General features: G+C 39.6%; 2 non-coding genes across 2 annotated transcripts; both read left to right on the top strand.

Moving 5' to 3' along the window:
- Window positions 1–52,568: 52,568 nt before the first annotated feature.
- LOC141636959 (small nucleolar RNA R71) lies at window positions 52,569–52,675 on the top strand. Its single transcript, XR_012541524.1, has one exon. It is a non-coding gene; the product is annotated as a small nucleolar RNA R71 (small nucleolar RNA).
- Window positions 52,676–58,639: 5,964 nt separating this feature from the next.
- LOC141636564 (small nucleolar RNA R71) lies at window positions 58,640–58,746 on the top strand. The gene has a single exon (XR_012541170.1). It is a non-coding gene; the product is annotated as a small nucleolar RNA R71 (small nucleolar RNA).
- The last annotated feature ends 13,343 nt before the right edge of the window (window positions 58,747–72,089 follow it).

Below are 72,089 nucleotides of genomic sequence, written 5' to 3'. Positions count from 1 at the left end.
GGAAATTATCTACAGGGGAAGCAATTCAAGGGTACACAATCCTTCATAGATGCAATTTGTTCAAACTACTAAGCCTAGAAAGATACCAATAAATCACCTCCAAGTTGTGTCAAGCTAGGGTACCTTTGTCCTCAATCGTTAAATGCTTTTGTCAAGAGTAGACTCCCTATGGTGTTAGAAACACTGGAGGATCGCGGAATTCCCCCTCTTGCCTAGACAAGAAGAAGGGTCGTCCCCTCTCTACCATGCACAAAAATGGATACGATGGATAAAGGGATCAATAGATATTTGAGTTTCATTTTGGGAGTTTGCTTTTGTTTTTGTTTTTTTCCCCCCAATTTCTTGTGGCATTTGACATTTGAGAACACTTTCTTGCCATTTCTTTTTGATTTTTGGCTTTTCAATACTTGACAACTTTTTTGCATTTCTTTTTTTGAACATTTTCAAAGTCACCCCAATTAGTAACGAGGGTGCCTTGTATTTGAAGCTTAGGAGTTCTATTTTTGCTCCTCTTTTCATTTGATGCATTTTTGCAAACTTTCTTTCACTTTTCATTTCATTGAACTCAAATTGATTTCTTTTTGTGCCCATTCCCTTTGATGACAAAAATGTGGTAGAACATGGATGAATGATAGATGTATGCATGCTTTCAAGGGTCACCTTGGAATAAACGGTAGCCAAGGAGTTATCACACCACAAGGTACTCTTGACTAGGCCTTAAACCATGGGTCAAAGGATACTAGCATGACACATCCTAGGGTGTTTTACAAGCATTCTAACAAGCAAAGTCTTAAGAATAAAAAGCATCTACTAGGGCCTATGTACACTTGTCAAGCTTCCCAAATAGACGGTTTCACAAAATTTTTCTAACATGCAAACTACATGCCATGATGCAACTAACATATACACATCCTAATGCAAATGATTCTACCAACTAATATGCCATATAAACTAAATGCAATCCTAAATTCACATTGTTTTACCGCATCAATCAAAATAAAGCCACATAGTCATTAACATAAAGAGGAAAAAGGAGATTGGAAAGATCATACCATGCGGTCTTCAATATCCTCATGTCTCGGATGTGGCGTAGTCAATCAAAGTGAACAAGGATAAACAAACACAATATATACAAGACAATATATACAAAGGAAATGAACTTGTTTTTGGTTTTTCAATTTTTTCAATTTTTATGATTTTTGAAATTTTTCAATTTTTATGGGTTTTTTGAATAAAAGTTAAGTGTTAGAATTCCCATCCCCACACTAATATGGGCATTGTCCTCAATGGCCAAAATGATGGAAATTATGCAAAGATGATGCATGATTTCTATACTAAATGCAATTCTACACTAAGCTATACTACATGATGCATGGTTTTTGTTATGACGGAGAGGATAATTTAGATTACCTCCCGTTGTGTATGCATTAACTTCCCCAAACCAAATAAGACACTATTGCTAATGTCAAAGCATTGGGGTAGTTCATGCACACACTATGCTATGCATGAGACTAGATTGTCATTTTGGATTTTACAAATGGGAACAATAAAGAACACCTCAATGGTACCGAGGTGTGAGTCCTTTGATGTTGCTAGGACTAAACCAACAATGATCAAAATGAAATAAAATACAAAGAGATATAGACAAACCATGGGAGTGTAGGAGTCTCCAAGGCTAGTCTTCCATCATGCTATCATCATCATCACTTCCCTCATGAGAAGTGGTCACATTGCCACTTTCCTTGGCACTTTCTTCATCACTTTCTTCATTATCTTGCTCATCATCATCTTCACCATCTCTTTCTCCATCTCCACTTGCTTCTTCCTCAATATTATCATCAATTTCTTCACCATTTCCAACAACCTCATTGTCTTCCACCACGTCCCTAGATGCACCCGGAAACAAGGCTTCTTTATCCGCCCAACTAGGCAAAGGACAAGATGGATCAAGGAGTCCTTGCCTAGCTAAATGTAAGAGGGGAGGATATTGAGCCAAATAAGCATTCTTCCGATCTTCATAAGCATGCTTGTGCATGGCTTGCATAAGAAGAGTGACATAGTCTTTCCCAATTTCAACTCCTTGCGGTTTGAACTCTTCATACACAAAGGGGTAAGGCGGTATAACAATGGAAGAGGAGGGAGTTTCATGATCACCCTTTTGTTGTTGAATGATGTACTTGGCTTCTTCGGATAGGGGAAGTAGATAGTTGGTCCGGTGGACACTTAGACGACAAATCTTTGCGGGTAAAGTAAATGATCGAGCCTCACTAGTAAGCCATCCACACTTGGTGTCAAGGGGGTTTTGAGTAACCCACTTGAACTTGTTAATCATGATAGGCATATCAATAAGATGGCCACCTTCCTTTGCCTTGTACTTGCTATCCTTATTGAAATTAGGATCAAAGTGCTTGGCTAGGACCGTGACTAGGCCGCCATTAACAATAACGGTTGTACCCTTATTCCCACTATCAACATGGAGCCATCTATCAACCAATAGCCTCAAAGAATTGAAAGGCTTTGTATGGATTCTTCCGATATTCAAAGCCGATTCAAGGAGAATAAAATCAAGTCTTGTGAAATGATTGGTGTCTTTCCTAGCAATTATGGTATTTCCCACAACTTTGTGCCATACTCTTATGCCCGGATGATGGACCAAAAGAGCACGACAAGCATGAAAATCATCAAATTTCTTCCCGGAGATTGCCTCCCAAAGAGGCTCGGGGTCATACTTTCCATAATGCTTAAAATATCTCGATTCATCGCTAAGACCCAAAATTTCACCCAATTCCTTAAAGGTAATGCGTCTACTAATGTTAGCTAGACGAAACTCAAGATTTTCCCTATTCTCAACTTTGGTGACTTTTAAAGAACTTAAGAATTCCAAGACAAGGGAAGGGTATGTCAATTCCTTTGTTTCAAACAATTTCTTCAAACCCATGGCATTGAAAAAGGCTTTTGTTTGTTCAAGAACACCCAATTTCTCCAAAGCATCTTTACATATGAATTTGGTGGATTGAATTGATTTCATAGCAAACTTGGCAAATGTCTTTCTATGGGTATCGGAAATAAAAGTTACCTCCGGATAATGCAAGAGTTGATCGACACGGAGTAGAAGGTGATGCTCCCATAGAAGTTTGTTGTTGTTGTTGTTGCACTTCCAAATTTGGTGTTGATACCACCATTGCCAAAGCTTTCTTTGTTTGGAGAGCTTTTTGCCTTTGAGAGAGAGCCTTTGCCTTTGGTGCCTTTGTTGCACCCTTTGTCCTTGCCATTTGATGAACTAACCAAGAAAAGAATAAAAAATCTTCAATTTGTAGAATGCCCAAATCGATTTGAAGGTGAAAGGCTTTGCCTTTATGAAAAAAAAAAATCGACTCAAAGGTTGAAGATTTTGTTCTTGGTTTTGATTTTTATTGAAGATGGAGTGATTGATTTGTTGTTTGAAGGATGGTTTGATTTGATTTTGGTGGATTTTGTTGAGGGTTTTTGTTTTTGTGATGGAGAGGATGAGGGTTTTGATGTTTAAGGTAGTGTTTATGAATGAATGATTGAAGGAATGAAGGTGGGAGGGTATTTAAAAGAGTCAAAATTTTCGAAAACGCAGGGGCAATCCGTGCGGATTAGGCACAATCCGTGCGGATTCTGCAGCTTCAAAATTTTCGTAAGCTCGCCTAAAGACGGGCGGATTCGGGGAATCCGCTCGGATTCTTCCGTGTAGGGACGGGCGGATTTTTGCAGACGAACGGATTTCAGTCCGAGAAATTTCTTTGTTTTCTTCTGCAAAGACGGGCGTCTTGTTCACAAGACGGACGGATTTCATGAGACGGGCGTCTTCCCGTAAATCCGCTCGGATTCTTCAACGATCAAGAAATTTTCAATTTCAGCTCGGCTCAGACGGGCGTCTTTTGGTCGGGGACGCTCGGATTGTTGAAGACGGGCGGATTTTCGTGAATCCGCTCGGATTCGGTCCTTTGTACCCGGATTCACTTCATTCGTGCACAATGCATTTCCCTTTACCATTCTTCCATTCTTCTTCATTTCTTGTGTTCTTCATTGTGGGGGCACTACTAAGGCATGAATAGCCTAGGCAATTCCCATCCCCACACTACATCAATTGAAATCGTTAGTCCCTCCCTCACTTCTCTCTTACATGACAATTATTTTGATCAAAGTAAATAAAAATCCAAAAATGACAAAAAAAAAAATGCAATACAAGAATTGAAATGTAAGTTAGGGAGTTAGAAATATTTACAAGTGGTGGTTTAGGGAGGACTCCACCAAACTCTCATTCTTGATGAGATGTCAAGGGGGCATGTTCAAGGTGTTGTTGATGTTGCTCAACACCTTGAAGAAGTAATCAAAAGCTTGTTCATTGTTATGGTAGAGGTCCTCAATAGACCGTGGCCCTTGTTGTTGATCATGATCGATGGCATGCCCAATGTAGGGATTAAAGATCCCTTCAAATTCGTCGTCCCAAAGACCACAAACTTCATTGAGTTGATCATTGAAAATCTCTTGCTTAGATGGAGACAACTCTCCCAATTTCTTTTCTTGGCCAATGAGGCCATCTTCTTCTTCCTTGGTTGATTTTGATGAGCTTTGCAAGCTCTCCTTGTTACAATTCACTTGCTCTTTGAATGGAGCATCTTTAATTTTCTTCCTCCATTGGAGTTCCGATTTCTTCCTTTCATCTTTTCGGCTATAATGATCAATCATGAAACATGGCTCATGCAAACGAGGAGCTCTCATGGTCTTGTCAAGATTAAAAGTTATGCTTTCATCTCCCACTTCTAGAGTGAGCTCTCCATGTTTCACATCAATCACCGCACCATGTGTGTAGGAAAGGTCTTCCTAAGATGATTGGAATGTTGGAATGTTCCTCCATATCAACAATGACAAAGTCCACCGGGATGAAAAACTTCCCAATTCGCACGGGGACATCTTCCCATATCCCTAATGGTGTCTTCGTCGATCTATCGGCCATTTGAAGTGTGATATTGGTGCATTTAAGCTCTCCCATTCCCAACCTTTTACTCACCGAGTACGGCATGACACTCACACTAGCCCCTAGATCACATAAGGCTTTGTTGATCGTCGTGTCGCCAATGGTACACGGTATTGAGAAGCTTCCCGGATCCTTTAACTTTGGAGGTGAACTCCCTTGAAGTATTGCACTACTCACCTTAGTGAAGGCGATAGTCTCAAGTTTCCGGATCGACTTCTTCTTTGTGAGGATATCTTTCATGTACTTTGCATAGGACGGTACGTGATTGATTAATTCCGTGAAAGGAATTGAGACTTCTAAGTTCTTCACAATCTCCATGAACTTTCCAAGTTGATCATCAAATTTGGGCTTGGCTTGACGACTTGGAAAAGGAAGTCTAATCACAATGGGCTCCTTTTCTTTGGCTTTGTCTTCATTTTTCTTTGAACTTTCTTCTTTTGATGATTCCCCTTCTTTGGGGCTTTGCACAATTTCTTCCTTTTCACTAGCTTACACAACTTCATCCTCAACTTGCTCCTTCGGTGCTTCATATCTTGTACCACTTCTCAAGTGAATGGCACTAACCGTTTCATGTCTAGGGGGATTACTTTGAGGTGGTAATTGCCCCTTTTGTCTTTGTGAGCTTGAAGATGCTAGTTGAGTCAATTGTGTTTCCAACATCTTGGTATGAGCTAGAATGTTGTTGATGGTGGTGTCTTTTGCTTGGCTATCTTTTTGCATTTGAGTGAAAAATTCTTGTTGATTCTTTTGCATTTGGAGGACCGCTTTTTGGACATCAAAACCTTGGTCATTTTGGTGATTGTATGGATTTTGATTTTGGTAACCTTGGTCCTAGTTAATGGTCATTTTGGTGATTGTATGGATTTTGATTTTGATTTGGGACAATCCGAGCGTCTTCAGCGCGGGACGCGCGGATTCCTTTACAGCTTCTTTGTTTGAGCTCGGATTGTAAAACGGACGTCATTTTCTCATCCGGACTCCTATTGGAGTGATTCAAAAGCCTAGATCGCTTGTTTTTTCGACGCCGTTCCATCTAGCATATTTTCAGAGCCAAAGGAGCAACTCTTGGTTTGCGTTCCGATCAATTTTCTTCATGAATGGCTTCCTTGCTTTTCCTCCTTGCTTTAAACCTTATGACCCTTCTATATAATCTTTATTCTTACGTCATTGGTCATCATTCTTGCCTCTTCTTCATACTAGTCCATCTAATATCATCAATAAGCTTCCAAATATGCACGAAAGACGGGAATTTCCTCCTTATTATCTTCTTTTCTACAAAACATATGAAATGCGATAGAAAAGCAAATAGGAAGGTTTTGACGGATAAAATGGCCATAGAATGTTATAATAGTATGCAAAATAGGCTCAATTAGGGGACTAAATGTGCGCATATAATGTTCACATCAAACACAATTACCCAATAATGGTCCCGGCAACGGCGCCATTTTTGATCGAGGCCATTTCGTGTTCACAATTAAGTATATGTGGTCGTTGGTCAATGGTCGATACAAAACACAATTTATACTTCACAAACAACTCTACAATTAGTAAAGAGGCAAGTAAAGGTAGGATCCCAAGGGACGGGTATTGAAATGAGAATTCTATTGTAACTAGTAGTGTCTAGGGGGTGTCACAAATTGGGTTGATGTAGAAGGTCACTAAGCTAAAATAGCAATGAGAATAAACTAGCAAGATAAAATAAGGGGTGTAAACAATTGATTAAAAGCACTAGGGTGTCATGGGTTCATAGGGAAATCATGGGATATGATCATACAAACATGTTCTCAAATTATAAGCAAGCAATTATTGTTGTGATGGATTGAGTTGGGTTATATCTTACAATCCTAGGAAAGTTTGGGTCCCGGAGCCGAATCGATTAGATTGTACAACACCTACAAGTCGACTTAATCTTTCCTACTCAACACATGCATGGTCTAACAAGACTCGAGTTGGGTTATGTCTTACAAGTCTCATTGAAAAGATAGAAGATGATAGTAAATGCAAGGATTCATAGGCTTAGCATTTCATCAAATATAACATGTGCATGTATTAAGATCAAAACAAGCAAGCAAATAAGATAAGAATGGCACCAAGGAGATCCTCCTTTAGAAGTGCAAGAAGACCAAGGATGGTGGGAAGTTCCTCTACCTCACATCTCAACACCATTAGAAGGGAACATGTAGAGATTGTAGACCTCACAAGGCTCGACGATTTCTCGAATGTGGAATTCCTTGATGATGTGCAGCGATTGGTCTTCCATCGACTCTTAAGTAAGAATATTCTTCCCACTAAATTTCTATGTCATGATACCTAAAGAAAGCTTGGAATCTTTCACCAAGTAGAAGCACTCTTTGAGGTTTTTGGTCTTTCGACTCTCTTTCGCATGTATGAACCAACCTATCGGTCCCTTGTGCTAGAATTCTTAAGCTTTTTGAGAATCACAACCTTGAACAAGACTATTTGCATAGAGTTTAGGTTGGAGAATGTCTCTCGAATGATGACCCTTGTCGAGTTTGCCAATGTGTTCGGACTTGATGTTTCACCTACCCGAACATCAAAGCCCAAAAAGTATACTGTTGCACCATTGTGGAGGGCCATGACGGGCCGGGATTTCATTCTTACCAAAGAGTGTTTTGCTTTTCACATCCAAAACCCGATCTTGAGGCTTACATATAGATTTCTTTCGGGTACTCTTTTCGCCCGCCGTGATCCGGCCATTGTCAACCAATTGGACCTTGTATTTATGGAATCGTACCTCAACATTCAAGGGAGAGATGGGTATCAATTCAATGCCCCTCTAGTTATGCTAGAGAAATGGGCAAAGTTTCGAAATGGGAATGATGATGGAATGAAGCACATAGTGAATGGTGGACTCATAACTAGACTTGCAAAGCACTTTAACCCAAGGTTCAATGAAAACAATGAGTACACTCCACTTGCGGGGAACACGAGAATTAATGAAGATCTACTTATCGTCCAACACCATTGGATAACCCTTGAGAAGGTTGATAAGAGGATAAACTGGTTGACAAAAGGGAGCGATCCACTCTATCTCCCAATGCATGATCTACCACGGGTCTCCCCAAGAAGAGGAAGCTTGTCCCCAATGCCCTCCTACCTCATCCCAAGTCAAAAAAGGCAAACTCCACCTCCACAAAATCCACCACCACAACAAGAACAACAAACTCAAAATGAGAAGATAAAAGTGCCTCCTTACCCCTTTCCCTACCAACCATATAACCATCCAAATCCCTTCATCCTCCCCCGTGACGACTTTGTCACGGGAATTTTGCAAGATTTACACTACCGTCAATATGAGACCTCCGTGGACACTTATTATGCTCTTTACCCCCAATACTATGAGATGGCTCAAAAAGGACGGATTAGTGAGGAAGGAGCTTTCCCTCATGGGCTCAAATGGAATTGCTCTTTCCTAACTCGGAGAAGGCTAATGAAGGGGCGAACGGTCGCAAAGGGGAAGAGAGTGGGGATTCTTGTGGAGGTGATACGGTGAAGCTTGAGAGTGAAGATGAATTCATGGATCCAAGTTTAAGTGATGCTTCAAAGGATATTTGGGATACCGATATTGAAGGAGATGATGCCGATATCTAGGAGACTACTTCATAGCTAGGTGGAGCGGGCAAGAGGCACCCACCTTAGTTCAAGTGAAGTTTTCTCATCTCTCCTCTTTATCTTTATTTTTCATGAAAAGAGCTTTGTATCTTGTTTCTTTATACTTTATTTCATCTTGATCATTTGTTGGTTTAGTCCTAGCAACATCAAAGGACTCACACCTCGGTACCATTGAGGTGTTCTTTATTGTTCCCATTTGTAAAATCCAAAATGACAATCTAGTTTCATGCATAGCATAGTGTGTGCATGAACTATACCCATCCTTGACATTAGCAATAGTGTCTTATTTGGTTTGGGGAAGTTAATGCATACACAACGGAAGGTAATCTAAATTATCCTCTCCGTCATAACAAAAACCATGCATCATGTAGTATAGCTTAGTGTAGAATTGCATTTAGTATAGAAATCATGCATCATCTTTGCATAATTTCCATCATTTTGGCCATTGAGGACAATGCCCATATTAGTGTGGGGATGGGAATTCTAACACTTAACTTTTATTCAAAAAAACCCATAAAAATTGAAAAATTTCAAAAATCATAAAAATTGAAAAACCAAAAACAAGTTCATTTCCTTTGTATATATTGTCTTGTATATATTGTGTTTGTTTATCCTTGTTCACTTTGATTGACTACGCCACATCCGAGACATGAGGATATTGAAGACCGCATGGTATGATCTTTCCAATCTCCTTTTTCCTCTTTATGTTAATGACTATGTGGCTTTATTTTGATTGATGCGGTAAAACAATGTGAATTTAGGATTGCATTTAGTTTATATGGCATATTAGTTGGTAGAATCATTTGCATTAGGATGTGTATATGTTAGTTGCATCATGGCATGTAGTTTGCATGTTAGAAAAATTTTGTGAAACCGTCTATTTGGGAAGCTTGACAAGTGTACATAGGCCCTAGTAGATGCTTTTTATTCTTAAGACTTTGCTTGTTAGAATGCTTGTAAAACACCCTAGGATGTGTCATGCTAGTATCCTTTGACCCATGGTTTAAGGCCTAGTCAAGAGTACCTTGTGGTGTGATAACTCCTTGGCTACCGTTTATTCCAAGGTGACCCTTGAAACCATGCATACATCTATCATTCATCCATGTTCTACCACATTTTTGTCATCAAAGGGAATGGGCACAAAAAGAAATCAATTTGAGTTCAATGAAATGAAAAGTGAAAGAAAATTTGCAAAAATGCATCAAATGAAAAGAGGAGCAAAAATAGAACTCCTAAAGCTTCAAATACAAGGCACCCTCGTTACTAATTTGGGTGACTTTGAAAATGTCCAAAAGAAAATGCAAAAAGTTGAAAAATTGTCAAGTGTTGAAATGCCAAAAATCAAAAAGAAATGGCAAGAAAGTGTTCTCAAATGTCAAATGCCACAACAAATTGGGGGGAAAAACAAAAACAAAAGCAAACTCCCAAAATGAAACTCAAATATCTATTGATCCCTTTATCCATCGTATCCATTTTTGTGCATGGTAGAGAGGGGACGACCCTTCTTCTTGTCTAGGCAAGAGGGGGAATTCCGCGATCCTCCAGTGTTTCTAACACCATAGGGAGTCTATTCTTGACAAAAGCATTTAACGATTGAGGATAAAGCTACCCTAGCTTGACACAACTTGGAGGTGATTTATTGGCATCCTTCTAGGCTTAGTAGTTTGAAGAAATTGCATCTATGAAGGGTTGTGTACCCTTGAATTGCTTCCCTTGTAGATAATTTCCGCCACTTAGATGAGGAAAGTGGCTATTCTTTTTGTAGATGCATCCATTACTTGATTTTGTGTCCTTAATGTTTGGATGTGTCGCCATTTTGGCAAGACCCACCTTGCCTTGCAAGAAGCCATCCTACCTCATGGTTGTCTTGTTGTGAGTTGAAGGGGCGGAGTGAGACCCGCTAATTGTCTCATATCGGCTATTATTATTAGGATAGGTTAGTTTTGGTCCTAGTCTTTGTCACCTCTTTACTCGGGACGAGCAAAGGTTCGGTTTGGGGATATTTGATGTGACCATAATTGGCGCATATTTAGCCCCCTAATTACCATTATTTCCATGCTTTTTAGTGCCTATTTGGGTCATTTCTTATCTTTAGTTCTTTGTTTTGAATATTCTTTGAGATTTTGATCCCTTGGTAGGAAAGGAGTAAGAATCTTGCATTTTCATGGCAAAACGAGGCTAAATTGATTGTATTCAATGACCAAGCATCAAGAAGAGACAAGACTAGAAGGCCTTTGTACATATCATAGTAGAAGAGCAATGTTGAGAAAGGATCCTTGCGTCCCCAAGGAAATCCCCAAGGAATTTATGAAGAAAAGGGAAGAAAAAGAAGAAGAATTGACGCTGACCAACAATCCGAACGGATTGCTGACAATCCGTCCGTCCAGCCTCAACAATCCGAGCGTCCCTCCTTGGAATCCGCTCGGATTCCCCCTCAACAATCCGAGCGTCCTCTCCTGAATCCGCTCGGATTGCACAACCCAAATCCGGCCGTCCCGACTCTAATCCGCATGGATTTCAAAGACAAAGACGGATTTCATTCTTCAAGCTACGAAAAGAGAAGCCCTTCTCTCGTAAAATACCGCTCCTCCTTGCTCAACTTAAAAAGTGTAATTACTAGTTTAGCCCTTAGTTAACCCTAATGCATCCTCCCTAATTTTCACTATAAATACCCCATTAGGCTAATTAGAGGAGTATGTTCTTCTTATCAATAATTAGTGTAGTTAATATCAATCAAATCTCTCTTCAATATTGTAATCAAGTATTAATCAAGTTTTAATCCAAGTTTTAGTTCTTTAATCTCTCTCTTGTTCTTCCTTTATTTTGGGTAATTGAAGATTATTTGGGTTATTATTGGGAGATTGACAACCTCTCAATCTAGGATTCAAGTACTTCTATTATTCTTGCTTTATTATTGGAATCATTAGTAGGTATAATCTCTTAATCCCTTTTTAATTATTGTTAATTACTTTCATTTATTCATCATGTTTCATATTGTTGGTATGATTGACAACCTTGCTAGCATGATCAACATGATAATGAGTGAGTAGTCTCTTAGCTAGGGTTTAATGGGTGATTAGGGAAACCAACATGGGGAATGATTCATGCTTAAATCAATATGCTTTCATATCTTATTTGCTTGCTTGTTTTGATCTTAATACATGCACATGTTATATTTGATGAAATGCTAAGCCTATGAATCCTTGCATTTACTATCATCTTCTATCTTTTCAATGAGACTTGTAAGACATAACCCAACTCGAGTCTTGTTAGACCATGCATGTGTTGAGTAGGAAAGATTAAGTCGACTTGTAGGTGTTGTACAATCTAATCGATTGACTCGGGACCCAAACTTTCCTAGGATTGTAAGATATAACCCAACTCAATCCATCACAACAATAATTGCTTGCTTATAATTTGAGAACATGTTTGTATGATCATATCCCATGATTTCCCTATGAACCCATGACACCCTAGTGCTTTTAATCAATTGTTTACACCCCTTATTTTATCTTGCTAGTTTATTTTCATTGCTATTTTAGCTTAGTGACCTTCTACATCAACCCAATTTGTGACACCCCCTAGACACTACTAGTTACAATAGAATTCTCATTCATTTCAATACCCGTCCCTTGGGATCCGACCTTTACTTGCCTCTTTACTAATTGTAGAGTTGTTTGTGAAGTATAAATTGTGTTTTGTATCGACCATTGACCAACGACCACATATACTTAATTGTGAACACGAAATGGCCTCGATCAAAAATGGCGCCGTTGCCGGGGACGGTGTTTAATTGATTTAAGATTTCTTTTATTGTTATTAGTTGTGTCTCTTTCACCTTGGGGAAGTAAAACTCCTCAAGGTTTGCTCTAATTGTTTTCAAGTTGTTTGATATTTTGCGAGAATGGATTTCATAGATTGTTTTGTAGAGGACCACTTGAGTATCCCTTACTTCAAGGATCCCATGCAAGCATTAGAGGCCTTAGAAGCAAGTAAGGCTAAGAGCATGTATTGGGAGTTGGAGGTGGATCTCTTTGAGGCCGCTCTAGCTAACAAGGAACTCACCCATGCACAATCCGAGTTAGTGCATAATATTTTAGTGGAAGCATGTCAACCCATAGAGGATGAGCAATCCATCCTAGAGGATATTCTACAAACTCAAGAGCAAGAGGAACCCGTCATGGAATTCGAATATGATGAGGTTCATGAAAGTGAAGATGAGTATGTCATGAGAATGGAATGTTTAATGGAGATGGAGCAAATTCTCAATGAAACTCCAAAGGAGGAAAGTGAGGTACAAACTCCTACTTTAAAACCCCTTCCCCCAAATTTGAAATATGCTTATCTTGATGAATCAAAGACCAAACCCGTGATTGTTAATGATAGACTTGATGATGACCAATTGGGAAAATTACTTAATGTGTTGAAACAACATGAGAAGGCTATAGGTTATAGTCTAGATGACCTTAAGGGGATAAGTCCCAACTTTTGCATGCATAGGATTCATCTAGAGGACGACCATAGACCTACCATTCAACCCCAAAGAATATTAAACCCCCACATGCAAGAAGTTGTCAAAGGAGAAGTCATGAAATTACTTGATGCGGGAATCATATATCCCATATCGGATTCTTTGTGGGTTAGCCCCGTCCAAGTGGTACCTAAGAAAGGAGGTACTACGGTAGTGACAAATGAAAAGAATGAATTAATACCCACAAGGATGATCACCGGTTGGCGTATGTGCATTGACTACCGTAAATTAAACTCCGCAACAAGGAACGATCACTTCCCCTTACCATTCATTGACCAAATGCTTGAGAGGTTAGCCTCTAACAAATTCTTTTGTTACCTTGACGGGTATTCGGGATTCTTCCAAATCCCTATACACCCGGATGACCAACATAAAACCACCTTCACATGCCCTTATGGCACTTTTGCATATAGGAGGATGCCTTTTGGATTATGTAATGCCCCCGCTACTTTCCAAAGATGCATGATGAGTGTCTTGTCCGATTATCTAGAGACCATAATGGAAGTTTTTATGGATGATTTTAGTGTTTATGGAAAGGACTTTGACTCATGTTTGCATAATCTTTCCCTTGTATTGCAAAAATGTGAAGATGTTAGTCTTGTTTTAAATTGGAAAAAGTGTCATTTCATGGTCAATGAAGGAATTGTTTTGGGTCACTTGATTTCGGAAAAGGGTATCGAGGTCGATAAAGCTAAAGTTGAGGTGATAGAGAAACTCCCACCTCCCGTGAATGTTAGAGGGGTGAGAAGTTTTCTCGGTCACGCGGGTTTTTATCGTCGTTTCATAAAAGATTTTTCGAAAATAGCAAAACCCCTCACTCAACTTTTGCTTAAAGATGCCCAATTCCAATTTCTGACGAGTGTGTTGAAGCTTTTAATAGAATCAAAGAAGCATTAATCTCGGCACTAATCATCCAACCCCAAATTGGGAGTTACCTTTCGAGATTATGTGTGACGCTAGCAACTACGCCGTTGGAGCGGTTCTTGGCCAACGGGTAGGGAGAGCTCTTCATGCCATCTATTACATAAGCAAAACCCTCGACCCTTCTCAAGTAAATTACGATACAACCGAAAAGGAGCTTCGTGCCATTGTTTATGCTTTGGATAAATTCCGTTCCTACTTGCTTGGATCCAAGGTGATTGTATTTTCGGATCACCGTGCTCTCCGACATCTCTTGATAAAGAAGGAGGCAAAACCAAGATTGTTGAGATGGATTTTGCTTCTTCAAGAATTTGACTTGGAGATAAGAGACAAGAAAGGAGCCGAGAATGTAGTAGCGGATCACTTGTCAAGAATCCGGTTTCATGATGAAAATGGAGAAACCCCAATCAATGACTCATTCCCCGACGATATTTTGATGGCTATTCAAACTCAACTTGAAAGGCACATCACCCCATGGTTTGCCGATTATGCCAATTATATTGTTGGAAAGGTGCTCCCTCCAAACTTGAACCACAACCAAAGGATGAGATTCCTATTCGAAGTGAAGAGGTACTTTTGGGATGACCCAAACCTCTACAAGGAGTGTAGCGATGGGCTCTACCGGAGATGCATCCCTCAATGGGAAATCCAAGGAATCTTGGAAGGATGTCATTCATCACCCTACGGTGGGCACCATGGAGCAAGAAGAACCGTTGCAAAAATTCTCCAATCGGGCTTCTATTGGCCCACAATGTTTCAAGATACAAGAGAATTCATCATTCATTGTGATGCTTGTCAAAGAACGGGAAATATATCTTGGAGAAACGAAATGCCACAAAGGGGCATTCTAGAGGTGGAGATTTTCGATGTTTGGGGAATTGACTACCAAGGACCCTTTGTGACATCCAATGGGAACAAGTACATCCTTGTGGCCGTAGATTATGTTTCAAAGTGGGTAGAGGCAATTGCCACCCCAAATGATGATGCGAAAACGGTCACCAAGCTTTTCAAGAAGATAATTTTCCCACGATTTGGAGTTCCTAGAGCTATCATTAGTGATGGAGGAACACATTTCCATGAGAAGAAGCTTGCATCCCTTTTGACCAAATATGGTGTTCAACATCGAACCGGCTTGGGATATCATCCTCAAACAAGCGGTCAAGTGGAAATTTCAAATAGAGAGATCAAACAAATTCTTGAAAAAGTTGTGAACAAGACTCGGAAAGATTGGAGCACAAAGCTTGATGATGCTCTTTGGGCTTATAGGACGGCCTATAAGACTCCCATTGGTGCCTCCCCCTACAAGCTTGTATATGGAAAGGCATGTCATTTGCCAATCGAATTGGAATACAAAGCCTATTGGGCAATCCGAGCACTCAATCTTGATCTCAAATTAAGCGGTCAAAAGAGGATGATCCAAATCCAAGAGTTGGAGGAATTCCGACTACAATCTTATGAGAATGCAAAGATTTACAAAGAAAGAACCAAATTGCTTCATGATAAGAGAATTCGACAAAAGGCCTTGCACAAGGGAGACAAAGTCCTTCTATTTAACTCCCGCTACCGACTCTTTCCGGGAAAATTGAACTCTAGATGGATGGGTCCCTATGTGATAACCGAAGTTGGAAAATATGGAGATTTCGAACTCAAGGCGGAAGATGGAAGCCAGTTCAAGGTAAATGGTCAAAGGTTGAAGCCATACTATGAAGGAGCATTTGTTGGAGAGGTCGAGGCTACCTACCTCGGGCCTCCTCCCCCTTGAAAGGACCATCTAAGGGAGAGTTTGGTGGAGTCCTCCCTAAACCACCATTTGTAAATATACTAACCCTCTAACTTGTATTTATTAATTGCTTTTATTTTAATAAATGTCATAAACTCTTTTCATGAGCGTAAGTGAGGGAGGGTTACTAACAAGTTTTTGAATAAAGGAAGGAGCAAATTCCTAAGTGTGGGGATGCATTAAAAGAAAGAAGAAAAAGTCAAAGCTCGCAATTTAATCCGAGCGGATTCCCGGAATCCGGCCGTCTTGGCCGAATCCGGACGTCTAGGAGAAAAACCGCACGTCCCAATGTGTCGAAAAATTGAAGGTTTTCGGGTCGTTTGAAAATCCGAGCGTCCTATGAAGAAGACGCCCGCCTGGTTGAATCCGGCGGATTTGTGGAAAGACGCTCGTCTCTTCGCCTGTGCATTTCAAGAAAAATCTCTGTAATGAAATCCGCCCGTTTTCTGAAAGAGACGCCCGTCCCACCATGAAAGAATCCGAGCGTCTTATTCTCGGGACGCCCGTCTTGTGGCAACAAAAATTTTGGAATTTCACTGCGTGGCGAATCCGGGCGTATTGCCCGAGAATCCGCCCGTCTCGTGAAGGAGGAATCCGAGCGTCTTCCCTCCGAATCCGCTCGTCTCTCCCCACTATTTCTCGACCCGACTTTTTCCAATTAAAACGCACCCCACCACCCATATAATGCCACATCACTACTTCTTCCACTTACCCTATAAAACTCACCTCCTTATGACTCCCATACATATCCAAATCACTCTCTTCACCCACAAAATTAAAAATCCCCAATTTTCTAGGGTTTCCAATTCTCAATCAACAAGGAACATCCTTAGCAAATCTTCAAATCAAAAGAACCCAACAAAAGAAGCAAGAATGGCACCAAGGAGATCCTCCTTTAGAAGTGCAAGAAGACCAAGGATGGTGGGAAGTTCCTCTACCTCACATCTCAACACCATTAGAAGGGAACATGTAGAGATTATAGACCTCACAAGGCTCGACGATTTCTCGAATGTGGAATTCCTTGATGATGTGCAGCGATTGGTCTTCCATCGACTCTTAAGTAAGAATATTCTTCCCACTAAATTTCTTTGTCATGATACCTTAAGAAAGCTTGGAATCTTTCACCAAGTAGAAGCACTCTTTGAGGTTTTTGGTCTTTCGACTCTCTTTCGCATGTATGAACCAACCTATCGGTCCCTTGTGCTAGAATTCTTAAGCTTTTTGAGAATCACAACCTTGAACAAGACTATTTGCATAGAGTTTAGGTTGGAGAATGTCTCTCGAATGATGACCCTTGTCGAGTTTGCCAATGTGTTCGGACTTGATGTTTCGCCTACCTGAACATCAAAGCCCAAAAAGTATAATGTTGCACCATTGTGGAGGGCCATGACGGGCCGGGATTTCATTCTTACCAAAGAGTGTTTTGCTTTTCACATCCAAAACCCGATCTTGAGGCTTACATATAGATTTCTTTCGGGTACTCTTTTCACCCGCCGTGATCCGGCCATTGTCAACCAATTGGACCTTGTATTTATGGAATCGTACCTCAACATTCAAGGGAGAGATGGGTATCAATTCAATGCACCTCTAGTTATGCTAGAGAAATGGGCAAAGTTTCGAAATGGGAATGATGATGGAATAAAGCACATAGTGAATGGTGTACTCATAACTAGACTTGCAAAGCACTTTAACCCAAGGTTCAATGAAAACAATGAGTACACTCCACTTGCGGGGAACACGAGAATTAATGAAGATCTCCTTATCGTCCAACACCATTGGATAACCCTTGAGGGGGTTGATAAGAGGATAAAGTGGTTGACAAAAGGGAGCGATCCACTCTATCTCCCAATGCATGATCTACCACGGGTCTCCCCAAGAAGAGGAAGCTTGTCCCCAATGCCCTCCTACCTCATCCCAAGTCAAAAAAGGCAAACTCCACCTCCACAAAATCCACCACCACAACAAGAACAACAAACTCAAAATGAGAAGATAAAAGTGCCTTCTTACCCCTTTCCCTACCAACCATATAACCATCCAAATCCCTTCATCCTCCCCCGTGACGACTTTGTCACGGGAATTTTGCAAGATTTACACTACCGTCAATATGAGACCTCCGTGGACACTTATTATGCTCTTTACCCCCAATACTATGAGATGGCTCAAAAAGGACGGATTAGTGAGGAAGGAGCTTTCCCCTCATGGGCTCAAATGGAATTGCTCTTTCCTAACTCGGAGAAGGCTAATGAAGGGGCGAACGGTCGCAAAGGGGAAGAGAGTGGGGATTCTTGTGGAGGTGATACGGTGAAGCTTGAGAGTGAAGATGAATTCATGGATCCAAGTTTAAGTGATGCTTCAAAGGATATTTGGGATACCGATATTGAAGGAGATGATGCCGATATCTAGGAGACTACTTCATAGCTAGGTGGAGCGGGCAAGAGGCACCCACCTTAGTTCAAGTGAAGTTTTCTCATCTCTCCTCTTTATCTTTATTTTTCATGAAAAGAGCTTTGGATCTTGTTTCTTTATACTTTATTTCATCTTGATCATTTGTTGGTTTAGTCCTAGCAACATCAAAGGACTCACACCTCGGTACCATTGAGGTGTTCTTTATTGTTCCCATTTGTAAAATCCAAAATGACAATCTAGTTTCATGCATAGCATAGTGTGTGCATGAACTATACCCATCCTTGACATTAACAATAGTGTCTTATTTGGTTTGGGGAAGTTAATGCATACACAACGGGAGGTAATCTAAATTATCCTCTCCGTCATAACAAAAACCATGCATCATGTAGTATAGCTTAGTGTAGAATTGCATTTAGTATAGAAATCATGCATCATCTTTGCATAATTTCCATCATTTTGGCCATTGAGGACAATGCCCATATTAGTGTGGGGATGGGAATTCTAACACTTAACTTTTATTCAAAAAAACCCATAAAAATTGAAAAATTTCAAAAATCATAAAAATTGAAAAAATTGAAAACCCAAAAACAAGTTCATTTCCTTTGTATATATTGTCTTGTATATATTGTGTTTGTTTATCCTTGTTCACTTTGATTGACTACGCCACATCCGAGACATGAGGATATTGAAGACCGCATGGTATGATCTTTCCAATCTCCTTTTTCCTCTTTATGTTAATGACTATGTGGCTTTATTTTGATTGATGCGGTAAAACAATGTGAACTTAGGATTGCATTTAGTTTATATGTCATATTAGTTGGTAGAATCATTTGCATTAGGATGTGTATATGTTAGTTGCATCATGGCATGTAGTTTGCATGTTAGAAAAATTTTGTGAAACCGTCTATTTGGGAAGCTTGAAAAGTGTACATAGGCCCTAGTAGATGCTTTTTATTCTTAAGACTTTGCTTGTTAGAATGCTTGTAAAACACCCTAGGATGTGTCATGCTAGTATCCTTTGACCCATGGTTTAAGGCCTAGTCAAGAGTACCTTGTGGTGTGATAACTCCTTGGCTACCGTTTATTCCAAGGTGACCCTTGAAACCATGCATACATCTATCATTCATCCATGTTCTACCACATTTTTGTCATCAAAGGGAATGGGCACAAAAAGAAATCAATTTGAGTTCAATGAAATGAAAAGTGAAAGAAAGTTTGCAAAAATGCATCAAATGAAAAGAGGAGCAAAAATAGAACTCCTAAAGCTTCAAATACAAGGCACCCTCGTTACTAATTGGGGTGACTTTGAAAATGTCCAAAAGAAAATGCAAAAAGTTGAAAAATTGTCAAGTGTTGAAATGCCAAAAATCAAAATGAAATGGCAAGAAAGTGTTCTCAAATGTCAAATGCCACAACAAATTGGGGGGAAAAACAAAAACAAAAGCAAACTCCCAAAGTGAAACTCAAATATCTATTGATCCCTTTATCCATCGTATCCATTTTTGTGCATGGTAGAGAGGGGACGACCCTTCTTCTTGTCTAGGCAAGAGGGGGAATTCCGCGATCCTCCAGTGTTTCTAACACCATAGGGAGTCTATTCTTGACAAAAGCATTTAACGATTGAGGACAAAGGTACCCTAGCTTGACACAACTTGGAGGTGATTTATTGGTATCCTTCTAGGCTTAGTAGTTTGAACAAATTGCATCTATGAAGGATTGTGTACCCTTGAATTGCTTCCCTTGTAGATAATTTCCGCCACTTAGATGAGGAAAGTGGCTATTCTTTTTGTAGATGCATCCATTACTTGATTTTGTGTGCTTAATGTTTGGATGTGTCGCCATTTTGGCAAGACCCACCTTGCCTTGCAAGAAGGCATCCTACCTCATGGTTGTCTTGTTGTGAGTTGAAGAGGCGGAGTGAGACCCGCTAATTGTCTCATATCGGCTATTATTATTAGGATAGGTTAGTTTTGGTCCTAGTCTTTGTCACCTCTTTACTCGGGACGAGCAAAGGTTCGGTTTGGGGATATTTGATGTGACCATAATTGGCGCATATTTAGCCCCCGAATTACCATTATTTCCATGCTTTTTAGTGCCTATTTGGGTCATTTCTTATATTTAGTTCTTTGTTTTGCATATTCTTTGAGATTTTGATCCCTTGGTAGGAAAGGAGTAAGAATCTTGCATTTTCATGGCAAAACGAGGCTAAATTGATTGTATTCAATGACCAAGCATCAAGAAGAGACAAGACTAGAAGGCCTTTGTACATATCATAGTAGAAGAGCAATGTTGAGAAAGGATCCTTGCGTCCCCAAGGAAATCCCCAAGGAATTTATGAAGAAAAGGGAAGAAAAAGAAGAAGAATTGACGACGACCAACAATCCGAACGGATTGCGACAATCCGTCCGTCGGCCTCAACAATCCGAGCGTCCCTCCTTGGAATCCGCTCGGATTCCCCCTCAACAATCCGAGCGTCCCTCTCCTGAATCCGCTCGGATTGCCCAGCCCAAATCCGGCCGTCCCGACTCTAATCCGCACGGATTTCAGTACAGCACGGATTTCATTCTTCAAGCTACGAAAAGAAAAGCCCTTCTCAGAAAATACCCGCTCCTTCCTCGCTCAACTTAAAAGTGTAATTACTAGTTTAGCCCTTAGTTAACCCTAATGCATCCTCCTAATTTCCACTATAAATACCCCATTAGGCTAATTAGAGGAGTATGTTCTTCTTATCAATAATTAGTGTAGTTAATATCAATCAAATCTCTCTTCAATATTGTAATCAAGTATTAATCAAGTTTTAATCCAAGTTTTAGTTCTTTAATCTCTCTCTTGTTCTTCCTTTATTTTGGGTAATTGAAGATTATTTGGGTTATTATTGGGAGATTGACAACCTCTCAATCTAGGATTCAAGTACTTCTATTATTCTTGCTTTATTATTGGAATCATTAGTAGGTATAATCTCTTAATCCCTTTTTAATTATTGTTAATTACTTTCATTTATTCATCATGTTTCATATTGTTGGTATGATTGACAACCTTGCTAGCATGATCAACATGATAATGAGTGAGTAGTCTCTTAGCTAGGGTTTAATGGGTGATTAGGGGAAACCAACATGGGGAATGATTCATGCTTAAATCAATATGCTTTCATATCTTATTTGCTTGCTTGTTTTGATCTTAATACATGCACATGTTATATTTGATGAAATGCTAAGCCTATGAATCCTTGCATTTACTATCATCTTCTATCTTTTCAATGAGACTTGTAAGACATAACCCAACTCGAGTCTTGTTAGACCATGCATGTGTTGAGTAGGAAAGATTAAGTCGACTTGTAGGTGTTGTACAATCTAATCGATTCGGCTCCGGGACCCAAACTTTCCTAGGATTGTAAGATATAACCCAACTCAATCCATCACAACAATAATTGCTTGCTTATAATTTGAGAACATGTTTGTATGATCATATCCCATGATTTCCCTATGAACCCATGACACCCTAGTGATTTTAATCAATTGTTTACACCCCTTATTTTATCTTGCTAGTTTATTTTCATTGCTATTTTAGCTTAGAGACCTTCTACATCAACCCAATTTGTGACACCCCCTAGACACTACTAGTTACAATAGAATTCTCATTTCAATACCCGTCCCTTGGGATCCGACCTTTACTTGCCTCTTTACTAATTGTAGAGTTGTTTGTGAAGTATAAATTGTGTTTTGTATCGACCATTGACCAACGACCACATATACTTAATTGTGAACACGAAATGGCCTCGATCAAAAATGGCGCCGTTGATGTGAACATTATTTGCGCACATTTAGTCCCCTAATTGAGCCTATTTTGCATACTATTATAGCATTTTATGGCCATTTTATCCGTCAAAACCTTCCTATTTGCTTTTCTATCGCATTTCATATGTTTTGTAGAAAAGGAGATAATAAGGCGGAAATTCCCGTCTTTCGTGCACATTTGGAAGCTACTTGACGATATTAGATGGACTAGTATGAAGAGGAAGCAAGGACTAAAGACCAATCCCGCAAGAATAAAATGGAAATGAGCAAAAAGGGAAGAAAAGAAGAAGAACCATCTTGAAGAACAATCCGAGCGGATTGTCTCAAATCCGCCCGTCTCCACTAAACAATCCGAGCGTCCTGCTCAGAATCCGCTCGGATTCATCCACCCGAATCCGCCCGGATTCTCTTGAATCCGCTCGGATTCCTTTGCCAGATTCCGCCCGTCCCGACTCCAATACGCACGGACTCTTTCACAGCATGATTTCGTTCTTCAAGCTTTCAAGAAAGACTCCCTTCCTTCAAGAAATACCGGAGTCTCCCTGCTCAAATCTCAAAAGTGTAATTACTAGTTTAGCCCTTAGTTAACCCTAATGCATCCACCTAATTTCCACTATAAATACCCCCATCTTTGTAATTAATCAAGTGTGGGGTTTTTAGGAGGAAACTCTCTTAGATTAGATTAGGAGTAGATTAGAATAGATTACTCTTTAATCTTTCCACAAATTACACATTAATCGCTCTTTAATTATTATTCAAGTTTATTATTCAAGTTTATTATTGGGTAATTGAAGATTATTGGGTTATTATTGGGAGATTGACAACCTTCCATCAATCAATCAAGTTTCTTCTATTATTCTTTGCTTTATTATTTGGATCACCATAAATTGGTATAATTCCTTTACTCTTTAATCTTTATTGTTCATTTCTTCATTCTATTATCATGTTTATACTTGTCGTGATGATTGACACCATTAATGACATGTTTCCCATGATAATGAGTGAGTAGTTTCTTTAGCTAGGATTAATGGGTAATTAGGGAAAACCAACATGGGATTGATTCATGCTTAATCTAATATGTTTTCATGATTAAATTGCTTGCTTGTTGTGATGTCAACTTTATGCACATGTTATGTTTGATGAAATGCCAAGCCTATGAATCCTTGCATTTACAACCATCTCTTATCTACTCAACTTGACTTGTAAGATATAAACCAACTCGAGTCTTGTTAGACCATGTATAGAAGTTGATTAGGAGGAAAGTAAGTCGACTTGTAGGTGTTGTGCAATCTAATCGATTGGCTCGGGACCCAACTCTTCTAAGAACCGTAAGATATAACCCAACTCGGTTCCTCCACAACATTAATTGCTTGCAACCTTGTAAACATGTTTGTATGATCAACACCATGAATCCCCTATGACCCCATGATATCCTAGCACTTTTAATCATTTGTTTACATCTTTCCCTTTATTGCTTGTTTTACCTTATTGTTTGCATTAGTCTAGACACAACTACAAACCCAAACAAATCGTGACACTAGCATAAATTGAGATAGATAGACTTAGAACCCAAAGCACACCGTCCCATGGATCGACCTCGACTTACCGCTAACTAGTAGTTTGTTGAGTATTATAAATGTGTTTGATTGGATGAGTGACGACATCAACCGGATCAAAATGGCGCCGTTGCCGGGGATGGTGCTATGTGATTAAGTTCTTACTTGTTTGTCTATTTTGATTTTGCTTTAACCTTGAGGAACTTGTTCCTCAAGGATTGTTCTTACTTTTTTTCGTGTAGTTTCCGTGTTTGTAGTTATCTCCTTGTCTTAGTTATGATGACTCAAGACATGTGTTATGGAGTATGTGGTGGATCTTTTGAGTATGACTATGGGTATGGGGAGTTTGAGGAGCAAGTCAACACAAACCTACCTTACTATTTGTACAATGAAAATCCTAACCACTACCCCGATTTTTCCCACCAAAATTACCACACCCAATATCAACAACAACCACCCACTCAATACCCGTTTCACAATGAAATTCAAATACCACAATACAACCATTTACACACCCACCCACAACAAAGAAACGAACCTATTCAAAACATGATCCTCCAAATGATGGGAGACCAACAAAACTTCTTCAAGCAAATGCTAGAAGAGAGCCGAAAAGAAGAAGATGTTCTTAAAAACATCGCTATCCAAAGAAAGGAATTGGGGATTCAAATTGCCCAATTAAAAGAATTCCACGCAATCACTCACCACCGTTCTTTGGATATTGAGGCATAAATGCGAGTTTGAAGTAGTGACTTTTGACATAGAAGATGAGAAGTGGGAGGAGCCAAGTTCCTTGAGCTCTTGTGACTATGAGAGTGTTGTGTTTGATGAGGAAGACATGAGGTTGAGCAAACCAAATGTTCTTAACCTTTGTGAGTATGAGGGTGTGTCCTTTAATGTGAACATTGAGGTGTTGGAAAAAGAGCTAAATGAAGCCCCCATTCATGATCTACGTGAAGATAGCAACAATGATGATGAACCTAGAGGAGGGATTCACAAAATCACCTTGCTTGAGGAGCCTATCCTTGAGACATTTGAGATACCCTATCATGAAGAAGAACGTCCTTCCTTTATCCTTCATGAAGACCACTCGGCACCTATCATGGAGCCAATGATCATTGAAGAGGATATGTTAGATCTTCTTCAAAAAGCCAAAGTGTCTTACAAGAGTTATTTGGTGAAAAAGCTCAAAGATAAAATTGCTCGTGAGGCTACTTGTGAAGATTTGGCACCCATAATCTCAACTCCCATGGTATCCGATCATCAAAGTCATGAAAATTCCCCTTCCACCTTGGAAGGATTGAAAAATCAAAATGCTATCGTCATCACCAAAATTGAAGAAGAAGTTGGTAAGTGGAAGTCCCCGGATGGAAATGAACCACACTTCATGCTTAATCTTAACAAGAATCATGGATGTATTTACTTAAAGCATTGGGAAAGCCCTAACACTAAGGAGGAGACAAGAAAAAGAACATTCTACAAGCCTCCTTGGCCAAATTTCATTTTCAATTGGAGCAACCCATACTTATGCTTGTTTGGAGCTTGTTCACAAGCTTTTGACCTTTTGTTGAGAGCCTTGAGCTCTATGGATAGGAATTGTTACAAATTGAACTAGTTTGGTGGAGTCCTACCTCAAACCACCATTTGTAAGATATTTCTTGAAACCTTTTATTTTGTATAATAGTGTACATTTTACTTTTGCATTTAATTTCTTGCATGAGAGAGGAGAGAGAGAGAGTCATCTTACATGTTTCCTAAGCAAATTTCAGAAAAAGATAAGGAAAAAGAGAAAATCAGTGAAAAGGGGTTTATCATTTCACGAAAGAAGAAAGAAGAAGGAGAAAGAAGCAGAGACGCTCGGATCCAAGTAAATCCGCCCGTCCAGGGCCCGCGGAAAAGAAAAGTTGAAACTGAGGAAGAATCCGAGCGGATTCAAAGAAATCCGCCCGTCCCTGCATAATCCGTCCGTCTTCTTCACGGGACGCCCGCCCCGTATAACGCCCGAAGCAAGATTTTAATCGTGCGAGAATCCGTCAGACTATCAACAATCCGCCCGTCCTAATTAAAGACGTCCGTCCCATGCAAAATCCGCCCGTCTTTTCCTCGCTTCTCAACCAAGGAATTTCTCTGTTCTACAATCCGTGCGGATTCTACAAAAGACGCCCGTCTTCCCCATCGAGAATCCGCCTGTCCCGACCGCAATCCGCTCGGATTGCAGACTGTTCATGCGGATAAAACGGGTTAGGTCCAACCCTATCCGTTCGGATTCCCTACTTCTTCTATATAATCACCCCCCTTCTCCCTCATTTCCTCATCTTACCAAACCCTAAAACACTCTCTTCAATCCTCAAAATCACCTTCACATCCTCAAAAACACTCCCATCACCAACATGAGCTCCAAGGGAAAGGCCAAGAAATTGATTGAATCAATCGGGAAGAAGCGCAAAGGATCAACCTCTTCAACACCACGAGATGTGATAATGAGGGGAGGTATTGAACAACTCAACAACTTCCAAGAAGTGATCTTCCTATCCGACGACCACCGCGAAAAATTCGTCGAGCTTCTAGGTAAGAAATACGAGCCTACTCAATTTGTTGACACTAGGGTGTTGGAAATCCTTAAGATAAGGTACCCTACCGAGATGTTCTTTAATGGCCTAGGCATTGGGAACTTTTTCCATGCTCATGAAGAGACTTACCTGTTAGGGCTGGTGTCCTTTACAGTTAGTGCAAGGACTTATAAATCTCTAAAAGGATCAAAGGGCATACTTTTGGTATTATTATCAGTTGATCCACGTTTATCAATAACGGTTGGCTTGCTAGATAAGTTTGACGTTATTGTCAAACAGATGGCGGTGATCAACTGCTCCCTAAAAGTCACACCTATAGGATACGTTTGAGAGATGTGACGGTATGAAAATACAGTCATGTAGATGCCAAATTTGACTAACCAGTTAGTCTGAGTTATTTGACTAATAATTAGTCAAAATGTGATGTTGAGATATTTTATTTAATACGGATTAAATAATAATGGCTAAGGTGAATAAAGCAGTTAATTCGTAAATTGAATATAAGCGTTTTATATTTAATTAAATGTATATTGAATATAATTATACAATATTGTCTTTGTCGGACATGTATTAATAATTCAACTAATCCGTGTTATTAGTTGATGCTTTAATAACCGATAACCGATGACAGTTTATAATGAAACCACGTCATATACATTTAGTAATTTGGATTCGGACCACGAGTTTAAATGAAGAGGAAATGGAAAAGCCCATTTCTCCTCTCCTTCACTCGGTTTGGCCGAATGGGATGAACAAAAAGAGAGGCTCACTCTTTTTGTAACCTAAGCATAATCATTTGTATGACAACTAGGGTTTTGAGAGATTTTTTTCCTCTCTAAACCTAGATCTCTCATCTAAAGAAAAACTCACAAAATAATCCTCTCAATAATGCAAGGCAATTAGAGGATTCATTCTAGCACAAGGGCATTTCTCAGACGATCTTGGGTGCATCATTTAGGAGGAGATCTACTTTGATCTCTCATTGCCATTTTGCACTAGGACCGAAGGTTAATTCTTAATCTCTATCGTCTCTTTGTTGTTTTATGTTTTATGACAATAAATCACGTATAAAATTTGCGTTATAATCCTTCAAATTATGGGTTTTATACGGATATTACCCTACAAGTGGTATCAGAGCGAGGCCACGTAAATTTTCTATGTGATTTTCATCAAACGAATTATGAATCGATGGTTTTTTCTTTAAATTTTGTCTCGGCAGCCATTTATTCATCACGGCATTATTTTTTTTGCTGCGTTTGCTGCGTTTTTTTGTGCCTTGGGATCCGTGTCAAGTTTACACGGTGATGGTTGTCGTTTGTCTTGTTTTCATTTTGATCTTTGCATATTGTTTTGTAATCGATATTCATCGCAATATGTTAAAGATCCATCAAAATGTTTGCATAAAATTTCGTGCGGCACAAAATTTTTGTCTCGGCCAAAAATTTTTTTTGAAAACCGTGTGGCCTTTGTCACGGCCTATTTTCTGTTTTTGCATTGATTTGCGTGCCACACATTTTTGTTAGATCGTTCGATCTCTTGTTTTCAATAGTTCTTTACATGTCGTAATTTTAATCGATAATTATTGCAATATGTTAAAGATGTATCAATTGTAGTTTGAATTCTATACGGATTAGATTAAATTACAATTGGCTTTTACAAATCGATTTTGTTTGTCTTGATGAGGCTCACGTTTTTTTGAGCCGATTGTTTTTTTTTTTTTTTTTTTGAGCTCTCGGTTTTTAGCTCCAAAATAAAAATAAAAAAAAAAAATTTCGTGGGTACTGTTCACGCCCAGCAGTAAGAAAAAAAAAAAAAAAAAAAAAAAACTTCTGTTTTTTTTTTCGGCCATTTATTGCATAATACGGATTTATGCACTCGCTTGATAGTGAATCGGTTCACCCACGTAAAATTAAATTACTTTAAAACGATTTAAAGTAACGGATTATCACGAATTAAAATTAAGTTGATGAAGCGGTTTTGTCACATAATTTTAATTGTTAAAAGGTGGTTTGGATAATTTTAACATAATTACGGAATTATGTCACGAATAAATTTAATTTAGTTGATGCATTTTATTTATCGTTCTTGTTTAATTTGAATGCTTTTAATTACGTATTTATTTATTTTTGCAAACGGTTGTAACTTAGTGTGGCCTTAGTAGAACGTGTTACCGTAATGATGGAACACGGTCTTGGTTGTATTTTGAGATCTCGTATCTCCTTTTTTATTTCTTTTAATTACAGTTTTTATTTAGAATGTAAATAGGTTTATATTTTGTAAATTTTAATTGTAATTTTGAGAAGACTAAAGATGGAGAACGGATGCTCACTCCCGCTATTTGGATCAAGATGGAACATCAAGACAAGCTTCTCGGGTCCAACGGTGGATTCCAAAGTTGTTTTATGTTCTTTTTATTAGGATAGGCCACACTAGGAATTTTTATTTACGTATTGCATTCTTTTATTTATTTTTCGTAACGATAATATGCATCATTTTCCGCCTAAAAACCAAACCACCTAATTATTGCATGAAAACTGACACATATAGAGGTCACGCGTTAGTTTTCTTTGACATTCTTATGTCACATGATTTTAAGTCATCACCCAAATTAATTCATTCACGCAGACGCTAGTTATTCGTTCACTTAAAATGAATTAAAACTGAGATGATGGGATCTTCCTCGTATAAACAAAAATTGAGAACGGTCTTTATAGGTCAAACTCCAATGAGTCCCTTCTTCGTCGGTAGGCATAATATGACCCCTTCTACGTCGGGTAAGTTGGAACCGATTGACTTATTTTATCTCAACACTATGGTCACTCGTACGATCCTGTGATTATGGTGGACTATAGATAGGATTTACGGAAATCTATCGACCAAGAGTTCTTACGGAAGAATTAGCTAAACAGTTGGCTTATCAATTTACAGAAATTGAGTCTTGGGATCACTTGTATTATTCTTGAGGGAGATCAATTATGCAAGTGCAAAGAGTCTACACGATTAAAATGAATTTTTAATAGACTTAAATCACCTCGATGAGTTGCTTATTTCGTTTTTGTTTTTCTTCCTTTTTCAGTGTAGAACACGAACATTTAAACTGCTAATAACGAAATGGCTGGTCCTACTAACGACCCAATGCCAAGTGCCACATTGGACCGTGAGTCCTGGCTTCGGATCTTCATGAATCGATGAATCGTCTACTCGATCAAGAATGATGGATCAAACTTCGCGGATCGGGAGGCGGCATTACGGAATGCCGTTTCTTGCGATGGGAAGCTCAAATATCTAATAGAGCCCATCCCGCCAAACCCAGGTCCCACGGCTAGAGCTAATGAGATCGCCAAGTTTAACGATTTCTGTATGGAAGCGGGTGCGATTAAAAACGTACTCATTTTTGCAATGGAACCCAATTTGCAGAAACGCTTCATAGCCCATGGTGCAAACAAGATTTTCACCACGCTCACTAAGGAATTCTCAAAAGCACCGAGAATCGTGACCTATGAGCATACCACTCGCTTCTTTGATGCGAGACTCCAGAAGGGCCAACCGGTTAGCCCACACATTCTCAGCATGATTGAGAATGTCGAGAAGCTGGAGACGCTTGATTGTAAAATCAGCGAGAACATTGTGATTGACCGCATGCTTCATTCACTCCACGATGGTTTTGCGCTCTTTAGGGCGAATTACTATATGAATGATTTGAAGAAAAGTCCCCATGAATACACTCCCTTCTCGCATGCACCGAGAAGGACATGAAGTTCAGTGGGAGCATGAAACAAGATGTTCTCGTTGTGACAAACAAGGGCAAGGGTAAGGACAAAGCTCAAGCAGACCTAGCGATAGTCAAACCGAAGTTCAAGAAGTCGTGGTCGTAAGAGTGGGCCTGGTGAGGCAAGTAACTCATCGAGACACGACAAAGAGCAAAACCGATAACATGGAATGCCATCATTGCCACAAGACTGGGCATTGGAGGCGTACATGTCCTGTTTACCATGAGGACATAAAAGCAGGTCGCGTTAAACCTGTTGGTATGTCTTCATCCTTTCCTACTTTTATTCATATGATTGAGATTAACCACGCAAGTTACGGAACTTGGGTACTAGATACTGGTTGTGGTTCTCATCTGTGTAATCATGTGCGGGGGCTCCGAAACATCGAATCCCTCGTAAAGGGTGAGGTGGACAACGTATCGGGAATGGAGCACGATTGGTCGCCATCTCGAGGGGAACATACGTGATCCGACTTCCTAGCGGATTTGAGTTATTTTTATATAATCGCTATTATGTACCCAGTCTTTCTAAAACATTATTTCAATTTTCGCACTTGACAAACTTGGTTTTTCATTTGTAATAGAGAATAATAATTGCATTTTCTCATTACACGATATGATTTTTGGCAAGGAAGTCTCCATGAATGGAATTTATGTTTTAGATCAGACCACCGAAATATTACACGTAATGAATAAGAAGTTAAAGGTTGGTGACAAAGATCAAACGTATCTATGGTAACGCCGTATGGGACACATTAATGAGAACGCGTGAAAAACGGCTCATTAAAAATGGAGCTATCTCGGCCTTTGATTTTCAATCATTTGGCACGTGTGAATCATGTCTCATCGGTAAAATGACTCGGATTTCCTTCAAAGGTGTTGGAATGCGCGCTGCTGACCTATTAGGACTCATATACACGGATGTATGTGGTCCTATGTCAATCACCGCACGAGAAGGCTATAGGTATTTCATCACTTTCACGGATGATTTAAGTAGATATGGCTATGTCTACTTAATGAAGCACAAAAGTGAATCCTTTGAGAAATTAAAGGAATACGAGAATCGGGCAGAACCCATCGGGCGAGTAAAGATTAAAACATCTGCGCTCGGATCGTGGTGGCGAGTATCTTTCTCACGAGTTTGATCAACACCTTAAAGACGGTGGGATTGCCCTACGCTAACTCCACCTGGAACACCTCGGTGAATGGTGTGTCCGAACGGAGAAATCGAACACTACTTGATATGGTTCGATCCATGATGAGCCACACCGTGTTGCCTGACTCATTGTGGGGTTATGCTCTTTCGTCACCGCTGCTCTAATACTTAATCAAGTCCGTCTAAAGTCTGTTGACAAGACTCCATATGAACTATGGAAGGGAACGGTCCCTAACTTGTCCTTTATACGGGTTTGGGGCTGCGAGGCTTATGTCAAGTGGAGACACGAGGATAAGCTCGGCCCGCGATCGGTCAAGACATACTTTATAGGTTATCCTAAAGGAACACTTGGTCATTACTTTTATTCGCCAACCGAACAACGTGTTTTTGTTGCGGCTAGTGCGACATTCTTAGAGAAGGAATTTCTCGAGAATGCAAAGAGTGATAGAACCTTCGACTTGTCGGAGATTCCAGAACCAAATACCGAGCAACCATTGGAGGAACCAATTCCTTCAATCCCGGCTATGTGAATATTCATGAGGAACCTAGGAGGTCGGGAAGAGTCTCTATTCCTCCCATGGCAGATACATTGGTATGGTCGAGGAACATGACACAGATGACGTTCTACTCTTAACGAGTAGTGAACCCGCAACCTATAAAGGTGCCATGACTAGTTCCGACTCAAAGCTATGGCTTGAGGCCATGCAATCCGAGATGGACTCTATGTATGAGAACAACGTATGGGATCTTGTTGACTTACCTGCTAAGGTTCGTCCCCTTCAATGCAAATGGCTTTACAAGATAAAGCATTCTGTGGAAGGTCAACAAGATATCTATAAAGCACAACTAGTTGCTAAAGGTTTCACCCAAGTGCCAGGTTTGCACTAAGATGAAATTTTTGCACCCGTAGTCATCTTTGCGTTCCATTCGGATTATCTTAGCGATCGCCGCTTTTCATGACTATGAAATTTGGCAAATGGATGTGAAAACCGCCTTCTTAAACGGCTTTTTGGAGGAAGAGTTGTACATGGTACAACCCGAAGGTTTCGTCGATCCAGAACATCCTAAGAAAGTGTGCAAGCTTAAGCGTTCCATTTATGGACTTAAGCAAGCATCTCGGAGTTGGAATCATCGCTTCGACCAAGTGATTAAAGAAAATGGATTTACTCGATCGGTCGAGGAACCATGTCTTTATATCAAGTCGAGTGGGAGCAAGATTGTCTTCCTAATATTGTATGTCGATGACATACTCCTGATTGGGAATGACATACCTCTCTTAACTTCGGTGAAAGTATGGTTGAAAAACCATTTCCAGATAAAAGATCTGGAAGAGGCACAAAGAATTCTAGGCATCCGTATCTATCGAGATAGATCACGACGGATGTTATCTCTCAGTCAGGAGTCTTACATAGACAAAGTCCTAGAGAGATTCAGCATGACTAACTCCAAGAAGGGGTTTCTTCCTATGGCTCCAGGGGTGCATTTGAGCAAGTCTCAGTCACCAGAGACACTGGAAGAGAAAGAGCGCATGACACGGATTCCTTATGCCTCGGATATAGGATGAATCATGTATGCCATGATATGCACACGTCCGGACGTGGCATATGCATTGAGTATGACAAGTCGATTCCAACAGCATCCAGGTGAATCACATTGGATGGTTGTCAAGAACATTCTTAAGTACCTACGGAGGACTAAAGATTGGGCATTGACTTATGGATCGAGATGACTCGAAATCTCAGTCTGGATTCGTTTTTACTCTTAATGGCACTACAGTCAGCTGGAAGAGTTCCAAACAAAGTGTTAAAGCAGATTCTACGACTGAGTCCGAATATTATGTCGCGTCTAGACATGTACAACGGAAAGCTCATCTAATCAGAGATTACGTGGAGCAACAGGAAGTAGTGATAGAAAAGATTGCTACACATGATAATCATTTGTATGACAACTAGGGTTTTGAGAGATTTTTTTCCTCTCTAAACCTAGATCTCTCATCTAAAGAAAAACTCACAAAATAATCCTCTCAATATTGCAAGGCAATTAGAGGATTCATTCTAGCGCAAGGGCATTTCTCAGACGATCTTGGGTGCATCATTTAGGAGGAGATCTACTTTGATCTCTCATTGCCATTTTGCACTAGGACCGAAGGTTAATTCTTAATCTCTATCGTCTCTTTGTTGTTTTCGTTTAAGACAATAAATCACGTATAAAATTTGCGTTATAATCCTTCAAATTATGGGTTTTATACGGATATTACCCTACATTACCTTAGTCTCACCCTTGAATTCTTGAGTAGCCTTCGCATTATGGCGGATGCCCGCAACAATTTAGGCATGGAGTTTAGGTTATGCAACCGAGACCATGTTCTTTCTCTTGAGGAATTTGCCTATGTTTTTGGTCTTGAAATACCCACCAACTATACCGAAAAGCCCGATAATTTTAATGTGGATTTTCTTTGGAAAGCTATCTCCGAGAGGAACTTTACCAATATAAAGCGTTGCTATACATTTGCTATCCAACATCCGGTGATTCGATTCACCAAGCGCTTTGTAGCCGGGTGCATCAATGGGAGGTACGAGCAAGATCGGTGTACTCTCATCGACTTAACTTTTCTTGAGTCTTATTTGAATGTTCGAGCGGTGAGGCGTTATAATTTCAATACGCCACTTGAGATACTCACTAGGTTCCATGACTTTGCTCAAGGGACATCTCAACTTAAGACCTTCGTGATGGGAGGTCTAATTACAATTTTGGCTAAACACCTTTGTCCCGGGTTCAATGCCCGAGGAACCTATATTCCTCTTGAAGGGAGGACTTTGATTGATGAGCACACCATCTTCTATAGTCACCGATGGTGCAACTACACTCAAGATGGGAGTGTGGAATGGTACACCAAGGGTTGCACTTCGATGATCCTTGAAGGATGGAAGATACCGGGCATTGACCCAAGATTGAGTCCATACTCTCCTCCACCAAGCTACCTCCTTGATATCCAAATTCTTGAAAATCCCCCTCAAAGGGAAGAGCCACGCCGTCAACCACCCCGTGGAGGGCCGGGTATACAAATGCGCCCACCTTCCTACGTCCCTATCCCACCTTACCCCACTCCATATACCGAATTTCAGCCGGCAATCCCCAATACCCCGGGTATTAATGATTTGATGGCACTCATGAATAGAGTGGACCTTGGGGTGTATAAAGGGAGGGAAGACAACTACTTAGCCCTCTACCCCCAATACTATAACATGGCTCAACAAGGGTATATTGACCCCAATGGTCCTAAGCCCTCTTGGGCACAACCGGAGCTCTTGTTCCCAAATTATGGGGACCAAACTTGGAGTCGCGGCGATGGAGGGCATTCTAGCCAAGGTGGAGGGTACTCGGGACAAGGAGGAGATTTTGACCAAGGAGGATATTGGGGCCAAGCACCCGGACATGATCAAGCCGGAAGCTCTCATGGTTATGGCTACGACCAAGATGAGGATGACGAGTGAAAGGGGCCTACTTCACCACTTCCACTTGTATGATACCCATCTCTCCCTCTCTCTTTTGCATTTACATTGCATTTAGTGTAGCTTTTGCATACATTTGTATTATATTTCATATTGCATCTACATTAGTTAGTTCATATAATATAGTTGCATTGTAATATAATTCCTGTAGATAGTTGCATATAGACTAGAATTCATGCATAGTCACTAATGACCAATCCTATTCTTTTCTACACTAGAAATAGTGTTTAAATCGGTTTGGGGAGGTTTGATCATAGGTGACCATAGTTTACTAGAAATCATGCATCATATAGTATAGTTTACATTGCATTCATTTGTTATATATCTCATATAGAATTGCATTTAGTTAGAGCATGCATTCATTCATATCATATCATTGCATTTAATCAAAAAAAAAAAAATTCAAAAACATGTATCTCCTTTTTATTCCTACTCCTACATGTACATTGAGGACAATGTCCAAAATAAAGTGGGGGATGGGAATTTATATTCCAAAAATGCATAAAAATTGAAAAATTTCGAAAAATCACAAAAATATGTCTTTTAATTTCATAAAATCAAAAACCATAAAAAATTGAAAAATTGAAAAATCCAAACAAGTTCATTTCCTTTATAGTGTAGACATGTATATATTATTGTATATATTGTGTTTGTTCATCCTTTTTCACATTGATTGACTACGCCACATCCGAGACATGAGGATATTGAAGACCGCATGGTATGATCTTTCCAATCTCCTTTTTCCTCTTTATGTTAATGACTATGTGGCTTTATTTTGATTGATGCGGTATAACAATGTGAATTTAGGACTTGCATTTAGTTTATTTGGCATATTAGTTGGTAGAATCATTTGCATTAGGATGTATAAATGTTAGTTGCATCATGGCATGTAGTTTGCATGGTTAGAAAAATTTTGTGAAACCGTCTATTTGGGAAGTTTGACAAGTGTATATAGGCCCTAGTAGATGCTTTTTCTTCTTAAGACTTTGCTTGTTAGAATACTTGTAAAACACCCTAGGATGTGTCATGCTAGTATCCTTTGACCCATGGATTAAGGCCTAGTCAAGAGTACCTTGTGGTGTGATAACTCCTTGGCTACCGTTTATTCTAAGGTGACCCTTGAAACCATGCATCCATCCATCCATTCATCCATGTTCTACCACACATTTTGTCACAAAAGGGAATGGGCACAAAAAAAAAAAAAAAAAAAGAAATTGTCCAAATTTGAGTTCAAAGAAATGAAAAGTGAAAGAAAATTTGCAAAAATAGAACTCCTAAAGCTTCAAATATAAGGCACCCTCGTTACTAATTGGGGTGACTTTGAAAATGTTCAAAAGAAAATGCAAAAAGTTGAAAATTGTCAAGTGTTGAAAAGCCAAAAATCAAAAAGAAATGGCAAAAAGAAAGCGTTCTCAAATGTTATATGCCACAAGAAATTGGGGGGAGAAACAAAAACAAAAGCAAACTCCCAAAGTGAAACTCAAATATCTATCGATCCCTTTATCCATCATATCCATTTTTGTGCATGGTAGAGAGGGGACGACCCTTCTTCTTGTCTAGGCAAGAGGGGGAATTCCGCGATCCTCCAGTGTTTCTAACACCATAGGGAGTCTACTCTTGACGAAAGCATTTAACGATTGAGGACAAAGGTACCCTAGCTTGACACAACTTGGAGGTGATTTATTGGTATCCTTCTAGGCTTAGTAGTTTGAACAAATTGCATCTACGAAGGATTGTGTACCCTTGAATTGCTTCCCTTGTAGATAATTTCCGCCACTTAGATGAGGAAAGTGGCTATTCTTTTTGTAGATGCATCCATTATGCGATTTTATGTGCTTTAAATGTTTGGATGTGTCGCCATTTTGGCAAGACCCACCTTGCCTTGCAAGAAGGCATCCTACCTCATGGTTGTCTTGTTGTGAGTTGAAGGGGCGGAGTGAGACCCGCTAATTGTCTCATATCGGCTATGTTAGTAGGATAGTTTAAATAAAGGTCTAGTTTTAGTCACCTCTTTACTCGGGACGAGTAAAGGTTCGGTTTGAGGATATTTGATGTGAACATTATTTGCGCACATTTAGTCCCCTAATTGAGCCTATTTTGCATACTATTATAGCATTTTATGGCCATTTTATCCGTCAAAACCTTCCTATTTGCTTTTCTATCGCATTTCATATGTTTTGTAGAAAAGGAGATAATAAGGCGGAAATTCCCGTCTTTCGTGCACATTTGGAAGCTACTTGACGATATTAGATGGACTAGTATGAAGAGGAAGCAAGGACTAAAGACCAATCCCACAAGAATTGGGTTATATCTTACGGTTATATCTTACGGTTCTTAGGAAGAGTTGGGTCCCGGAGCCGTATCGATTAGATTGCACAACACCTACAAGTCGACTTACTTTCCTCCTAATCAACTTCTATGCATGGTCTAACAAGACTCGAGTTGGTTTATATCTTACAAGTTAAGTTGAGTAGATAAGAGATGGTTGTAAATGCAAGGATTCATAGGCTTGGCATTTCATCAAACATAACATGTGCATAAAGTTGACATCACAACAAGCAAGCAATTTAATCATGAAAACATATTAGATTAAGCATGAATCAATCCCATGTTGGTTTTCCCTAATTACCCATTAATCCTAGCTAAAGAAACTACTCACTCATTATCATGGAAAACATGTCATTAATGGTGTCAATCATCACGACAAGTATAAACATGATAATATAATGAAGAAATGAACAATAAAGATTAAAGAGTAAAGGAATTATACCAACTTAAGGTGATCCAAATAATAAAGCAAAGAATAATAGAAGAAACTTGATTGATTGATGGAAGGTTGTCAATCTCCCAATAATAACCCAATAATCTTCAATTACCCAATAATAAACTTGAATAATAAACTTGAACAATAATTAAAGAGCGATTAATGTGTAATTTGTGGAAAGATTAAAGAGTAATCTATTCTAATCTACTCCTAATCTAATCTAAGAGAGTTTCCTCCTAAAAACCCCACACTTGATTAATTACAAAGATGGGGTATTTATAGTGGAAATTAGGTGGATGCATTAGGGTTAACTAAGGGCTAAACTAGTAATTACACTTTTGAGATTTGAGCAGGGAGACTCCGGTATTTCTTGAAGGAAGGGAGTCTTTCATGAAAGCTTGAAGAACGAAATCATCTTTGTGAAAGAGTCCGTGCGTATTGGAGTCGGGGACGGGCGGAATCTGGCAAAGGAATCCGAGCGGATTCAAGAGAATCCGGGCGGATTCGGGTGGATGAATCCGAGCGGATTCTCGAGCGGGGACGCTCGGATTGCTTAGTGGAGACGGGCGGATTTGAGACAATCCGCTCGGATTGTTCTTCAGCAGTGGTTCTTCTTCTTTTCTTCCCTTTTTGCTCATTTCCATTTTATTCTTGCGGGATTGGTCTTTAGTCCTTGCTTCCTCTTCATACTAGTCCATATATTATCGTCAAGTAGCTTCCAAATGTGCACGAAAGACGGGAATTTCCGCCTTATTATCTCCTTTTCTACAAAACATATGAAATGCGATAGAAAAGCAAATAGGAAGGTTTTGACGGATAAAATGGCCATAAAATGCTATAATAGTATGCAAAATAGGCTCAATTAGGGGACTAAATGTGCGCAAATAATGTTCACATCAAATATCCCCAAACCGAACCTTTACTCGTCCCGAGTAAAGAGGTGACTAAAACTAGACCTTTATTTAAACTATCCTACTAACATAGCCGATATGAGACAATTAGCGGGTCTCACTCCGCCCCTCCAACTCACAACAAGACAACCATGAGGTAGGATGCCTTCTTGCATGGCAAGGTGGGTCTTGCCAAAATGGCGACACATCCAATCATTAAGCACACAAAATCAAGTAATGGATGCATCTACAAAAGAATAGCCACTTTCCTCATCTAAGTGGCGGAAATTATCTACAAGGGAAGCAATTCAAGGGTACACACTCCTTCATAGATGCAATTTCTTCAAACTACTAAGCCTAGAAGGATACCAATAAATCACCTCCAAGTTGTGTCAAGCTAGGGTACCTTTGTCCTCAATCGTTAAATGCTTTTGTCAAGAGTAGACTCCTATGGCGTTAGAAACACTGGAGGATCGCGGAATTCCCCCTCTTGCCTAGACAAGAAGAAGGGTCGTCCCCTCTCTACCATGCACAAAAATGGATAAGATGGAAAAGGGATCGATAGTATTTGAGTTTCATTTTGGGAGTTTGCTTTCATTGTTGTTTTTCCCCCCAATTTCTTGTGGCATTTGACATTTGAGAACACTTTCTTTGCCATTTCTTTTTGATTTTTGGCATTTCAACACTTGACAACTTTCAACTTTTCTTTGCATTTCTTTTTGAACATTTTCAAAGTCACCCCAATTAGTAACGAGGGTGCCTTGTATTTGAAGCTTAGGAGTTCTATTTTTGCTCCTCTTTTCATTTGATGCATTTTTTGCAAACTTCTTCTTTTTCTTTTCATTTCATTGAACTCAAATTGATTTCTTTTTGTGCCCATTCCCTTTGATGACAAAATGTGGTAGAACATGGATGAATGATGGATGGATGCATGCATGGTTTCAAGGGTCACCTTGGAATAAACGGTAGCCAAGGAGTTATCACACCACAAGGTACTCTTGACTAGGCCTTAATCCATGGGTCAAGGGATACTAGCATGACACATCCTAGGGTGTTTTACAAGTATTCTAACAAGCAAAGTCTTAAGAAGAAAAAGCATCTACTAGGGCCTATATACACTTGTCAAGCTTCCCAAGTAGACGGTTTCGCAAAATTTTTCTAACATGCAAACTACATGCCATGATGCAACTAGCATATAAACATCCTAATGCAAATGATTCTACCAACTAATATGTCATGTAAACTAAATGCAAGTCCTAAGTTCACATTGTTATACCGCATCATTCAAAATAAAGCCACATAGTCATTAACATAAAGAGGAAAAAGGAGATTGGAAAGATCATACCATGCGGTCTTCAATATCCTCATGTCTCGGATGTGGCGTAGTCAATCAATGTGAAAAAGGATGAACAAACACAATATATACAATAATATATACATGTCTACACTATAAAGGAAATGAACTTGTTTTTGGATTTTTCAATTTTTCAAATTTTTATGGTTTTTGATTTTATGAAATTAAAAGACATATTTTTGTGATTTTTCGAAATTTTTCAATTTTTATGCATTTTTGGAATATAAATTCCCATCCCCCACTTTATTTTGGACATTGTCCTCAATGTACATGTAGGAGTAGGAATAAAAAGGAGATACATGTTTTTGAATTTTTTTTTTTTTTGATTAAATGCAATGATATGATATGAATGAATGCATGGTCTAACTAAATGCAATTCTATATGAGATATATAACAAATGAATGCAATGTAAACTATACTATATGATGCATGATTTCTAGTAAACTATGGTCACCTATGATCAAACCTCCCCAAACCGATTTAAACACTATTTCTAGTGTAGAAAAGAATAGGATTGGTCATTAGTGACTATGCATGAATTCTAGTCTATATGCAACTATCTACAGGAATTATATTACAATGCAACTATATTATATGAACTAACTAATGTAGATGCAATATGAAATATAATACAAATGTATGCAAAAGCTACACTAAATGCAATGTAAATGCAAAAGAGAGAGGGAGAGATGGGTATCATACAAGTGGAAGTGGTGAAGTAGGCCCCTTTCACTCGTCATCCTCATCTTGGTCGTAGCCATAACCATGAGAGCTTCCGGCTTGATCATGTCCGGGTGCTTGGCCCCAATATCCTCCTTGGTCAAAATCTCCTCCTTGTCCCGAGTACCCTCCACCTTGGCTAGAATGCCCTCCATCGCCGCGACTCCAAGTTTGGTCCCCATAATTTGGGAACAAGAGCTCCGGTTGTGCCCAAGAGGGCTTAGGACCATTGGGGTCAATACACCCTTGTTGAGCCATGTTATAGTATTGGGGGTAGAGGGCTAAGTAGTTGTCTTCCCTCCCTTTATGCACCCCAAGGTCCACTCTATTCATGAGTGCCATCAAATCATTAATACCCGGGGTATTGGGGATTGCCGGCTGAAATTCGGTATATGGAGTGAGGTAAGGTGGGATAGGGACGTAGGAAGGTGGGCGCATTTGTATACCCGGCCCTCCACGGGGTGGTTGACGGCGTGGCTCTTCCCTTTGAGGGGGATTTTCAAGAATTTGGATATCAAGGAGGTAGCTTGGTGGAGGAGAGTATGGACTCAATCTTGGGTCAATGCCCGGTATCTTCCATCCTTCAAGGATCATCGAAGTGCAACCCTTGGTGTACCATTCCACACTCCCATCTTGAGTGTAGTTGCACCATCGGTGACTATAGAAGATGGTGTGCTCATCAATCAAAGTCCTCCCTTCAAGAGGAATATAGGTTCCTCGGGCATTGAACCCGGGACAAAGGTGTTTAACCAAAATTGTAATTAGACCTCCCATCACGAAGGTCTTAAGTTGAGATGTCCCTTGAGCAAAGTCATGGAACCTAGTGAGTATCTCAAGTGGCGTATTGAAATTATAACGCCTCACCGCTCGAACATTCAAATAAGACTCAAGAAAAGTTAAGTCGATGAGAGTACACCGATCTTGCTCGTACCTCCCATTGATGCACCCGGCTACAAAGCGCTCGGTGAATCGAATCACCGGATGTTGGATAGCAAATGTATAGCAACGCTTTATATTGGTAAAGTTCCTCCCGGAGATAGCTTTCCAAAGAAAATCCACATTAAAATTATCGGGCTTTTCGGTATAGTTGGTGGGTATTTCAAGACCGAAAACATAGGCAAATTCCTCAAGAGAAAGAACATGGTCTCGGTTGCATAACCTAAACTCCATGCCTAAATTGTTGCGGGCATCCGCCATAATGCGAAGGCTACTCAAGAATTCAAGGGTGAGGCTAAGGTAAGTCTCTTCATGAGCATGGAAAAAGTTCCCAATGCCTAGGCCATTAAAGAACATCTCGGTAGGGTACCTTATCATAAGGATTTCCAACACCCTATTGTCAACAAATTGAGTAGGCTCGTATTTCTTACCTAGAAGCTCGACGAATTTTTCGCGGTGGTCGTCGGATAGGAAGATCACTTCTTGGAAGTTGTTGAGTTGTTCAATACCTCCCCTCATTATCACATCTCGTGGTGTTGAAGAGGTTGATCCTTTGCGCTTCTTCCCGATTGATTCAATCAATTTCTTGGCCTTTCCCTTGGAGCTCATGTTGGTGATGGGAGTGTTTTTGAGGATGTGAAGGTGATTTTGAGGATTGAAGAGAGTGTTTTAGGGTTTGGTAAGATGAGGAAATGAGGGAGAAGGGGGGTGATTATATAGAAGAAGTAGGGAATCCGAACGGATAGGGTTGGACCTAACCCGTTTTATCCGCATGAAAAGTGCAATCCGAGCAGATTGCAGTCGGGACGGGCGGATTCTCGATGGGGAAGACGGGCGTCTTTTGTAGAATCCGCACGGATTGTAGAACAGAGAAATTCCTTGGTTGAGAAGCGAGGGGAAAAGACGGGCGGATTTTGCATGGGACGGACGTCTTTAATTAGGACGGGCGGATTGTTGATAGTCCGCACGGATTCGCGCACGATTAAAATCTTGCTTACGGGACGTCATACGGGACGGGCGCCCCGTGAAGAAGACGGACGGATTATGCGGGACGGGCGGATTTCTTTGAATCCGCTCGGATTCTTCCTCGATTTCAACTTTTCTTTTCGCGGGCCCTGGACGGGCGGATTTACTTGATCCGAGCGTCTCGCTTCTTTCTCCTTCTTCTTTCTTCTTTCGTGAAATGATAAACCCCTTTTTCACTGATTTTCTCTTTTTCCTTATCTTTTTCTGAAATTTGCTTAGGAAACATGTAAGATGACTCTCTCTCTCTCCTCTCTCATGCAAGAAATTAAATGCAAAAGTAAAATGTACACTATTATACAAAATAAAAGGTTTCAAGAAATATCTTACAAATGGTGGTTTGAGGTAGGACTCCACCAAACTAGTTCAATTTGTAACAATTCCTATCCATAGAGCTCAAGGCTCTCAACAAAAGGTCAAAAGCTTGTGAACAAGCTCCAAACAAGCATAAGTATGGGTTGCTCCAATTGAAAATGAAATTTGGCCAAGGAGGCTTGTAGAATGTTCTTTTTCTTGTCTCCTCCTTAGTGTTAGGGCTTTCCCAATGCTTTAAGTAAATACATCCATGATTCTTGTTAAGATTAAGCATGAAGTGTGGTTCATTTCCATCCGGGGACTTCCACTTACCAACTTCTTCTTCAATTTTGGTGATGACGATAGCATTTTGATTTTTCAATCCTTCCAAGGTGGAAGGGGAATTTTCATGACTTTGATGATCGGATACCATGGGAGTTGAGATTATGGGTGCCAAATCTTCACAAGTAGCCTCACGAGCAATTTTCTCTTTGAGCTTTTTCACCAAATAACTCTTGTAAGACACTTTGGCTTTTTGAAGAAGATCTAACATATCCTCTTCAATGATCATTGGCTCCATGATAGGTGCCGAGTGGTCTTCATGAAGGATAAAGGAAGGACGTTCTTCTTCATGATAGGGTATCTCAAATGTCTCAAGGATAGGCTCCTCAAGCAAGGTGATTTTGTGAATCCCTCCTCTAGGTTCATCATCATTGTTGCTATCTTCACGTAGATCATGAATGGGGGCTTCATTTAGCTCTTTTTCCAACACCTCAATGTTCACATTAAAGGACACACCCTCATACTCACAAAGGTTAAGAACATTTGGTTTGCTCAACCTCATGTCTTCCTCATCAAACACAACACTCTCATAGTCACAAGAGCTCAAGGAACTTGGCTCCTCCCACTTCTCATCTTCTATGTCAAAAGTCACTACTTCAAACTCGCATTTATGCTCAATATCCAAAGAACGGTGGTGAGTGATTGCGTGGAATTCTTTTAATTGGGCAATTTGAATCCCCAATTCCTTTCTTTGGATAGCGATGTTTTTAAGAACATCTTCTTCTTTTCGGCTCTCTTCTAGCATTTGCTTGAAGAAGTTTTGTTGGTCTCCCATCATTTGGAGGATCATGTTTTGAATAGGTTCGTTTCTTTGTTGTGGGTGGGTGTGAAAATGGTTGTATTGTGGTATTTGAATTTCATTGTGAAACGGGTATTGAGTGGGTGGTTGTTGTTGATATTGGGTGTGGTAATTTTGGTGGGAAAAATCGGGGTAGTGGTTAGGATTTTCATTGTACAAATAGTAAGGTAGGTTTGTGTTGACTTGCTCCTCAAACTCCCCATACCCATAGTCATACTCAAAAGATCCACCACATACTCCATAACACATGTCTTGAGTCATCATAACTAAGACAAGGAGATAACTACAAACACGGAAACTACACGAAAAAAGTAAGAACAATCCTTGAGGAACAAGTTCCTCAAGGTTAAAGCAAAATCAAAATAGACAAACAAGTAAGAACTTAATCACATAGCACCATCCCCGGCAACGGCGCCATTTTGATCCGGTTGATGTCGTCACTCATCCAATCAAACACATTTATAATACTCAACAAACTACTAGTTAGCGGTAAGTCGAGGTCGATCCATGGGACGGTGTGCTTTGGGTTCTAAGTCTATCTATCTCAATTTATGCTAGTGTCACGATTTGTTTGGGTTTGTAGTTGTGTCTAGACTAATGCAAACAATAAGGTAAAACAAGCAATAAAGGGAAAGATGTAAACAAATGATTAAAAGTGCTAGGATATCATGGGGTCATAGGGGATTCATGGTGTTGATCATACAAACATGTTTACAAGGTTGCAAGAAATTAATGTTGTGGAGGAACCGAGTTGGGTTATATCTTACGGTTCTTAGGAAGAGTTGGGTCCCGGAGCCGAATCGATTAGATTGCACAACACCTACAAGTCGACTTACTTTCCTCCTAATCAACTTCTATGCATGGTCTAACAAGACTCGAGTTGGTTTATATCTTACAAGTCAAGTTGAGTAGATAAGAGATGTTTGTAAATGCAAGGATTCATAGGCTTGGCATTTCATCAAACATAACATGTGCATAAAGTTGACATCACAACAAGCAAGCAATTTAATCATGAAAACATATTAGATTAAGCATGAATCAATCCCATGTTGGTTTTCCCTAATTACCCATTAATCCTAGCTAAAGAAACTACTCACTCATTATCATGGGAAACATGTCATTAATGGTGTCAATCATCACGACAAGTATAAACATGATAACAGAATGAAGAAATGAACAATAAAGATTAAAGAGTAAAAGAATTATACCAACTTAAGGTGATCCAAATAATAAAGCAAAGAATAATAGAAGAAACTTGATTGATTGATGGAAGGTTGTCAATCTCCCAATAATAACCCAATAATCTTCAATTACCCAATAATAAACTTGAATAATAAACTTGAACAATAATTAAAGAGCGATTAATGTGTAATTTGTGGAAAGATTAAAGAGTAATCTATTCTAATCTACTCCTAATCTAATCTAAGAGAGTTTCCTCCTAAAAACCCCACACTTGATTAATTACAAAGATGGGGTATTTATAGTGGAAATTAGGTGGATGCATTAGGGTTAACTAAGGGCTAAACTAGTAATTACACTTTTGAGATTTGAGCAGGGAGACTCCGGTATTTCTTGAAGGAAGGGAGTCTTTCTTGAAAGCTTGAAGAACGAAATCATGCTGTCAAAGAGTCCGTGCGTATTGGAGTCGGGACGGGCGGAATCTGGCAAAGGAATCCGAGCGGATTCAAGAGAATCCGGGCGGATTCGGGTGGATGAATCCGAGCGGATTTCGAGCGGACGCTCGGATTGTTTAGTGGAGACGGGCGGATTTGAGACAATCCGCTCGGATTGTTCTTCAGCAGTGGTTCTTCTTCTTTTCTTCCCTTTTTGCTCATTTCCATTTTATTCTTGCGGGATTGGTCTTTAGTCCTTGCTTCCTCTTCATACTAGTCCATCTAATATCGTCAAGTAGCTTCCAAATGTGCACGAAAGACTGGAATTTCCGCCTTATTATCTCCTTTTCTACAAAACATATGAAATGCGATAGAAAAGCAAATAGGAAGGTTTTGACGGATAAAATGGCCATAAAATGCTATAATAGTATGCAAAATAGGCTCAATTAGGGGACTAAATGTGCGCAAATAATGTTCACATCAAATATCCCCAAACCGAACCTTTGCTCGTCCCGAGTAAAGAGGTGACAAAGACTAGGACCAAAACTAACCTATCCTAATAATAATAGCCGATATGAGACAATTAGCGGGTCTCACTCCGCCCCTTCAACTCACAACAAGACAACCATGAGGTAGGATGCCTTCTTGCAAGGCAAGGTGGGTCTTGCCAAAATGGCGACACATCCAAACATTAAAGCACATAAAATCACATAATGGATGCATCTACAAAAAGAATAGCCACTTTCCTCATCTAAGTGGCGGAAATTATCTACAGGGGAAGCAATTCAAGGGTACACAATCCTTCATAGATGCAATTTGTTCAAACTACTAAGCCTAGAAGGATACCAATAAATCACCTCCAAGTTGTGTCAAGCTAGGGTACCTTTGTCCTCAATCGTTAAATGCTTTTGTCAAGAGTAGACTCCCTATGGTGTTAGAAACACTGGAGGATCGCGGAATTCCCCCTCTTGCCTAGACAAGAAGAAGGGTCGTCCCCTCTCTACCATGCACAAAAATGGATACGATGGATAAAGGGATCAATAGATATTTGAGTTTCATTTTGGGAGTTTGCTTTTGTTTTTTTTTTCCCCCCCAATTTCATTTGGCATTTGACATTTGAGAACACTTTCTTGCCATTTCTTTTTGATTTTTGGCTTTTCAATACTTGACAACTTTTTTGCATTTCTTTTTTTGAACATTTTCAAAGTCACCCCAATTAGTAACGAGGGTGCCTTGTATTTGAAGCTTAGGAGTTCTATTTTTGCTCCTCTTTTCATTTGATGCATTTTTGCAAACTTTCTTTCACTTTTCAATTCATTGAACTCAAATTGATTTATTTTTGTGCCCATTCCCTTTGATGACAAAAATGTGGTAGAACATGGATGAATGATAGATGTATGCATGGTTTCAAGGGTCACCTTGGAATAAACGGTAGCCAAGGAGTTATCACACCACAAGGTACTCTTCACTAGGCCTTAAACCATGGGTCAAAGGATACTAGCATGACACATCCTAGGGTGTTTTACAAGCATTCTAACAAGCAAAGTCTTAAGAATAAAAAGCATCTACTAGGGCCTATATATACTTGTCAAGCTTCCCAAATAGACGGTTTCGCAAAATTTTTCTAACATGCAACTACATGCCATGATGCAACTAACATATACACATCCTAATGCAAATGATTCTACCAACTAATATGCCATATAAACTAAATGCAATCCTAAATTCACATTGTTTTTACCGCATCAATCAAAATAAAGCCACATAGTCATTAACATAAAGAGGAAAAAGGAGATTGGAAAGATCATACCATGCGGTCTTCAATATCCTCATGTCTCGGATGTGGCGTAGTCAATCAAAGTGAACAAGGATAAACAAACACAATATATACAAGACAATATATACAAAGGAAATGAACTTGTTTTTGGTTTTTCAATTTTTTCAATTTTTATGATTTTTGAAATTTTTCAATTTTTATGGGTTTTTTGAATAAAAGTTAAGTGTTAGAATTCCCATCCTCACACTAATATGGGCATTGTCCTCAATGGCCAAAATGATGGAAATTATGCAAAGATGATGCATGATTTCTATACTAAATGCAATTCTACACTAAGCTATACTACATGATGCATGGTTTTTGTTATGACGGAGAGGATAATTTAGATTACCTCCAGTTGTGTATGCATTAACTTCCCCAAACCAAATAAGACACTATTGCTAATGTCAAAGCATTGGGGTAGTTCATGCACACACTATGCTATGCATGAGACTAGATTGTCATTTTGGATTTTACAAATGGGAACAATAAAGAACACCTCAATGGTACCGAGGTGTGAGTCCTTTGATGTTGCTAGGACTAAACCAACAATGATCAAAATGAAATAAAATACAAAGAGATATAGACAAACCATGGGAGTGTAGGAGTCTCCAAGGCTAGTCTTCCATCATGCTATCATCATCATCACTTCCCTCATGAGAAGTGGTCACATTGCCACTTTCCTTGGCACTTTCTTCATCACTTTCTTCATTATCTTGCTCATCATCATCTTCACCATCTCTTTCTCCATCTCCACTTGCTTCTTCCTCAATATTATCATCAATTTCTTCACCATTTCCAACAACCTCATTGTCTTCCACCACGTCCCTAGATGCACCCGGAAACAAGGCTTCTTTATCCGCCCAACTAGGCAAAGGACAAGATGGATCAAGGAGTCCTTGCCTAGCTAAATGTAAGAGGGGAGGATATTGAGCCAAATAAGCATTCTTCCGATCTTCATAAGCTTGCTTGTGCATGGCTTGCATAAGAAGAGTGACATAGTCTTTCCCAATTTCAACTCCTTGCGGTTTGAACTCTTCATACACAAAGGGGTAAGGCGGTATAACAATGGAAGAGGAGGGAGTTTCATGATCACCCTTTTGTTGTTGAATGATGTACTCGGCTTCTTCGGATAGGGGAAGTAGATAGTTGGTCCGGTGGACACTTAGACGACAAATCTTTGCGGGTAAAGTGAATGATCGAGCCTCACTAGTAAGCCATCCACACTTGGTGTCAAGGGGTTTTTGAGCAACCCACTTGAACTTGTTAATCATGATAGGCATATCAATAAGATGGCCACCTTCCTTTGCCTTGTACTTGCTATCCTTATTGAAATTAGGATCAAAGTGCTTGGCAAGGACCGTGACTAGGCCGCCATTAACAATAACGGTTGTACCCTTCTTCCCACTATCAACATGGAGCCATCTATCAACCAATAGCCTCAAAGAATTGAAAGGCTTGGTATGGATTCTTCCGATATTCAAAGCCGATTCAAGGAGAATAAAATCAAGTCTTGTGAAATGATTGGTGTCTTTCCTAGCAATTATGGTATTTCCCACAACTTTGTGCCATACTCTTATGCCCAGATGATGGACCAAAAGAGCACGACAAGCATGAAAATCATCAAATTTCTTCCCGGAGATTGCCTCCCAAAGAGGCTCGGGGTCATACTTTCCATAATGCTTAAAATATCTCGATTCATCGCTAAGACCCAAAATTTCACCCAATTCCTTAAAGGTAATGCGTCTACTAATGTTAGCTAGACGAAACTCAAGATTTTCCCTATTCTCAACTTTGGTGACTTTGAAAGAACTTAAGAATTCCAAGACAAGGGAAGGGTATGTCAATTCCTTTGTTTCAAACAATTTCTTCAAACCCATGGCATTGAAAAAGGCTTTTGTTTGTTCAAGAACACCCAATTTCTCCAAAGCATCTTTACATATGAATTTGGTGGATTGAATTGATTTCATAGCAAACTTGGCAAATGTCTTTCTATGGGTATCGGAAATAAAAGTTACCTCCGGATAATGCAAGAGTTGATCGATTACCGGAGTAGAAGGTGATGCTCCCATAGAAGTTTGTTGTTGTTGTTGTTGCACTTCCAAATTTGGTGTTGATACCACCATTGCCAAAGCTTTCTTTGTTTGGAGAGCTTTTTGTCTTTGAGAGAGAGCCTTTGCCTTTGGTGCCTTTGTTGCACCCTTTGTCCTTGCCATTTGATGAACTAACCAAGAAAAGAATCAAAAATCTTCAATTTGTAGAATGCCCAAATCGATTTGAAGGTGAAAGGCTTTGCCTTTATGAAAACAAAAATCGACTCAAAGGTTGAAGATTTTGTTCTTGGTTTTGATTTTTATTGAAGATGGAGTGATTGATTTGTTGTTTGAAGGATGGTTTGATTTGATTTTGGTGGATTTTGTTGAGGGTTTTTGTTTTTGTGATGGAGAGGATGAGGGTTTTGATGTTTAGGGTAGTGTTTATGAATGAATGATTGAAGGAATGAAGGTGGGAGGGTATTTAAAAGAGTCGAAATTTTCGAAAACGCAGGGGCAATCCGTGCGGATTAGGCACAATCCGTGCGGATTCTGCAGCTTCAAAATTTTCAGAAGCTCGCCTAAAGACGGGCGGATTCTGGGGAATCCGCTCGGATTCTTTCGTGTAGGGACGGGCGGATTTTTTGCGGGGACGGACGGATTTGATCAGAGAAATTTCTTTGTTTTTTCTTTGTTTGCAAAGACGGGCGTCTTGTTCACAAGACGGACGGATTCTGTGAGACGGGCGTCTTCCCAGAAATCCGCTCGGATTCTTTAACAGTCAAGAAATTTTCAATTTCAGCTCAGCTCAGGATGGGAGTCTTTTGGTCAGGACGCTCGGATTGTTGAAGACGGGCGGATTTTCAGGAATCCGCTCGGATTCTGGTCCTTTGTACCCGGATTCACTTCATTCGTGCACAATGCATTTCCCTTTACCATTCTTCCATTCTTCTTCATTTCTTGTGTTCTTCATTGTGGGGGCACTACTAAGGCATGAATAGCCTAGGCAATTCCCATCCCCACACTAAGGTAAAGCACTACACATCAATTGAAATCGTTAGTCCCTCCCTCACTTCTCTCTTACATGACAATTATTTTGATCAAAGTAAATAAAAATCCAAAAATGACAAAAAAAATGCAATACAAGAATTGAAATGTAAGTTAGGGAGTTATAAATATTTACAAGTGGTGGTTTAGGGAGGACTCCACCAAACTCTCATTCTTGATGAGATGTCAAGGGGGCATGTTCAAGGTGTTGTTGATGTTGCTCAACACCTTGAAGAAGTAATCAAAAGCTTGTTCATTGTTATGGTAGAGGTCCTCAATAGACCGTGGCCCTTGTTGTTGATCATGATCGATGGCATGCCCAATGTAGGGATTAAAGATCCCTTCAAATTCGTCGTCCCAAAGACCACAAACTTCATTGAGTTGATCATTGAAAATCTCTTGCTTAGATGGAGACAACTCTCCCAATTTCTTTTCTTGGCCAATGAGGCCATCTTCTTCTTCCTTGGTTGATTTTGATGAGCTTTGCAAGCTCTCCTTGTTACAATTCACTTGCTCTTTGAATGGAGCATCTTCAATTTTCTTCCTCCATTGGAGTTCCGATTTCTTCCTTTCATCTTTTCGGCTATAATGATCAATCATGAAACATGGCTCATGCAAACGAGGAGCTCTCATGGTCTTGTCAAGATTAAAAGTTATGCTTTCATCTCCCACTTCTAGAGTGAGCTCTCCATGTTTCACATCAATCACCGCACCCGCGGTGTGTAGGAAAGGTCTTCCTAAGATGATTGGAATGTTGGAATCTTCCTCCATATCAACAATGACAAAGTCCACCGGGATGAAAAACTTCCCAATTCGCACGGGGACATCTTCCCATATCCCTAATGGTGTCTTCGTCGATCTATCGGCCATTTGAAGTGTGATATTGGTGCATTTAAGCTCTCCCATTCCCAACCTTTTACTCACCGAGTACGGCATGACACTCACACTAGCCCCTAGATCACATAAGGCTTTGTTGATCGTCGTGTCGCCAATGGTACACGGTATTGAGAAGCTTCCCGGATCCTTTAACTTTGGAGGTGAACTCCTTTGAAGTATTGCACTACTCACCTTAGTGAAGGCGATAGTCTCAAGTTTCCGGATCGACTTCTTCTTTGTGAGGATATCTTTCATGTACTTTGCATAGGCGGTACGTGATTGATTAATTCCGTGAAAGGAATTGAGACTTCTAAGTTCTTCACAATCTCCATGAACTTTCCAAGTTGATCATCAAATTTGGGCTTGGCTTGACGACTTGGAAAAAGAAGTCTAATCACAATGGGCTCCTTTTCTTTGGCTTTGTCTTCATTTTTCTTTGAACTTTCTTCTTTTGATGATTCCCCTTCTTTGGGGCTTTGCACAATTTCTTCCTTTTCACTAGCTTTCACAACTTCATCCTCAACTTGCTCCTTGATTGCTTCATATCTTGTACCACTTCTCAAGTGAATGGCACTAACCGTTTCATGTCTAGGGGGATTACTTTGGGTGGTAATTGCCCCTTTTGTCTTTGTGAGCTTGAAGATGCTAGTTGAGTCAATTGTGTTTCCAACATCTTGGTATGAGCTAGAATGTTGTTGATGGTGGTGTCTTTTGCTTGGCTATCTTTTTGCATTTGAGTGAAAAATTCTTGTTGATTCTTTTGCATTTGGAGGACCGCTTTTTGGACATCAAAACCTTGGTCATTTTGGTGATTGTATGGATTTTGATTTTGGTAACCTTGGTTTTGATTGTAAAAGGGTCTTTGATTTTGGTTCCTCATGGGTGGTGGAGTGTATGTTGTTTGAGGGTTTTGAACATTTTGGCTTTTGTATGAGAGATTTGGATGGAACTTGGTGTTTTCATTGTAAAAATTTGAATAAGGGGTACCACTTTTGTAAGCTTGGAAAGCATTAACTTGTTCGGTTGTTCCCCTACACTCACTTGGGTCATGTCCCAAAGTTCCACAATTCTCACATATCCCACTTGGGATTGATGAGGATGCCGTCATGGCATTGACATGATGCTTTGATGTTTTTGAGTTTTCCTCAAGTCTAGCCATAGCTTGTTCAAACTTCAAGTTGATTGTGTCAATGTGAGCACTAAGTTGAGCACCCAATTGAGTAACGGAGTCCACTTTATGCTTTCCTCCTCTAGTAGCCTTGCGAGGTCTACTATATTGTGAATTATGGACCGCCATTTCCTCAATCTTGTTCCATGTTTGATTGTCATCAACTTCGGTGAACATTCCATTTGATCCCATATTGAGAATGTTCCTAGAATCTTCATATAAACCATTCCAAAATTGTTGCACTAAAAACCATTCGCTAAGTCCATGGTGAGGACATGAGCGACAAATACCTTTGAACCGCTCCCAAGCTTCATACAAAGATTCTTCATCCCTTTGCTTAAAACCCGTAATTTGAGCTCTTAGCATGTTAGTCTTTTCCGGTGGGTAGAATTTTTGTAGAAAGCTAGAGCCAACTTCTTCCAAGAATCTATTCCAAGGGTGGCCTTATCAAGGCCCTTCAACCATTGCTTTGCGGTGCCGATTAACGAAAAAGGAAATAAGACCCATCTTATTTGGTCTTGAGTCACGCCCGTTTGAGAGATAGCATCACAATAATCGCAAAAGGTTTCCATATGAGAATGAGGGTCCTCACTAGGCATTCCCCCGAATTGGCTCCTCTCAACTAGTTGGATGAAGGCGGACTTGGCAATAAAATTACCGGTGAGATGTTGCGGTGTAGGAGTACCATTTGGTAGATTCTCCTCGGTGGGTATAGAGTGTGACGAGAATTTAGGCATTGTAGGTGGATTTTGTGGGATATTGTGTAATGGGTTTTCTTCTCCTTCTATTGCGAAAGGATTGACAAACTCACTAGTGGGTTGAACAACTTCACCAACACCTCTCAAATTCCTCCTAACAAGTCTCCTATTATTCGTCAAGGTTCTTTCGATTTCACGGTCAAAAGGTAACAAATCACCTTGTGACCTTCTAGACATGCAAAATATCAAACAACTCGAAAACAATTAGAACAAGCCTTGTAAAGAGGTGACCCAACTACTAGTTAGCGGGATGAGTATTATAAAGTTTGGGTCCCGGAGCCGAATCGATTAGATTGTACAACACCTACAAGTCGACTTAATCTTTCCTACTCAACACATGCATGGTCTAACAAGACTCGAGTTGGGTTATGTCTTACAAGTCTCATTGAAAAGATAGAAGATGATAGTAAATGCAAGGATTCATAGGCTTAGCATTTCATCAAATATAACATGTGCATGTATTAAGATCAAAACAAGCAAGCAAATAAGATATGAAAGAATATTGATTTAAGCATGAATCATTCCCCATGTTGGTTTCCCCTAATCACCCATTAAACCCTAGCTAAGAGACTACTCACTCATTATCATGTTGATCATGCTAGAAAGGTTGTCAATCATACCAACAATATGAAACATGATGAATAAATGAAAGTAATTAACAATAATTAAAAAGGGATTAAGAGATTATACCTACTAATGATTCCAATAATAAAGCAAGAATAATAGAAGTACTTGAATCCTAGATTGAGAGGTTGTCAATCTCCCAATAATAACCCAAATAATCTTCAATTACCCAAAATAAAGGAAGAACAAGAGAGAGATTAAAGAACTAAAACTTGGATTAAAACTTGATTAATACTTGATTACAATATTGAAGAGAGATTTGATTGATATTAACTACACTAATTATTGATAAGAAGAACATCCTCCTCTAATTAGCTTAATGGGGTATTTATAGTGAAAATTAGGGAGGATGCATTAGGGTTAACTAAGGGCTAAACTAGTAATTACACTTTTTAAGTGAGCAAGGAGGACCGGTATTTTCCGAGAGAAGGGCTTCTCTTTTCTTAGCTTGAAGAATGAAATCCGTCTTTGTCTTGAAATCCGTGCGGATTAGAGTCGGGACGGCCGGAATTGGGCTGGGCAATCCGAGCGGATTCAGGAGAGGGACGCTCGGATTGTTGAGGGGGAATCCGAGCGGATTCCAAGGAGGGACGCTTTCGAATTGTTGAGGCTGGACGGACGGATTTATCCGCAATCCGTTCGGATTGTTGGTCGGCGTCAATTCTTCTTCTTTTCTTCCCTTTTCTTCATAAATTCCTTGGGGATTTCCTTGGGGACGCAAGGATCCTTTCTCAACATTGCTCTTCTACTATAATATGTACAAAGGCCTTCTAGTCTTGTCTCTTCTTGATGCTTGGTCATTGAATACAATCAATTTAGCCTCGTTTTGCCATGAAAATGCAAGATTCTTACTCCTTTCCTACCAAGGGATCAAAATCTCAAAGAATATGCAAAACAAAGAACTAAAGATAAGAAATGACCCAAATAGGCACTAAAAAGCATGGAAACAATGGTAATTCGGGGGCTAAATATGCGCCAATTATGGTCACATCAGTTACTAACACAACAATATTACAACTCCACTTCGTCATCTAAACATATTCATATTCGCAAAATCCATATTCTCATGCAATTGACATTCCATCTTTTCCAATCAGTTCATCTATTTCAACCACATTCTTCATTTACAAGTGCATATGATACCACAGTAGACAATTATATGAACTTGTTATCTAACTTTACGCAAACAGAATTATGTAAAATCATATCAAATCCCCTAATCACAAGTTACTAGTATATACACATTATAAACCATTCATCCTGCAACATCATTACCCATCACATATCATCATATTATCTACTTCCCTTTTTCCACCACATCATTTATTTTCTTATGTACTTTTCCAACAATTCCATACATCACTGTAAACCAAATATCATGCAACATGCCTATTCACAACACTTTAACATTTACCACATTCCTCATCCCACCACAAACATACATCCACTGATTCATGCCACACATCACCATATAGGTACACAATTTACAAGATAAACACATAGCGATCCCGACTCATATCCCATGGTGACCGGTTCAAAATTGTAGGGCGAGTTCGCGACTTTAGGACGTCTCCCAACTCTTTGGATTAGCTCCTACAACTTTTACCCCGGATTCATTTTAATTGACTCCCTATATTCATTAGATTCATTGGTTACAGGTTTCAGGATCGTCGCTCTGATACCATTTTGTAACACCCCCATACTCCAAGTGCCTTACCAGGACCACTCAAGGCATGGAAGTGCTACCATCTCGGTTACCCGAGGCAATGATAATCAAATGACAATGAAGAAACGTAATTTAAATAACAAAATAGTTTAAAGTGATTACATGATCAAAACCAAATCAAAATCAAAACTGAAATACAAGATTCTCAGACGGTCTACTGCTAAAACTCTCAAAGCTATAGAACATCGTCTGACACAGCGGAAGACTTCTAACTGTCACGTGATGACTCATCCCAGCTATCCCATACGCGTCATATCATACATGTTCAATAACTGCTCACCACCCCCGAATGGATCACCACAGTTTTTAAAACATTAAACGGGGTAGCACTAATCACACAATTTATATAACCAACAACACAGTAAACAAGCAGCTCAAACGGTCACACACACAATCACACCCACTCCAATCAATCTCCGTCACCGACTGTCCACTGGACCAGCCCTGCTAGTGGGGGACCGCAGCCGTTCCCACCTAAGCCCCGCTCATCATACCGAGCGATAACCCTGTCCCATTAATGTGCACATCCCCTCTCGTGGCGGGTTCCACGGAGGGCGAAACTAGGGCGTGAAGCCACTCCCGAAAGTGACTCCACTCAGCCGAGAACGCATCTAGAGAACCAGAGACAAACAATCACAACCATCAAACAACAATAAATCAACAACCGTCTCAAATCGAATACGATAACAATCAACAATCACACAACACCAACAATGCATTATGGGATTAATACTGAGTAGGGAAACCCTACCTGGAAAGCAATACAACTATCAGACGATCTAGCAGCTGTCTCAAAACCTTTCATCTACGAACCCTTCTCCTATACACATAATCACACAATCACTACCACATCAACATAAACATAGAAAAACCCCCAATCCCAAAATTAGGGTTTAAACAACCTTAACCAAATTCTATAAAAATGGTACGTAGGACTTACCCTTGACGCAAGGATCACAATGATACAAAGAACGATGAAATCCGACCTCTCAAGCTCCGGGATTTGTCAGTAACACGGATGAATGCGAAGAACGTAACTTGAATCTCTTTTCAATGTGATTAGGTTTGTAAAAGTGTATTATAAAGATGACGGAAAGATTTATATATTAATCCGTGTTATTAACAAAACCCGACAAAACATCACCCGTAAATCGGGCTACTCGATCGAGTAACTGACCTACTCGATCGAGTGTCGGCTACTCTATCGAGTACCTAAGGCTACTCGATAGAGTACCCTATAGGTCAGAAACTATTTTAAAAACGCAACTCACCCTTACTCGACAGAGTAAGACCTACTCGATAGAGTACCCAGAGACTCATAAAACCGTAGTATTACATGTCTGGGCAAAGACAATAGAGTGCTTCCCTACCTTAAAGGTCAAAGTACCCGAACCAACATCAATAACTGCACCAGCACTGTGCAGGAATGGTCTACCCAATATGATAGGAAAGTGGGATTCTTCGGGCATATCTAGTACCACGAAGTCGACAAGGAAGAAAAACTTTCCTATTTGCACAGGAATGTCCTCTAAGACTCCTATTGGCTGGACCACAGAGCGATCAACCATCTGTACTGTCATGTTTGTGACTGCAAACCTATTCAATTTTAACTTCCTAGCAAGACTCAAGGGCATTACACTAATACTGTTTCCTAGGTCACATAAGGCTTTCTCAATAGGAAAGGTGCCAATATTACATGGGACTGAAAAACTACCCGGGTCTTCTAGCTTAAGAGGTGCGGTATGGCTCAAATAAGAACATGACTCCTCAGTTAGTGCGACAGTATGCACAGTTTCAAGTGACTTCTTTTTAGACAGTAATTGCTTCATAAATTTCATATAAGCAGGCACTTGATTAACTAATTCTAGGAAAGGTACTTGTACGTTTAAGCTACGAACAACATTTTCAAATTTATTAAAAGATACGTGTTCCTTTGTCGGCACCAATCTCTCTGGATAGGGGGCTGAAAGTAGCAACTTAGCCCTCTCCTCTAAATCTCTCATGCCGGCATCGGTGGATTTAGGCTGAAAATCCACCACCTTCTCCTTGTTGTAGCTTGACCCTTCTTCAGACCGTCTCAAATGTGAACCATTAATCGACAAAGGGTCGTACTTCGGAACCGGAACGGACCCATCAGCAGTCGGGTCTGTCCTCAATATTTTCGGGGCAGTAGTACCCCGAAACAAGTGATCCCTCAAGTTATCGGGCATCGGAGGACGAAAAGAATCACTATCAGCAGTGCTGTCAGTCGATCGACCAGGTTGGTCAGTCGATCGAGTGACTTCTACAGGAACAGTAGCTTCTGGTTGTCGCGGACCAGTCGATCGACTGGGCATGTCAGTCGATCGACTGACATACCTGTTGATCGTCTTTTTCTTGTTTTTGTTCGTCACAGCCTTCTCCTTGCTTGGTTCCGCCTCATCCTTTTTAGTGACATCCTCAACCATAACGGGCCCATCAAGGGTAGACCCACTCCTCAAGGTGATAGCATTAAGGGTCTCCTTTTGGTCCGTTTGAGTTGGTAAATGTCCCGGAGCTCGAGTTGTATTCTTGCTAGCCAATTGGGCAATTTGGCTCTCTAACATCTTCATCTCGGCCTCTCTAGCTTGGGACTCCTTCAGCAACAAGTTCTTCAATTCGACAAATTCAGAATTTTGGGATTGTTGTTGCTGCTGAGGGACATACGGGGGCTTTTGAAACTGTTGTTGCTTATGAGGGGGCACATAGTTCTGCTGTTGCTGTGGAGGTTGAGTCGGATTCAAGACATTTTGGCTGCTCCACCTCAGATTCGGATGGACATTCGGCTCATAGTAAGTGTTTGTCTGCCTATAATGTTGAAAGGCAAAGACACGAGGACTCAAAGGGATTAGGACAATTGTCGAAACATGTCCCTCGGCTCCACATCTTTTGCGAGACGAAAGGACTGTCAAAAAGCGTTTACATGGTAGATCCCTCCTTTTGAAGCTCCACCCAACTCATACTTGTCAAATCTCGCCGTGAGAGCGAGCTTCTAATGCGACTACGAAGGAGATTCAGTGACTCTCCTTTGATTTCCCTGGAATTTCCATACTCGGCTTTGTGGGTGGCCAAATCATCAATGATCTTCCACCCCTTAGTCTCCTCCGTATTCTCCTGGAATCGCCATTATTTGTCGCGTCCAAGATAGCCCTCTGATCGTCATAGAGCCCATTGTAGAACTGATTGCATAGGCTCCATTTCTCAAACCCATGATGCGGAATGGTTCGCACCAGCTTCTTAAAACGGACCCATGCTTCGTGAAAGTTCTCATCAGGACCCTGTTTAAAGCTCGTGATCTGAGCTCTAATGGCATTTGTCTTCAAGGCAGAGAAGTATTTCTTGTAGAATGCCAAGGCCAAAGAATTCCAGTCGGTGATCCCATTAGCAGCTCGGTCCAGGTCTCTGTACCACTCCCTTGCAGCATCGCGGAGTGAGAATATAAACATAGTCTCCTTTATCTGGTCCTGGGTCACGCCTGTTGGTGGGGGTATGGAACAGCAATAATCGATAAATATCTCCATATGCTTGGCTGCATCTTCATTTGCAGCTCCCCCGAATTGGTTTCTCTCAACCAAGTTGATATAAGAAGGCTTCGGTTCAAATTTCCTATCAGCCCCTGGTAATTCGAACCCCTTGTATAGATTTGTAGCTATCGGCTCAGAGTGACTTGCTATAGTTGCTTCTTCAGCCATTTCTAGAAAATCTGGAGAAGTGACGGTCTCAGCTGATGAAGTAGAAATAGGTGATGAAGGTGGGTCCTCCTCGAACAGCTCGTTCTCGTAGTAACTAGACAGAGTACTCAGCTCTTCCTCTGTCGGCAATATCCTAGATGATCATCTCAACTCGCGCAAAGTCTTCTCAATCTCAAGATTGAACGGTACTAATTCATCACCCTGTGACCTGCGCATAAGAGGAAACTACAAAAAGAATATGAGAATAGTTTAAGGAACAAATGTCCCTTTAACTAAGAAGTAAACTAAAATAAAACAACTAAAAATTAGAACAATTGCCTCCCCGGCAACGGCGCCAAAATTTGATACCCGTCGTTGTGAGTACCAAAAATAATATTTATAAACCTATTAAAACTAACAGAAGCTAGTGGTAACAGGGTCGAACCACAGAGAGGCAGATGTAATTATTAGTTGTCTAAATTCAGTCCAAGGTAACAATGATGTGGGGGTTTGATTGAATTGGTCTATAACTAATGAGTAATGAACTAAAGAAATGTATAAAATCAAATATAAAAGGGGTACTAAGATGGTCGGTTCACTGTAGTTTCGGCAGCAGCATACTAAGGAGGTCTGAAATAAACACATGAGGCGGGAAAACAAGAGGTCCTCTCGGTCCACTCTCAACAAGTAGCGGCTTTCGATCTCGCTACGGGTCCCTAATTGTTGGAATATGTGTCCTCCGACAATAATACGATCACGACTATTGATCATGATGATCACATGTTTAAGTCTCATTATAAAGAATACAATTGGGAAGTAATATTTTACTGTCAACTGATCAACATATATCGGTAATGATTGGCTGACTAGAGTTTGACATTATTGTCGTGCGACGGTGGTGATCAGTTGATCCCCTAGGTCATACCTATAGGGCAACACTCTTAATTGATCATTTAATTAATCGTATAACGTTACGAGTTAATTAAATTACTTGAAAATTGACGGACGATTTTGGAAGTAAAATTTACGTATCACATTGAAATTGATTAAAATGAGATACGGTCTGAGTATTTGAATTGTATCATTAGTCAGATGAAATTATTGTTTAAAGAAACAATTAAAATTGAATGAATTATTATAAATACAATTTATTGTGATTTGTAAATTGGTAAAATATTTTGGTACAAGTAATTATGAATTACTAAGTCGATTTTTGTATATGACATATTTTTATTAATACGTTGATTTTTAATATGTTAAAAATACATAACTAATTTATGTAACATATGACATGTGACATAAGACAAAATTGACAAAAATAAAATGGATTCCATTTTATGTATGTACCGAAATTAAGGGGAGGTTTTGGCTAAAATTGTGTTGTTTAAATTAGTGGAAAACATAATCATTCACTAATAGCCTAGCCATGCAACCCTAGTTTGCATTGTGAAGGCAAACAAGAGCATGCATTGGGTCTCCTTTCTTCCCTCCTCTTCCCTCCTACCCGGTTTTACCAAAGAAAAGGCAAAGGGTTTTTGTCTTATATTTTTTAATATACACTACATGCATGAGTGTGCATTATTCATTCATTCTAACTTATCAAAAATTAAGATTTTAGAAAGAGAAAATACTTCCTCTCCTATTCTCTCCCAGCCGGTTTTTGGGAGATTAAAAACCAAATTGTTTTGGGTCATTTTTCTACAAGATTAATATTGTAATAGTATCTATAATATTAATTTTAATTAAGAGAAAGCTTTGGGTATAAATCCTTGGGAGAGATCCTACACTTGGGTCTTAGTTCATCCAAAAGGGAAAGCTCAAGAACAAGAGAGAAAGGTGATCTCTCTTGTGCCCATTAAACCGAAAATCACAATGTAAGAACAATGTTTCTTCCTTATTTTGTTTTAATGTTTGCATGCATAAGATAAATCATTAATTTTATGACAAATTAATTTATAACATATATGAATATGTAAGTATATAGATCTACTTTTCCATCAATTGGTATCATGAGCCAAGGTTGTTTGCATGCAAATCGGTTAAAAGTTTTTCCGAATTATAAAGATTAACATATAAAACTTGTAAAATTTGTGTTATTATGATATATCACGAAATTAATTCATGCATGTTAAAATTTCTGGTCCGAAAATGTTTTAGGATATTTTGGTTAATTTACGGATTTTTTATTGTTCATATTATACAATAATGACATTTAAATATGATTTTATGAGTAAAAATGTCATTTTCGGTCTAAAATTAGCTATACTTCGAATTTTCCAGTGATTTTTGGATATGTTGTCACATATATTATTTTGAGATAACCTGTAAAATTTCATAATTTTGGGACTTGTTATGCTCGAAAAATGGATTTTTCATTATTAAATTCGGATTTAGGTGAAAAATAGGTTAATATGAGATAAATTTCGAATCTGGTCATAGAAATTTAGTATGTTGTCACATGAAATTTTACAAGATGTGTGTAAAATAATGGGCTATAGTGAAGTCTTTTTTGCATGATTTATGGATTTTTGAAGAAAAATGGCATGAATAGTGACTTAATTAATGAAAAAAAAAATTAATAAAACATACTCTATGACTAAATAAAAACATCATATGTTGCATTTTATTACCTTTTTCAGATCTAAAATTGAAAAGTTAATGTATATAATTTTTCACATGTTTTTATGATTTTTTTTTTTTTGCAAAAAAGTTATCATTTCATTTCTTAAGAAGAAAAGAAATTACAATTTGCAAAACTATCCACTAAAGGATTACAAAACTAAAGGAAAAAACCTTTAATCAGCCTGAACACTAGCTATAAAAAGCTCAGAATGGCGCATATGCATACGAACTGCTATCTGGAACATAAGCTTGCTGAGCAGAGCAGAGTAGGAGAGCCTCTCTTGCGCAAAAATCCTACGATTTCGTTCAGTCCATATAGAATGTACCACAGCAGCAATGGAGATGAGATACCAATGCTTCCTCCAAGTTGGCATAGAACCCTGAAGAGAAAGTTCTTGATGCAAGGATAAAGCGAAGTCGATAATATGCATCCCTTTGAAGGGATGACGACCAAAGATGATTAGAAAAAGGACAAGAGAAGAAGAGATGAGCATGGTCCTCCTCATGGCACTCACACAGACAACATCTATTTGCAAGGGAGAAACCTCTTCTTTGAAGATTATCCACAGTAGCAAGCTGCCCTTGAACTGCCATAGAAGCAATAATTTTATGACTTGGCAGAATCCCTGAGTAGGTGAGACTAATAGCCCAGTCCCCAACAGGAGTAAGCTGTCTAAAGAACAAGTAGGGAAGATGAGCAGGAATATGGGAACCAGCACACCAAGCATTAATCTGGAGCTGAGCTTGCTGGACAAACCCTGTGAGAGTGATAAAGAGGTCCCTGATTTTGAGAACATCTCTGAAACAAGAAGGGAATTGATCTTTACTGATGACTGTCCAAATAGAATCCTGTTTCAGGACATAGGTCTTGATCCAGAGAGCCCACAAGCCAGTAGCAGGAAGGGAAAGCTTCCAAACCCATTTCAGTAACAAGGCTTGATTCCAGGAGAGAAGATCCTTAATATTGAAGCCACCATAGGTCCAAGGAGTACAAATAGCAGACCAACTTTTGAACACTAGTCTTCTAGTACCCGCAGGAATATTCCAAAAGAAATCCTTACTGATTTTATTAATATGATGAATGACCTCCTTTGGAAGAAGAAGACTGGAACACCAGTAATTGTCCAACCCAAAAAGCACAGAATTTAGGAGCTGAACCCTACCAGCATAGGAAAGAGCATGAGAAGACCAGTGGTGAATGCATTTCTGAATTTTAGTAATTAAAGAATCATACATAGACAGTTTAAGCTTTGAGGTAGCTAGAGGAAGCCCAAGATATCTGAATGGAAATTCTCCTAGGGAAAAACCAGTAGCTTCCATAATCTCATTCATTATAGAAGGAGCAACTCCACCAAAGTAGATATTAGTTTTATCAATATTAGCATGCAATCCTGAGAAAAGAGCAAACTCAGATAGAGCTGTTTTAACAGCATTAACAGAAGGCACATCTCCCCTTACAAAAATCATCAAATCATCTGCAAAGATCAAATGAGTGAGATTGAGTCTACTACATTTTGGATGGTAGGAGACCTGAGGTTTAGTGCAAATCCTTCTGAGAAACCTTGAGAGTATTTCCATGCTTAGGACAAAAAGGTAAGGAGAAAGAGGATCTCCCTGCCTTATACCACTTTTACCAGGGAAAAACCCAGAGATATTGCCATTTATCTTAAAAGAGTACCAGGTATTAGATATGCAACCCATAATCCACTTAGAAAATAAAGGAGGGAAACCTAAAACCTGGAGCATTTGAGAGATAAAATCCCATTGGAGAGTGTCAAAAGCTTTTCTAATATCCACCTTTATTAAGCATCTGGGAGAAATATTCCTCCTATTGTAACCTTGAACAAGAGCCTGAGAAAGCATGATGTTTTCAAAAATACTTCTCCCTTTCACAAAAGCAGCCTGCTCATTGCCAACAATAGAGGGTAAAACATGTTGGATTCTATTTGCCAAGATTTTACTAACGATTTTTGAGAAAACGTGCAACAAGAAATTGGCCTGTAGTCCAAAACTGATTCAGGGACTTGCTTCTTTGGAATTAGAGAAAGAAGAGTAGCATTTGCTTGCTTTGCCATATGACCAATTCTGAAAAAACTAAGGACTGCAGCATAAAAATCCTTTGCAATAATAGACCAGGCAGACTTAAAAAAGCCTGAAGAAAACCCATCAACCCCTGGGCTACTGTTTGAATCAATACTGAATACTGCTTCCTTAATTTCCAGCTGAGTAATGTCCCTGAGAAGATTGATGTGGTCAGTGGGCATAACACATCCATCTTGTCTTAACAATTCAGCATCCAGGACAGAGACTGGTTGATTAGAACCAAGGAGATCAGAGTAATAGTCTTGAAAAGCATGAGTGACTCCTTCCTGACCAGAATAGATAACCCCATTTTTGTCCTTAATGGACCCAATAAATTGTTGATGTCTTCTTTCAGCAATTTTTGCAAAGAAATACTTGGAATTAGTATCAGTCTGTTGTAAGTGAGCAATCTTTGCTCTTTGTTGAAGGATAGAGAGCTCAATTGATTTGAGACGAGTAAATTCTTTAACAGCAAGTTTTTCCTCAAGAATGAGAGAAGAGGAGAAAGGATCAGTAAGCAAGTGTGCCTAAACTTCCCTGAGCTTTTGCCTAGCAGTTTTTACTTTCTCTGAGATACCACTGAAATGAGACTGGTGCAATTTCTTAAGAGCAGCTTTAACATTCTTAAGCTTCTCAAAAAAAAAATATGGGGCTACCTGCTTTAGAAGTTGATACTGTCGTTTTGTACTAAAAATAAAAACCTAAGTTACTACCAACAGAAGTCAGCGGTAAGTAGGGTCGATCTCCACAGGGAGGCTAAGTTGCTATCTATCTGTTTAATTTGGTCTGTCAGGGTGTCACAGAAATGGGGGTTTTGATTGAATTGCACTAACTGAACTACTGAGGCTAAAGGCAAGAGAAAAGGGATAAAAGAAATTAACAATAAGAGAAAGAAAATATGCTAGGAGTCGGTCCACCGTGGTAGCTATACTATCGGAAATACTAAGGCGATTAGACTATTGATAAGAAGAGCTATGGTCGTCACCTTTCGGTCCTTAAACCGCCCTAGAGCGTAAATAGCTTAACTTTCGTCCTCACTACAATACCCTATTGTAATTAAGCAAGCCTTCCCTTCCAATCTTTCGATCCAGGTCGGGGTTAACTAAATTTATTGGTCTCCTGCATGCATTCATTCGACCGGATAACAATTAAATTGCCTAATACAATTCTTATCGCAAGGCTAATCTACTCAAGTCAATTAAAACATGCTACCACGGCTTCCCTAATCCTAACATACTACGGGATTAGCTAGACATAAATAAGGGGGAAACGAGAAATAAAGGAAGAACAATAAACATAAATAATAATTAAAGAGGAAAAGAAAGAGAAAGAATTAATACTGAATTATTGATCCGGAAATTAAGAACAAAGTAATAGTAGCAGTATATTCGAACCAGAGATAAAGGGAACGAAGTAAAAGTGTGTGAGAGAGTTTATAATGACATACTGACTTCCTATTTATAAGAAAATAGGATTAGCTAAACCTAATGACGGAATTAAACCTAAAAAGCCCAGCCCGTAGCAAAATCCACTCGATCGAGTGGAATAAAACCACTCGATCGAGCAAACCGCGAGAAACCGCTCGATCGACCAACTAATTCACTCGATCGAGTAAAGGCATATAAGGAACTGGTCGATCGAATGAATAAACTACTCGATCGATCGATTATTGAATCCTAAACCACTCGATCGACTAGTTAAGCACTCGATCGAGTGGATCTTGACTTCAATGACTCATAATTCTCATTAGTTTGACTTTGACTTGTCCTTTTAGCTCCCGAAACACCTTCACGCATCCCAAGACAGCTATAATTCCCGCTCCAAATCCACTCTTCCTCCAAATGCATGCAAAACAGACGGTAAATGGCTTGATTTCACTACTTTATGGTCCTTTCCTGTAATTAAGACAAAATACACCAAAGTAGCATATTCGGGCATTTCGTAGCAATAGACTACGATAAAAGCATAGAAATACGTGCATAAAATAGGCTAAAAAGACTATATAAAATGCACGTATCAAATCTCCCCAAACCAAACCTTTACTCGTCCCCGAGTAAACTAAAATGCAACTAATGGAACGGAAAAATATAACTCAAAGCTAGCTACGAATGCCCACTTAAGCCAATTTAATGCAAGCGAACTAACACTTATAGCAAGACAGTCAAATGTAAACGAGTTATAGGATGTTTATAATAAAGTCAATAAATCGACCTTGCAAGACCTTTAACAATGGACTCTCACGGGTCACTCTTCCCTCATGAAGCAAAGGGTAAGCATATGGATGTAAGAGAGAGAGAAAAATAGTCGCTCACCTAGACTACGACCCACATAAACATGCATGCAACTAATATGATAGACAATTCTAGTTACCGTACACACATTCCAACCAAACAAGGTCATGTCACAGCCGAGGGCTTACAAAAATATGGTAAAGTGAGGCAATGGGTAAGAAAAGGCAAAACATTTATGGGAATGTGGAGGTATAGGTGATCAAGCTAGTACCTAAACAAAACCATATATCAACATCCATTTCCAACTCAATTATGAATTAAGCACATGCCCTTCATTTGGCATGAAATCTCACTAAACCAAACTGAAAACACTCCTCAAATGATATAGATAAAGCATAGGAGTGAAACCGACAACAATACAAACTATTCTTTTTTTTTTTCGAACTTTCTTTTCTTTTTCTATTTTCTTTCGGTTTCTTTCTTTTTTTTTCGAATTTTTTTTTCTCTTTTTTTTTCTTTCTTTTTCACGTTTTTTTTTTCAACTCTTTTTTTTTTCTATTTTCCTCCTTTTCTTCATAAATACCAACTCCAAAACAATAGATATAAGCCAAACTTGATACAATAGACAATATACCGCAGAACAACCTAAACTAGCTTGACAAGGCAGGCTAAATTTGGAATGTAGCTAAGGGTCAACAGGCAAATTTGGCTAATGTGGAGTTAAATGGGTAAAAATGAAAGAAAGGAAAATTGTAAGCACCTCCCTGCATGTGACACCAACCACTAACCCGAATGTATGACGGCAAAAAGCAATTGAATTTCATATACGTGCAAATTAATGAACATGCTATGCAAGGAGTATACTACTCACAATCCTACATGAAACTGGTCATAAATGACACCGATTATAAGGCTCTAAATCTTAGAAATTATAAGTAGGTTGCCAAAATTTGGGGTCAAGTCTATTCGTTGACTAAATTAAACATTAACTCGTAGATTATGCAATAAGACAAAGCTAAAAGAATAATAGTATAATGCAAGGCTTAAGCAAAAAGACAATTGCAGTGCAATTTCATCATTGAAATCTACCGTTCCGACTCAACCTATATGCTAAAATAAACGTGAAATTTTTGAATTTTAACAATTTTTTTTAATTTTTATGGAAATTTTGAATATTTAACAAAAATAAACAACAATGCAAACATAAATTAAACGTGATAACTGAAATGCAATGAAAACAAAATGCAGACACAGATATGGATGCATAACCTCCCCAAACCAAACCGTACAATGCCCCCATTGTACTAAAACATGGGAAGGAAATGCAAACTAAAGGAGGAAAGGAGTAAATACGGAAAAACTCACAAAATGCGCGAATAAGGGGACCTCCCCAAACCGACCATGAACATGGGAGGTTGCTAAAGGCCCGGAAAACCGTTTGGGAAGCTAATCCAAGTCAACAATACTCGGTTAAGAGGAATAGTGTACGATCGAGTAGAATGGGCGCTCAAAAGCGCTTTCGATCGAATGGAATTTAGGTCGATCGAGTGGTTTCTCATCCTACAGGTGGTCGATCGAGTAGATTAATCACTCGATCGAGTGAATTCATCAACAAAAGTGCTCGATCGAGTAGAATGACTACTCGATCGAGTGATCCCGGTGTAATTCTGCAAAACGCAATAAAAACAGCCCGCAACTAACAAAAACAAGCTTAAGCGAGACCGTCTATGGTGTAAAAACCATTTATTACAACTTAAATGAAATAAAATGCAGAATAAAATTGTCGGGTTGCCTCCCGGGTAGCGCTAGCTTCGATCAGTCCCGGCTCGACCTTCTTTCTTCGAGCCTCTCTAATAGTCATAATCAAAAAGCTCAAAGCGCGACATTAAATCATACATCTGCGCATGTGCTACAAAAAAGCATAAGTAGCACCAAAGTGGAATAGCAAAATAGGAAATAAAAATGTTTAACTTTTTAAGTCGTACAAATTTCCTATGAGCGCTCCTAAATTTATCCACAAAATATAGGAGCGCGGGAGCAATTAACGATAATCTAGGGCTCCATCTCAGATTAACAGTTTGGAAATGATGAGAACGGTGAAAAATCGTTATTTTACGCGTCCACATGTGAGAGGGTATAACATTAAAAGAGATAGCACGAGTCAAACGAGGCAATATACTATTAAAACAAACAATAATTAAATTATCGTTTACTACCTCAGGTTGGTCTCTCTCAATGACGGAATCGTAGATAAAAGAGTTTATTACCTCTTCCGTGCTAGGAGCAATTACTGGCTCATTTGTCCTTTTCGTCGCCCTCGGTGGAATTCAGACCCATAAATCTAAACTTCAAGTGTATCCGTCTCAGCCTTGGATAAGGGAGATTCACCGTAGTCGTCATCATCGTCAAAATCGTCATTCAAAGTGAACCCAAGTGACGAATCAAAGCTCCCCATGGCCAATTCAGTCGATCGAGCAAAATACTCACTCGATCGACCAACTTCCTCCTGAATTCCACTCGATCGAGTGGAAATATCACTCGATCGAGCACTTCCTCCTGGAAAATCACTCAATCGACTAATATCAGTCACTCGATCGAGTGATTCCTCCTGTACAGGGCTGAAATCTTCGCGTAAGCTAGTGAAATGTGATAGAAACTCGTCGTCGGAGTCATAGAGGTCATCTTCAGCATTGGGCAACACGGTTTCCTCAGAGGAAAAACCGCTCTCAAAGAAGGTATACCTCTTCTTCTTGCATCTCACTGCTAAGCGAGCAATGTCGTTTCGAGCTTAAAGGAACCGAGCGTCCATATTTTTATTGCTCTCTTGCATTTGTGATACAAGCGTCACCATTGAATATGTCGACTCGCGATCTCTTCTATCTCCATCTCACCGCTAAGCGAGCAACTACGAGACCCAAGCTTATCAACTCGCGAGAAGTGTTGTCTATCATAATCTTCTTTGAGCTTGCATTTGAGATGCAATTGTCTCCATTAAAGATTTCAGCTCCGCGAATTCTTCTTCTTGCATATCGGGAGGATCTCGTTGCGGTGGCCATTGATAGGGTGGATGTGGCGGCACAACTACAGCTGCATTGTGCTCAGCAGTACCACATCCCCAAGATTTCTTCCTTTCCCAACTAGCAGGTCTTTCAGCTTGGGCTTCAAACTGAGCAATTAGTCGGGAGGCAGATGTCATCTTGGCAAGAGGGATCGGAGGTACTCAAGCCTTCCCTTCAATAATCTCCCTCAGTAGCCTGTTTAATAAACCTGTAGGCCTATCAAAACAACACTAAAGAAAAAGATAAGAACGGCCTCAAGGTACTTAGTCTTCCCTTGAGGCGGAAAGACAAACAAAATAAAATAGATAAAAAGCGTCGCCTCTCCGGCAACGGCGCCAAAATTTGATACTGTCGTTTTGTACCAAAAATAAAAACCTAAGTTACTACCAACAGAAGTCAGCGGTAAGTAGGGTCGATCTCCACAGGGAGGCTAAGTTGCTATCTATCTGTTTAATTTAGTCCGCTGGGTGTCAGAAATGGGGGTTTTGATTGAATTGGACTAACTGAACTACTGAGGCTAAAGGCAAGAGAAAAGGGATAAAAGAAATTAACAATAAGAGAAAGAAAATATGCTAGGAGTCGGTCCACCGTGGTAGCTATACTATCGGAAATACTAAGGCGATTAGACTATTGATAAGAAGAGCTATGGTCGTCACCTTTCGGTCCTTAAACCGCCCTAGAGCGTAAATAGCTTAACTTTCGTCCTCACTACAATACCCTATTGTAATTAAGCAAGCCTTCCCTTCCAATCTTTTGATCCAGGTCAGGGTTAACTAAATTTATTGGTCTCCTGCATGCATTCATTCGACCGGATAACAATTAAATTGCCTAATACAATTCTTATCGCAAGGCTAATCTACTCAAGTCAATTAAAACATGCTACCACGGCTTCCCTAATCCTAACATACTACGGGATTAGCTATACATAAATAAGGGGGAAACGAGAAATAAAGGAAGAACAATAAACATATAATAATTAAAGAGGAAAATAAAGAGAAAGAATTAATACTCAATTATTGATCCGGAAATTAAGAACAAAGTACTTGATGTGAGTATATTCGAACCGAGAGAAAGGGAACGAAGTAAAAGTGTGTGAGAGAGTTTATAATGACATCTTGACTTCCTATTTATAAGAAAATAGGATTAGCTAAACCTAATGACGGAATTAAACCTAAAAAGCCCACCGTAGCAAAATCCACTTGATCGAGTGGAATAAAACCACTCGATCGAGCAAACCCGACCTTAAACCGCTCGATCGACCAACTAATTCACTCGATCGAGTAAAGGCATATAAGGAACTGGTCGATCGAATGAATAAACTACTCGATCGACTGATTATTGAATCCTAAACCACTCGATCGACTAGTTAAGCACTCGATCGAGTGGATCTTGACTTCAGCAGCTCATAATTCTCGTTAGTTTGGCTTTGACTTGTCCTTTTAGCTCCCGAAACACCTTCACGCATCCCAAGACAGCTATAATTCCCGCTCCAAATCTACTCTTCCTCCAAATGCATGCAAAACAGACGGTAAATGGCTTGATTTCACTACTTTATGTTCCATTCCTGTAATTAAGACAAAATACACCAAAGTAGCATATTCGGGCATTTCGTAGCAATAGACTACGATAAAAGCATAGAAATACGTGCATAAAATAGGCTAAAAAGACTATATAAAATGCACGTATCAGAAGTCTTCCAAGCACTCTTGACAGTGGCCTCATAGTCAGGGTGCTCAATCCAACTATTAAGAAAACTAAATCTCTTAGGGACTTTCCTTTCAGTAAACACAGTAACCACCACTGGGGAGTGATCAGAGAGCCCAGATTCATGAAAATGAGCACTTGAAGAAGAAAAAGAAGTTGCCTAGCTAGAATTAATAAGGACCCTGTCCAATTTAGACCAGACTCTTGTTTGCTGAACCTGTTTGTTAGTCCATGTCAGATCAGTACCTGAACTAGAAATATCATCAAGAGAGCAGGATGCCAAACAGGAGTTGAAAGCCAACATATCTTGCAAAATAGGAGGATTAGAACTCAATTTCTCCTCAGGACTTCTAATAACATTGAAATCACCCAAGACAATCCAAGGCTTTGCTGTGCAAATTTGATTGAGACTATTCCAAAGAAGTAGCCTCTCGAAGCATCATTCTTTGCCATAGACAAGACTCACTCGGAATTCTGAACTAGAAAGATGGTGATGGACTTGGCAACTAATCCACTGAGCACCACTCAAAATATTACTAAGAGAGACAGTAGTAGGATTATAGAGTAACCAAATCCTGCCATTATAGTGAGCATTGTAATTACAGATGACCTTCCACTTTGCAAAAACCTTACTTATGATTTTCCTAGCTTTAGTTTCTTTGACCCTTGTTTCCAAGATGGCAAGAACATCCAGCTGATTGTGCACCAAAAAATCCTTAACTTCACACTGCTTTATAGGACAATTGAACCCTCTAACATTCCAGGAAGCAACCTTCATTGAGAAATATCAGGGGGATCAGACTCACTAGGGATAACCACTAAAATCTGAGCTGAACATGCTTGATGCATCTCATCTTTAGCTACAGGAGAGGAAGGCTCAATGGAAGAGGATCTCTGGCCTAGCTCTTGGCATTCTAAGCCTACATTCCTCCTCATTAAAACCACACCCCCTGCAGTTAGAGATGAAGTACCACCTAGTTCAGTAGCAAGAGGACTCATCTTCATAACAGTAACTGAAGTATTAGTAATCTGACCAGCTTTTAAAGCTGCTAAATTTGGAGAGCATTCTGAGTGCATTACAGGGACATCATGAGTAGAAGAACTATCATATAGAAGAGATCTCTGACCTAGCTTTAAGCATCCTGAGTCTACATTCTCTACCACACTGCTAGTCTTCTGCCCAGAGGAACCTGAGGTATCACCTTGCTCTAAAGTGCTAGAGGGAAAGAGCTGGTGCTCCTCCATATCAGTAACAGACACAGTCTCAGAGAGAACATGGAAAGAA

Source organism: Silene latifolia, chromosome Y (genome assembly GCF_048544455.1).
Source record: "Silene latifolia isolate original U9 population chromosome Y, ASM4854445v1, whole genome shotgun sequence".
In the NCBI taxonomy this organism is placed as follows: Eukaryota; Viridiplantae; Streptophyta; class Magnoliopsida; order Caryophyllales; family Caryophyllaceae; genus Silene; species Silene latifolia.
The sequence above is the reverse complement of the archived record's forward strand: the minus strand, read 5'-3'. Positions and strand labels throughout refer to the sequence as shown.